The sequence below is a fragment of the Drosophila mojavensis genome, unplaced genomic scaffold, assembly GCF_018153725.1.
Source record: "Drosophila mojavensis isolate 15081-1352.22 unplaced genomic scaffold, ASM1815372v1 contig_81, whole genome shotgun sequence".
Classification (NCBI taxonomy): Eukaryota; Metazoa; Arthropoda; class Insecta; order Diptera; family Drosophilidae; genus Drosophila; species Drosophila mojavensis.
In genome coordinates this window covers 4,275,789-4,347,877 of record NW_025318907.1, presented here as the reverse complement: position 1 = coordinate 4,347,877, position 72,089 = coordinate 4,275,789, and the positions used below count along the sequence as shown (strand labels likewise).

Sequence of the window (72,089 nt, the reverse complement as noted above, 5' to 3'; positions counted from 1 at the left end):
TGCGCCAGGCTCTCATGCCTGGCATCTCGTGGTGCTTTGCGTGGTAATCGCGATCGCAGCGTGCGCCTGCGCAGACGCTGGCAGCGACGCGTCGTCGGGAACGTCAGCAACGGCGGCAGCTTGCAACGCTTCTGCCTGCAGGCGACGCGACGTCAGCAGCGGCAGCGGCGGCTGTGCACAGCTTGAAGTCGCTTGGCAAAGTAAGAAATCATAGAGCGCAACTATTTCAGCTTATAAATGCTGAAAGGTGTTAACTGAGCGCCCATTTCGCGCAGTGTAGGCAGGCAGTCTGTGCCGCTGATTATGATGCATGGCCAGAGTCAGACTCAAAGTCGGAGCGACCGTCGGCGACTGTTGGAGGCTGGCTGCGTGCGGAGCACATGTGGTGCGGCGGCGACAAGTGAAAGAGATGCCGCTGCCATGATGAACTCAAGATCCTCACTTGATGCTGGCCTGGCCTGCCCTCGCCCAGACATAATGAAAGCCCATTACGTGTCGTCGCCTGCCGAGGCCTTGCGGCCTGTCCGCCTGCCGCTGCCTCTCACTGGCTCTCCCGCTCCCTCGCCTGATCCCTCTCCCTCTCATGCAGCCCATGGACTTTGTCTAATTACATAATGCAATGCAAATTGCAACCATGCCACGCCCCAGTTGGCCAGCTTAACCCCTTAACGGCCAACGAAAAAAAAAACAGCAAAAAAATAAAAAATAAAAAAATAGAAAACAATGCAAAATTGCGAAACGCCGAAAATAAAAATGGAAAAATGCTAAATCGAGGCCCCCACTGAAACCTTGAACCGTTCTAAAATGCCAATTATAACTAGCTCAAATACAAAAGTTGACTTTTGACTCCCCCTCCTGACGCGCCCCCCTCCCGACCTGATTGCGCCTCCTCGGGCTGTTGCTGTTGTTTACTTTTGGTTTTATTTATTTTTCAGCCAACGGCTTTTGAGTGATATTTCCCATTATTCTACTGTCAAAAAATATGACGAACGTGAATAATGATGGCTTTGACCAACTTGTTGCATACCCTGTGAAGTGCTTGAACAGTAAAGAGAACGAGACTATGATTTCTATTTGATTTGATTAGCTAGTAAGAACAGTTAGAGAAAGCGATGACTGTAAAAATATAGCCTCAGACAACAAATAATTTTTATTTAAATTATAATAATACTTAAATTGATAAATTATTAAGCATTCGTTTCTGATTTAGATGTTACAATATTACGGTACTTTTTTCATAAATAATAAAAACTCAGTTTCAATCAAAATATAAGAATCTACTACAAAATATATCCTACCCAAGCTTCTATGAAGCTTTAGAATTGTTTCCCTATAAACTCATTTCGAGCATCAGAAAAAAAAAATATATATATGTATATATAATTAATATGTAATTTATAAAAAAATAAAAAAAAATTAAATGACGTTTTTAGTAGGATCGAGTGGAAAGAGCTGTATGTTAGAGCGGTGGACAGCAGAGAGATGCAAGATAAAGTTCTCGAAGCAGATCAGAGAAACGAAAGTTGAAGCTTAATCCGAGTAGAGTGATGGAAAGAAGACCTTATGCTATATATACATATATAGGTATATATGAATAAATTTCATTACTTTATCTAAAGGTACATACAAGTCTGCTTCTATTGAAAAGAATCGTCTCATTGTCTTTGAACTAACATTTCTCTATAGCAAACGTCAAGTCTTTAATTTCTTTGCAACGCAACGAGCTGTAAATAATATTTGCAAGTCTTTTCTTTTCCTTTGTTTTCAATTTTTGTTTTTGATAGCCGGCAGTGCTAGCTACCCTGTATTCCGCAAAGCGCTGCAGCAGTTGCTTTGGTAATTGGCAATTGTTTTGTGGCTGTTCCTTTTGTCTTTGGCTAATTGAAGTTGCAATTATTGATTGAATTGAAATTGAAATGGAAATTGATTGGCAATTGGCAATTGGCTGGGGCTGAGGCGGAGGTAGAGGCCGAGACTTCGACTGAACCTAGAGCTACTGGCATTCAATTTGTTTGCACCTGCAGCTACACAGGTGAAGTAGCTCCACAAACTCGATGTAATTCAAAGCAGCCCGCAAAACTTCTTTCACAGATATTGTGTGTCATGACAAATTTTGTGGTTGCTCGAGTGAAAAGTTGTGGAGCGAGGAGAGCCACGACGACCGAAGTAACTGATAGGGCTGGCGCACAGGAGCCAGCTGGTTAGCTCGAAGGATGCTCTGGGCTGCATAGAAATATGTGCGCTAGACAACTATTTGGCTGTCTGGGCGAAAAGTTTTTGTCGGCAGTTTGGCTGAAGCCAAAGTCGAAATTCTTATGTTAATTGTTGGCATAGGTGAAAGTAATAAAACGTTTTCGCAACATTATCAAGTTCAACAAGTTTCGCTGCGTTGGCTTACAAAAAATCTCCATAAACTTGATATATAAAGAGGGAGTTACTTTTGCTGAAACTGTTGCTGCTTTCAAGAATATGAAATAAAATTTATTAAGGTTGCATTTAATATTTTTTTTTAAGGAGTGTTGAAGAGTTACTTTAATCGTTCAAAAGAATCAGAAATAGAATTATTTATAATTTTATTTCTTATTTCTGAATGTAAGCATGTAGACATCAGTCATTTGTATCATTCCACTTGACTTTGAGGAATTCTCAAGATATTAATTTATACATGTTGGCTTATTTCTCTTATGGACTTATTAGTTTAACTCTCATTTTGCTCTTTCACTAATAGGTAAATTCAAACACGCAACGCAGTTTGAAACTTAGGAAATATAGATTAGGATACTACACAATAGATACATACAGAGCTCAGTCCAACCAACTAGCAGAAGGAACTACTTTTAGTATTTGTAAAGCCAGGCCACTCAATAGAAGACATAACAAACGCCTCAAAGATCAACTATCTAACCGCACTGTACATACCAAGTTAACTCGTACACTGAGCTATGTTATTAATAGAATTATTTATTCTATGAATTTATTTATAATTTTTTTTTTTTTTTTTTTTTTATTTATTTGTTATTTATGTACTTATTTTTTAGACTTAAAATTAAAGGCTCTCTACTGGGGCCATCAGCTACTTTTAATAATTATAATTTTACTTCATACAAGTTCATACTCCCAATAAAATATATTTACATGTGCGTTGAGTATTTATTTGCTTACTCCACAGTAAAGCCTGCATTAGTGTAGAGCTTTTTCTTCCTTTACTTGCAAAGAGATAATCACTATTCCATTCATAGTAAACATAACAGTAAATGCCAGTGTTCACTCTACTCTTAAGCTCTCGTAAATTTAACGTTTCATTTGAGGAGTCTCCCTCCTTTGCACGTAAATACATATGCAAATGCATGAAATATTCTGTCCTCTGCTCTCAACTTACACACACATGCACATGCTGACATGTTCATATAAGTATGTTCAATTCTTTCCCTCTTTCTTTCTCTCTTTCTTTCTCTCTTTAGTAGAAGCTGTGCACTGTTAATGATATAATAATAATAAATCAATAAATAATTACGTAATTAAACTAAAGCTGATTCCAATCAGAGTTGCTGAAAAAGCTCACCAGCTTTCAATAATCACTTTCTGCCCTAGAATATTGGCAAGCAAAGTTCAGTAATGCCTCGTGATATATATAAAAAGATATCATATCAATATATAACTGCCGAATACCTACATATATTACTATATACGTGTGTTAATTATATTTCTTATATTTATATGTACACCGCTGTCACACATACAATAATAAATTAGCATATTTAAGTAAACACAATAAGTATGTAAATTTCAATTCTAACCCAAGTATTTCAACAAATTGAAACGAAAACAAACAAAATCCAATTTGAGGCATTCACAATTGATAATTTCTTGGCTCCGCTTTATTTTATAGTATTGAAACGCACACTGAATATATATTATATGATTAATAATACAATAAATAACAATACACTAAATATTCTGATTTAGAGCTCTGCAGCTCGTTCAGCTGATGGCAAATGAATTGCAATTCTCAGAAATTGTATAAAAGAGTTAGGAATAATAACTGAAATGAATGTTGATCACGTTTCGTGAGGCCTTTTGTCTGCCCAACAACCTAAACAACATTTTTTCAACTATATTAAATGCTCTTAATGAGGAGCAATCGAAACACAAAATTCTGCTTCAATCATAAATGTTGAGCTCCAGCAGCTGCACAACTATTGCGATTTGGCTTTACGCAATGCCGCACAGCAGCTCGACATACAGTGGATCACGGCTGATTTAATTTTTATAAAATATATGATAAATTATTTTAAAATAATAAACAAAATTTAAAAACAAAATTGTTGATTCTCATTTAGTTTAGATGTTATAAATGCTCAAAGTATTTTTTTTCTGAAGTCGTGAACCACTGTATAATCCATATCGTTGTTGTTGCTGTCGTTGCGCTGTTATTGCTATTGTCAATGGTTATTAAAATGTTTTACAAATGTTTCTGTCCGCAGCGCATTCGAAGGCAATCAAATTGCCAAGCCAAGCCATGCCATGCCACATATGCCACATATGCCATGTGGATTTGCCGTAGCATGCGGCTCTTGTTGCCGATTTACCGATTTGGTAAGCGCAAATCGCGCATACGCCGCATTTGACCCACAATTCGCAAAACGCACAAAATCCAATTGGCAAATAAAATTATCAAGTTGATTGGCCGGATTTACCAGTCTGCAAATTTTAATTGCATTTGCTTTATTCTCGTTTTTATTGATTTTTTATTTGTGGTTGTTGTTATTTTTTGCTTTGGTATCAGATTAGATGCATTTTCATTGCGTGCTGCCGTCAATTCGACGATTATATAGACTTTAGTAGCCATCGCTGATATACGATTAATCTGACTGAAGAGTTTAATGCTGTGAGGAGGTGAAGAAATAATTATAATTATAGAGACATGGGTAATAAAAGATAATGAACACAAATGAATGATAAATTTTGAATTGTCTAGGCATTAAACTTATTCCGTTGATCTCGGCTCTAATATATGTTGAGATATTTTTCTATTCATAATGAATGAATAATAAAATGAATGACTGGAGTACTGGAAATAAAACGAGAATGGATGAAGATGGTATTGCCGAAACTGGAGTAAAAACATTGCACTAGGGCGTTACCGACTGCATAATACTCATTCATGGTGAAAAAATGTCTTCTGATACTGCATCTTCAGTAATTCAACTTTCTCGTTTTGGAGAGTTAATTTCAAAACATTGTAAGATCTGGTTGTATATTTATATGAATATGTAAAATCTGTCAATGATGTATAGATATAGATCTATAATTTATTTTTTTACTATTTACAATTGGCAGACACTACTACTAATTTGGCAGACACTTTATAAGCCAATCTTTAAAAGGAGTGAAAATACTATACATAGTATATATATCTAATATATGCACATAGATACATATATATAATATATACTCAATAGTTGGGATAATTTTTAAGCTTTTTTTTGGATGAAACATAAAAATTATAAATTGAGCATGTATATCTTCATTAGAAGAAATCAACTTTGTGTTTCACCACGACCCCTATAAAAATGATGTCGTGCTGCACTGGCAAATATTATTGAAATAATAAATTCGAATTTAATTCAAATATATAATTTATTTTCTCTATTAGCCAACGAGCTGTACGGCCTAAAATGCATAGCATTTAGTATATATAAAATATCTTTCTTTAGAGTCTGTTCTCTCTAAGAATACTTTTCTTTACATTAAACTCATCAATTTTCAATTGATTCCTTCAGCTGCATTGTCTTTTATAGCAGTTATCTAATGTCAGCACGCAATTACCATTTGTTAGCGCATATATCAGAGCAGTCGAATCTCACTGCAGGCCAAACAAATTTTGTTGGCAGCGGCAAAAGTGAAAGGATTTCCATAGCGCCCCCTTCGGTTTATTGGCAATTTCTAGCGTCTCGATTCGAGAGTCGACTGCCTCGGCGCTCGGCTTGCATGTCAAATTAATTGATTGCTCAGACATTTGGGCCCACGACGAGCCAAAGCGAAAATGCTTGACGGCAGGTGTCGCCAGGTGTCGACGCTTTGCTTGATCTGATCCCTGGCAGCGTTTAGCAGCTTGATTGAAAGCGAAAAGTCAGCCGCAATCGCTGTGCATGAAGTGAAAGTGAACTGCACTTTGCCTGATTTATGGCCATCCATTTGCGTTGCCTAATCGCAATCGCTAGCTAATCGCGGCATTACCATACAGCTCTGCCAGTCGTCACGCGGACTCCGCTTGGCCCACAAATTATCGAACCAGATTGAAAATCTTGTTGCATTACTTTGACTTCATTGCGGTTTATATTTATTTAAATTGTAAATTAACTCTAAATACGATTAGATATATAAATATCTCAGTAATTCTCTTATATTCAGAGAGGTATGTCTGTCCAGTCCAACTGGTCCAGAATTGCACTAAAATGTTTGCTCAAATTCCATTCAATTCTGCTTTAAATGCATCTCTTTCCATTTCGTTACATCAGGCGCAGCTCCATAGGAGAGTTATCATAGATGAGCAACTATAAGAGAGCAATCATAGGTGAGCGATCATAGGAGAGCAGTCATAGGGGATCAGAGGTAATGAGAACAACACTCCAGCTCTCACTACTTCAAATGTCGCTACTTACAGCAGCAAGAGCTTGTACCGTCATTTCATTTAAATGTTCACAACTTCAATGATTGAATTAATTTTGTATTTATTTATTTATTTATTTTTTTTTTTTATTTAAGACTTTTTATGGAATAATTGTTCCAAAGAATCTTAAACCTCTTAGACTGTCTACGCTCAACTCTCCTCCTAAATTCTTCGCTTTATAAATTTTATTTTAATTATTATTATCATTATTTATAATATTCTTCTTTCAATATTTTATTTTACTTAGACATTTATTTCTATAGTTATAAATTATTTAAATGCTTATGGTATTTGCGAAGAACAAATTTTTATTTTTTTCATTTTTTTATTTATTTATTTTTATTTTTTTTTTTTTTTTATAGTTAGCTGATGTTAGCACACAGTCAACCTGCAAAGAACAAATAGAAAATAGTCTACATAAAGTCTGACTAACGCTAATCGTATATAGACGTTCTATCGAATATTTAAAGCAGTTTCCAAAAATCTAAGAAGAGGCGAAAGAAAATTTAAAAGATTTAAGGGGACTCCGATTCGATGTTTATAAAAATACTGAATTCTTACTTCAGGAGGACAATGAGAGTAGCTGAGTTAAGTTTGACATCCAGAAGTCAAAGTTGCAGTTGCGTAAAATCCTCAGAAGTGGATTAAAATATACAGCTACTATGAATAATCGAATAATCGGGCATAAGTTACTTTAGAGGCATTCGCGATCTTTTGGCTTACACAATCTATAGACAAATTGCACACAACAATATAATTACAACATAATCAATAATTACAATAATCACCATAAACATCATTATTATTATTAGTATTATTATTGTTAATCAGATGATTGCCATATTTGATTTTAATTTATACTTACTTACTTACTTTTCGTTAATTGGGTGATAGTAGAGCCATGAGAATATTAAACCAGGCCAGCAGAGAATTATTATTATTATTAGTTTAATTTTTCCTATCACATTTTTTTATGATAAACACTATATATTCTACTATATAACTAAAACCAACTGAAGCCAACTGATTTTAATGAAAAATAGATTTTTATGAGAAATTTGCTCGGCCATAACTCAAAGTGGGGAGGAGGGATATGAATACATGTTATACTATATGTCTAGGAGCTGTTGGAGTCGCTTAGCTGCTGACGCGGCGCAATTCATTTAAAAACTCATATGGCACATAAATTTTGGCCAGCTTCGGCATTGGCTCTGGGCCGCATATGCTGGGCGTGGCAGCTGGAGCGCCTTGTGCAGACATTTATTATGTGACAAAGCGAAACGAGTCAAGTCGAGTCGAGTCGAGTCGGGTAAAGTGTTGCCAGCCTGGCAAAGAGGCAAACTGGAAAACTGGCAAACTGTCGGCGACAATTGCAAACGAAATATAAATTTAATATTTTATAGACACACTGAGAATTTTTGGGGCCGGCTCTCACAGCGTTATAAATGAATGTCAGCTAGCTCTTTATTATTTTCGTAGATTCTTTTTTTTTTTTTTTTTGTTTTTTCAGTTACTTTTTCTTTGGTAATTTATGATGGAAATTAATATGCGAGGTTTGACTTTTGGGCTTGGGCCTGACGAAAATGATTAGTGAATTTATGTGAAAATTATGCAAAAGCGGGCCAGACAAATTAATAGGGGACTACGCGATATGAAATGCCTTCAAAACTTTGTCAACAAGTTTCATTTTGACACTTGCCCGAAAGGTGATAGAACTAAGCTCACGTCCGCCGTAATTGCTCACGGAATTATAATGCCGCATGTAACCTCATTATGGATTTTGTTTGGGTTTATGTTTAGTTGGAAAACGTTGAAATGCGAAGACAACTTTCATAATTGTTGTAATATGCTAAATTGTAGATTTGAAAAAATTTTTTTTTTATGTGTGGACACAATCTGAAAAAATAATAACAGTTCTGAGTTTGTAAGTTAAGTGAAAATTGTGTTCTATCATATAGAGAAAAAAGTTCAGAAGTTGCTAAGATTCTTATGTATGGTAAATTAAAATATATATAAAGAATATGTAAATAAAGAAATATTTAAATAAAATTAAAATATTAATATATATAGTTTTTCGCAAAAGAAGCTTCTTAATGAAATTTCCCATTATATATAAAATGAAATTTTGGATGTGTAATAAACTATTTCCGAAAATAAATATCTATGGCCACATTTTAATCGGTTCAGATTGTAATTCGATTGATTGTGTGTGTGTTTCTTATTGATATTCTGCTCTTATAACTATCAAGCCTAGAATTCTATAAATTTTCTTTATTTTAAGAATTTGCTTTTGACTCTACATTCCATTTCTCTAAAAAAATCTGCTTATTTATAAAATATATCTGTTTAGATATTTTTTATAATTTTGCGAATATTCCTCAAATCGTTTATATGACTTGCAATTAATTTTTAAGTATAATTATAATTATTAATATATTTATATTAAAATTCATGATGTTTTCATAAATTGACAGAAGTCTTATGATGGTTTTTCGGTATAAGGTATATACGTACACAGAGATATTTATACATGTATAAAATCTGTGATCTTGTGATCTGTGCGCAGCAATGCGAAATTAGCATAAAATAACAATAAAACTGCTGCGAAAGGCTCGCAATCAACTTGTTCGTGTTGTTGTTCCTTTTGTTAATGTTGTTGTTGTTGCTGGTCGTTGATTTTGTTGTCCTTATGACAACTTTGTCCGAGTGGCGCAAAAAGTGTGGACAGCCCCGGCGATAAATCAACGTGGCATTAAAAACAGTTGACGTACTTCTTGTTGATCATTGCTGGAACGATCTGACAATAAATTATTGCATTCGCCTGACAGTAGCGCAGCCCTAATGCAGGAGCCACAGCCCTGGCTGGCCGAGATCAGAGCGAGCACTATGGCTAGCCTCTGGCGTGCCTAGGCTTATCAGCCGTGACTGCGACGTGCCATAAAATTGCCAACTAAAAATTGATAATGATGCTTAAACATGCCCACTTCTCTAGCTCCTGCTCCTGCTCCTGCTCCACGGGTTTATCATTTGTGTTAATCTGGCAGCATTATGTCAAAGCAAGGCACAGGCCACAGACCACAGACTTGAGCTGCAGTTGGAGCCAGTGTCCAGTTGAGAGTGTGAGAGTGAGAGGGAGAAGGAGAGAGTGACCGTCGCCTAAATGATCGATTGCGCGCAAACGCATTGACATATCGACATGCATCTTGCATTATTAAGCGAATGTCAGGAATTCGAAATGAAGACCGAGACGGAACCATCCACGGAAATGTTGTTCTTGTCGCAATCATTCTTCATCTCCGTCTCTCGCCTGCGAGTGCCTCTGGCAGAGCTTCGGCCTCTGCTGCTGCTGCTGCTTCTGCTCGTGCAGCAGCCTGTCGCCGTTTAGCTGCGATTGTTATCGTAATGATGCGTCCAAATGGCATTCGCATTCATATGGGCACTCACTTGCAACACATTCACACGCCCCAAAGACATGCCTGCTACGGCTGCTGCCACGACTCCTGCTCCTGCTCCTGCTGATGTTGCGGCTGCTGCTTGGTAGGATATGTGGCAAAATTAATAATTTCGCATCAACACCCAATTGGCCGATGCGAGTCGTCGCAAATGACAACCAACTGATAATAAATTATATTTTATTTCTTTTAAATGTTAATGCCAGTGATCATAATGATAATGGGTTTCCTTTTTATGCTTCACAGACAAACACACACACACACATGTGTAGATATAATGGTCTTTTTAGATGGTCCAGCTCGAATGATTCCTGACCAAGCTAAGGACTTTTACACGTAACCCATTCCACTTGAAAATCTTTGCCTGCATCAGCACAAATAGTATAGAATCATTAAAATGACAATTTACAAGTATAAAATATCAATTTTGTTAGTTGAGCTGCAGAAATAGAAAAGATTCCTGTTTGAGATACAAACGCCTCGGTTTTATTTAGATTTAGATATAAAACTGATTTCTTAGTCTCTTAGAAATACAAAATACATTACTAATTTCTAATTTTATTGTTAAAATACCAAATTTATGATCACTTGATCAATAAATAAAACAAAATTTTAAAAATATATAGAATATAAGAAACTATAAGAAAATATAATAAAATATTAAATATAAAGAATGTATTAATAAAATATATAAAATAATATATACAAAAAAATATATATATTTATAAACGTCTTATTGATGTATCAAATTTATATGGCATAGCTTCATAACAAACTAATATACAATTTTATAAAATATGCAGAGTAAATATTATTTAAGTAAAATTTTTAATATAATAAAGAATATAAAAATTATTTTGAAAATATTAAAAAAAAAAATTTAATACAGTAAATATAAATTTATTCATATAAAAAATATAAATAATTGTTTAATTAAATTTATAATTTATTTAATAATATTTATTATTTATAACTAATGATTCCAATGATATACTTGATAATTTCGCTATAATTCCTCTCAAAGACGTCAGAAGACCAATTGTCCTCGATAATATTCCCGATAGGACAAAAATGTCGCTGCTGGAATCACATTACGTCGAATGAAGTTTCTTCTTTATCCATCACTAGATCTGTTAACATATTCATACTTGAACACTGTAGGTCATGCTTCGGATCCTTTTTTACCGTCTTCAATTTGATATCTAATGCATCAACTGCTAATAACTATACCAATAAAACGCAACATTTCCATCTATAAATCATTTGTTTTGATTTGATTTGAATTTCTTCTAAAGTTTCTAGTTCTAATATCGATCGGGTACGCACTTATTCTCAAATATTCAGCTGATTTTCGATGAGTAAATATAATGAATAATTAAATAGCATAGTGGAAATGTGTAAATGGGAAAATATGAAAGCGTGAAAATATGAAAATGCACGCACAGGTTGTCTAACTAGTCAGATAATCCCACACAGCATTTGCCCTGCCCATCAAATGCAAAATAATAACGTTCAATATTTGATTCAGTAATTAATATATTTATGTGCATGCACACACACAGACACACGTACACTCTCATATATAGGTATGCAGACTCAATTCGTATGTAACTCTATGCATAAATTGTAATTATTATGTGCGTGATTTTTGGTCAAATTCCTGTTCTGTTGGCCACATTTCAGCCGTGTGTCAGAGGCGTGGCGTGGCCTCTGGCCTGGCATTATTTATATCGATTTGACAATGCAAGCAATCAATCAAACTCTTAATTAACTAACCGACTGTTTATTTACATATATATATACATAAATATGTATATGTATGTATTGCATTTTTAATTAGTTTGTCTGGCCAATGTTTGTAAAATTATTATTTATAAAAAAAATATATATATATATTAAAAATAAGTGAGAGCATTTCCCAGCTTAAATTGGAAATTTATTTAAAGAGCTGAATAGGTGAATTAGCAAATATTTCAATAAGTTACTTTTATTTTAATTGACAGTTTATCTCTATCTCTCCGTATCTAATGAGATCTAATGCTTAATTCATAATTAAAGAGGTAATCGATGACATATGACTTATTGCCTCAGGCAGATATAAGTAGAGATTTCAGTAGAAGAAGAGACGAGCAACGAAGCAAGGGCTCATTTTGCGGGAAAACATATTTATTAGATGGGAGAAATAAGAGAGAGATAGAAATTAAATCGTTCTATGTAAAGACCGTGTTAAGTGAGAAAGAGACACAATTCTATAATTTTGTTTTTCTCTATGTATGTAAAGTACATTTCCAACCGCCATTTCATATTCTGGATTACAGAAAATATTGCTGGGACATAGATAGACATATAGATAGATATAGATAGATAGATAGACGAGAAGTTGAAATTTGAAAACATATCCTTTTATAAAATCTTCAATAAAATGAAAGAATGGAAACCAAGTAATTTAGAACGGTGATGATTAACTGATTTTGATTTCATTTTCTTCAATGCCTTCACCTGTATCCAGTAGAAGTTCAATTGTTAACTGCATTACTCATATCACATCATCATAAGTTGAGCTGCTGAAAGGATTTCTTTGCTATCCCCTCGTCCTGGGCGTGTCTTGCAGCTGACTGTGTGTGCTAGCATAGGGCAGAGAATATCTTCGAGTAAACCTTATTATCTGAAAAGCAGGCAGCACAAATACACATGTATACCCACCCACCCACACACAACCACAGAGAAACACACACTCACACATGATCACAGATATAATGGCATTACGAAGCTCTTCTATTTGTCTGCCTGTCAAATAGTTCCAGAACTATGTCAATTGTCAATAGCAAAAACGAAACTCGCAATCTGAGTTCTTAACTTGGCCAAATGCCAGCATTTGAATGCCTTCAATGGGGGCTGCAGTCGAGCGTAGAGGGTTGGCAATGTGGGTAACTGCTAAAAAATTAAGTATCTCCGTCGATTTATGGCTTGACCGCCGAGAGAGTTGCTGCTGGAACAAATCTTCAAAGAGACGGCGTCCAACATTTTTTACATGTATCCTTCAGATGCTCCCTACGGAGCGGGTATGCACGGGGTATATTGGTTTTACATTTGAAATGTTTTCCATATTTTGCTTGGAGTCCCTTAAACCTAATGCAGGCAGAGCATGCCTTAGTCGTTGTTGCTTTGCCATTTTTTTCTTCGTTTCTTTTCGCTTTTGTCTCTGGCGCAGTTTTTGCACTTGGCCAACTGTCAGTGCAGCATGGCTTACAGCTTGGCTGCCAAAGCGCCGGCCAAACAAAAGTTGCTTTGCTTAGAATTTATCTACTGTCAGGCCGAGCACGCCGGCTCCTGCCGGCTCCTGTCTGCTCCTGCTGTTGACCATTATAAAAGTTATGACAGTGTCCTTGTTGACTGCACTACAATATTCTCCCTCCCTCCCTCTCTCTCTCTCTCTCTATCTCTCCCTCTCTCTCTCTCTCTATCTCTCTCTCTTGGGCAAAAGTTGTTGCTGCTACTGTAAGTTGAACGCCCCCACCAGCGTCGTCCGTCCATCTAACTGTCCATCTGTCAGGCATTTATTGTTGCAAGTTTTATGCATATATACTTGAGATTTATGCTCTACCCGCCTTGCATCCCTCCTCTGGCCGCCATCTCCTCGTCTGCAGCTGTTCGATAATAAACGCTTTTATATGAAAAACGCCCTCGAACGCGCTCATTAGCCATGGCCATGGCCATTGCTACTTGCCAAAGAAGCAGCAGCAGCAGCAGCAGCTTGAAACCAGTTATGGCGAATGATGTGACATGATTGCAGACAGATTGCAATATACGACTGTGCAACTGTGCAACTGTGCTGCCGCTGCTGCTGCTGGTGCTGCTACTGCATGTGGCACATAAAACACAGGCCATACAAGTTGTCAGCTAGTTGGCAGCTGCACGGAAACATTTGCTTCCTTAAACAGCCAAGTCTCTCTCAAGACCCAGTCCAGGTCCACGCTCAAGTCCAATGCCAATGGCTTAAAATATGGTCAATGGAATTTTTATAGATTTTCCTTATGCACACACAAAGCAAAGACTGAAAAAACAACAAATAAAACGACCAAAAGGAAAAAGAAGGAAAAACAGTGCGCAACAAAATTAAATGCATTTCATAATTTCCAAGTCTAGCTGCAGCTCTGTCTCTCCCTCTCTCTCTCTCTCTATCTCTCTTTCTGTCTCTTTCTCTGTCAGCCTCTGTTTGCTGCTGTTTCTGGCCGTTTTCCAGCTAGGGGCAAACCGTTTTTATGGCTGCGGCAAGTGCAACATTGTCTGTCTGTTAACTTATTGACACCCATATTTGGATTGAATCATTAAAGCCAGTTCGATCCCAGTGTCCGATGCCCGCTCTCCGATACCCGATACCTGCACCTCTTCAGGCCGTTTTGCCTTTGTTTATTCGGCTATTGTCTTTAGCGGCCTACGCTCGACAGCTAAGCTAGACAAATTTTATTGGTTTACGCACGCGCATTGACGTTGACTATGTGACCTTGTCAGTCTAAGTGACAAGCTGCAGGGGCCACTATCATAACTATTCCGATAATCGATGAGACTGCAGTAGATATAATATTAGCCTTTTAAATAGTCACTGTTATCACATTAAATATCATAGAGCATTTTTAAGTATGTATTTATTATTATATCATAGATATTCCAACAGTCGATAAGACTAAAATAATAATTATAGAGGTTCTTGTAGTAATAATAGTATACCACCTCTTAACTCATATGCATTATTTAATCTTCAATTATTTCTACATTACACATTTCATCTCTGTCAACAAATCTCATCTCTGTCATCTCTCTATAAAAGTATGTTTCATCCTTCTACATAAATTACTTCAACCTTTCTAGAGTAGATATATTAGAATATATATAATTTCGAGTTCTATACGAATTCCAAACTATTCAAATTCATATAAAAATATCATAAACAAAATAAAGAACTTTGATTATGTATTATTATAATTATTATTGTTATTATGTTATTATTATAGTAGTCAGATTTATGTATTCTAAATACTGATTTAATCAATTTATGTGTGATTATGTAATTTAATAATTAATCCAATGCTAATTACCTACTGCACTTTAGCTCTCATCAATATGTGAATTAACATATTGAATATATGCAATATTTTTACTTGATTAATCGACTCTATTCTCGCTAAATAGCCGCTGTGTTTGAAAATATCTGATCAGGTGTCGACATGCATGCATATTTGTGTATAAAATCTAACTCTAATGAGCCGTCTAATTTGCTTGTCAATTGCTCGCACACACACACACACACACACAGCTGGCCCAACTGTGAGAGTGGCACTCGCACCTATGCATGCATCTAATAACTACATTAAGCAATCAATCAAACTGACAACACGAATCGCAATCATTATAATAACTCATCAAATCAAGTCAACTGCACACATGAGTAGTTGTTGCCCACAGCTGCTCGCACTCAAACGACAACAACAACAACAACAGCAGCAGCAACAGGAGAGTGCAAAAAAAAAGCCACTCAAATCGAGAGCCGAGCGACACGAGTGCAAATGTAAATGCGAAGGCGGCTGCCGAACTGCATTCGGCTCAACATGACGAAAGCCCCCGTTGCGTGTGGTGAAGCTTCCGCAAAAGCACCGTAAGCTTCCGCTGCGATGCTTGAGCCTCGGCCAGCTCGTCGGGCACGCACGCACGCTCACACGCTCAGTCGTGAGTGATTCGTCGTCGTCGCCGTCGTCGTCGGCGTAGCTGGGGCAGCGGCCAATGGGCAGCAGCATGTGTGGAAAAAAGCTTTTGTGAGTGTGAGTTAATTTTTGCCTAGTGCACGGCATGCACATAAGCTCATTTCCGCACACTCGCTCTCCCACACATGCTCACTCCCGCTCTCTGGCTGCAGCCGCTGCTCTCACTCTCTCTCTCTCTCGGTTGCTGTTTGTGAGGTGAGGCGTCTGTCAAAAAGACACCGGATGCCGGAAATTGGGTTACAAAATGCACTTCTCGTGCGCGCCGACATTTCCGTTTTGCTAACAGTGCCACAACAGAGCACAACTGGACCAAGTCACATGCTGATACTCACATGCACACACTGACATATGTGCATAACGGTAAATGTGCACACATATGAGAGCTTCTGCCTGCCGACGAACAGTCGGGTTCTTGTCCAAGCTAAAGGCGCGCACAAATGCAGTTTGAAAGTCAGTCAAAGCCATCAGAGCAATGCAATGCGAATGATAATTACTCCAATCGAAAGCTAATGAAATGAACTTAATAACAATGAAACAATGAATAGGCGTATGCATAAGAGAGGAACGTCTGTTCGAGTAAAAGAATTAATATACGAGTCAATGGAAATTTTACTGGGTTAATGTAAAATAATATAAATAATAATAATATCAACTCAGTGGAGTCTGAGGCTCAGCTGAACAGAGCTGGAAGCGAGTCTAGACAGCAGCTAATACAAAGGTTTTCCTTTTACTCCATATTTTATGCAGATGAAAGAGCCAACAAAAGCCGCTAAATTTGGATATATGTATGCATATTAACCAGGAGCTGATAACACATTAACCAGCAATACATAACGATGCATTTGCTCCACATTAAAATCATTTAATCTAAATCTCTCATTAAAAAAGGAATTTATTAATTAATATTTTATCCATGATATATGGATATATATTTCATATTAACATTCAACTTCAAATCTCTCATTAACAAGTGAATTTATGCTTTATCCATGATATATATATTTCATATTAGCAAGCAGCCCACGCTCAGTTGTGTTAATGGCTAATCTTTCCCGCATTTAATTGAAAACTATTTGCACTTCATAAATCTAAATAGCTAACAACCTAATTGCGTAGATCAAAGCGTGTGTTGGCAAACTTTTCAGATTCATAGCGCCAATCTGCAAACAGAGCCAGATGATGGACCATTCAGCCATTCACATGCTGCTGTTTGCCCAGCCCAGGCTAAAAGGGGTTGCTGCCAAATGCGAATGCAACGTCCAGAGTACTCAAGTTATTAGCTAGCTCTGCCCTCTTCTCTTTCTCTCTCTCACTCTGTCTATGTGAATTTCTCTTGAAGTAGTTGCGTATAATTTAAATATAAATAGTCATTTAATTAGCAACGCTTCTCTGGGACCAGAACCTTTGATCTCCAGCGAATGTGTAAATATTTGACATTAATTACAAGTTGAATTCAACTCCAACCTTCAGCTTTAGTTGGCCTTCATGCTGCTGTGGCTGCTGCTCGCAAATAGCTGGCAAATTTATTTAATATTCACTTATAAAGCGGAAAGCAGCCTGTAATATGCTGCGCGTGTTGTTGTTGCTATTGTTGTTGTTGCTGGCAAATTACTTAAGCGCTTATTTGTCAACTACAATATGGCAAGGGCTGCAGACACACGCACACACACACACACACATGAAGCTCGTTTATTATGTACATAGGCAGCAGAAACTCATTAATAGCAAGTGCGCTCGCTACCCGGTTACGGGTTACGGGCCACGGGCTACAGGCTACAGGCTACGGTTACGGGCAGAGCTCTCTTAACCCATCACAGCCAACACGGCATCAATTATTCAGGCGGCACGCGACGTATCCCAAAAAATGGCCGCGGGCAAAAATGGCGTCGGCATATTTCCGTCGCACACTTGGGAAATTAAGCGTGTGTGCGTGTGTGTGGGCGTGTGTGGGCGTGTGTGGGAGTGCGTGGCATATAAATAAGTAGCATAAAATACTTTAAACTTTGCCACTGCCCACACACTCGCACACAATCATTGCTGCCTGCAACATAGAACACTATTCTAGGCTCAGCCATGAGACCGAAATGTTCTTCTAGAATATCATTGAGAAGCTACATCAATACAAACATACAACACATACTTCTCTTCTGGTGAACATATTTTTGTTTAAATGAATATACATATGTATATGTATTCGTAGTTTGTAGTTTTTTTTAAGTGTATAATATTATATTTTTGAAAGCATCATAATTGTATACATATTTATACATGTTTATATATAGGTAAAATTATTTCTTTTATAGCATTCGTTTTATGTATTGATTAGGTCCAGAGAGTAGGATAGAAGTATCCTACCAATTCGATTGTAAGGAAGTTGGCATGACATTCGTGACCATAAATGAAATGATTTTAAATTTGAAACTCTAGGCGATTGTTGATTGAACTCTGACTTAACGATAATCCAAATAACTCTACGGTTGGTGAAGTCAAAAATATTCGTGCCGATTAAACTCCTTCCGCATTAAGTTTCAACTCGTAAAATCAGAGTGTAAAAACACTTAAGTCACTTATGATATATATTTTGTATTCAGATATATGTTATTTGTGATGCGAAGTTAAGTTGAGTGTATAGAAAAGGGAATGCTGTTAAGTAATTAATTTAGCTTAAATTTTAAAAGTATATTCTTTCGTCAGTCGCAGCAGTGGCGCCATCTATGAGCGATTATATTATTTTCGGCATAAAATATGCTGACTCTGAGCTAGTTCCATTTATATGTGCTCCTTTAATATTCGTATCTCATAATCTTACGCAGCTAATATGCTCTATTTAAAGTGCCACAGACTGCAGGAATATAGAAAAGTTTTCTCAACGAGGCGAGTGTCTGCTGTGTGTTTGGTCTGTGGCAAATGTTTTGGCCATGGTCATAGTCATGGCAGTCTCAATAGCATAATTCATTCATTTGGCAAACAGCGACAACAACTTGCTAAATAAACTTTAATTAGAAATAATTATGTAAGGTCTTCAGCTGCAGTCCAAGTCTGTTTGCCACACTGCATTCGGGGTAATGAACACCCCGTCGTCCTGCCCCACCCCCGCCGCCGACCAATGTCCGGTAACACTTTAATGATGAGTAATGTGTCGGTAAATATTTGTTAATTAAATTAGTTTTGCGGCTCAGTTGTTGCTTCTGCCGGCTGGCAGAGTGTGAAATGCATTGAATGCGCATGGGTTTCCGCTCTGCGTTGGCTTTTCAGTTGGGCCGAAACAGGCTGAGGAACAAAGGCAATTATACCCACTCGAACTCGAATGCCGGGCTTAGAGCGGCCAATGTCTGCTCAAGAGCCCAAAATGAATTATATAACATATGCAAATTGAACTTGTTAAATTGAGGATAATTTGAAAATATCAGCATTTGACTGTATGCAGCAATGATGCAAATATAAATAGATTTAAATTGTGACATCAACTCAAAGGCGAATAATAAGTCTATAAAAATAATAAGTCTGCATAAATGTGTTTTTTTTTTAGCTAAACCCAGATAAAAGTAGGAAGTGATTATATTATCCTGGGCCTGTGAATAAAGTTCTGGTTTATCGCACCTCATATCAATACTCTATCTTAGCTTAGGCTCAAAATATATAAACTTCACCTGAGATGGTTCGATAAGTAAAGTATACATTTTAATATTACAATACAATATAATATAAATGCTAAATGTTTTCCATATTCTTAGAGCTCCTTAGACGTTCTCTATAATGGGTTCCTTGTGTTTCTGTTTTACAACTATTCTTTTATCATATCGTCTATCATTTATTAGCAGCTTCTATTTTGCTCTCAAGCTAGAAGAGACCACATTCCATCTCTCCTGAAGCCTTCCTTACTTTATAATTAATTATTTTCACTAAAATGTTGATTTGATGAGATGTTAAAACGAATTTAAATTCAAATTACTAGAGATGTCACCAAATAAATTAAATATGAAAGTAGAAGTCAATGAAGAGCTAGAAAAAATTCGAAATTACTTTTATTCATTTTTCTTACCTATACCTTTTCTCGTATTAACTTTTATCCTGCGGACGAATCAAAGAATTCTTCTTTGGTTCGCTCAAACAAATCCAACCGAATCGAAGCTACTTTGGTACTCAAATGCTGTCCATTTATTGCAAGTGCAGCATCTGCTGTTCCTTGGCTGGCAAAAAAAAAAAAATTTACATTGGCTATTTGCTGCTAAACATTCACTAAATTGGCCAAGAGCGAGTTGGTTCGAGTAGCTGCTACGAGTAGCTGTTGGCCATGTTGGCCATGGGCTGCCTTTGGTCTTTGCCTGTCAATTAATTTACGCGCACTTGGCCAAATGATGCTTATCGACTATCAGCCGAGTGGCTTAAAGGCTTACAGCAGCAGAGAGGCAGAGCGAGAGAGCGGCAGGGAGGGAGGCAGGGCGACAGGGCGAGAGATCATATGGTCCATCCATATTGCATTTTCATTATTAGGAGCGCATTCGCTGCTCGGCCTAACGGCGCTCCCTTGACGTGGCTGGCAGCATTTGCAATTAATTAGCCGCCGCCGCCTGGCCGAAAGGCTTGGCAACCATTTTTGACAGCATCAGCCAAAAAAGAAGAAGCAGACCAAAATACCAACAGGCAAAAAGTCCACAAAAAAATGTTAACAAAAAAAAAAGTCTGTTAACATTTCGGCAGTGGCAGTTAGGCACCCATTACCATTAACTGAGTTGCCCAACGCCAACTTTTTTTTTGTAAACTCTTATCTGCATAGCACACAATGACAACAGCTCTGAGGAGGAAATGTGTCGAGCGGGAAGTAGGCGACTGCCGCATACCCTGTATATAGGGTGATTGAAAATTTAAGAAATATATAAGCGAATTTGTTGGGTTATTTGAGGCTAGCAAACACTATGCAACAGAAAAGTACATAGCATTTAAATATGAGAGAACATCTATAAGGACTAGGCATCTCTTTTGGTGTTTGGTTCTTGATTAAGAGTTTGCTAAACATATAGGGTATATAGGGAATTAGCCACATATCTCTAAGAGGAGATATGAAAAACGAATAACGTTAGTTGGTATTCTGTAAGAAAACGAACTATAGAAAATTAAAATAATTGTTAAATATTGTAATTAATAGGTCATACATATTTGAAGTAGAGTTTTTGCTGTGTTATAGAAAAGTAAAGTAAAGACTTGAGTATGGATCAATAATTCTGTGTGTGAAATAGAAATGTGGCATAATATATGGTGGATTAATAATTTGGGAACCTAGCTCAAGCTTATGGCATTATAATTCTTGGCGGATATGATATTTGCTAAAACAACAAAATATATATCTTACGTACATATATTTATGTTAAGTGAATAAAATATGTATTGTTATGTATATTGAAGTACTCAGAAATACCCTGTATGTAATATTCATATAAAATTTTAATAGGTATATTTATAAAATTGTTTATTGTCTCATAAAATTAAGATTCCGCTGGGAAAAAAATAAATAGAAATTAATAAAATTCTTCATAATAATCATGCAAATACGAATGGATGTCAAAGGAAATACATAACATACACAACATAAACATAAACAACTATGGCTTTTTTTTTACCATAAATTCGTATATGGAAAGTAAAAAATTGATGTATGTAAGACATATGTATATATATTTAATATCAATATTATTTAACCAAGACACAGAATCGAACTATTTAATTTACAATTTGGTCAATTTATTTAAGTCTAATCGATCTAAGCTTAAATAAAAACAACAGAGATATACAATTAATTTCTTAAGCTTTTTGAAATGCTTATAGGGTATTCAAGTAACAGCAACAATAACGACAACAACAGCAACAATATCAACAACAACAACAATGAAAGCAACGACGACAATTTATTGACAAGACAATGGCGCTCAACGTATGTAATTAATCTCGACATAATCTGAGTTGATAATTTTTCGCCGCTCGTTGTTTGTTCGTTGCTGTTGTTGTTGTTGTTGTTTGCTGTTTACTGGTTGTTGTTGTTGTTGCTGCTGCTGTTAGCCGGTTGTCGGTCTATTTTGGCCGAGTCGCTTGCTTTGGTCATGCGCTTTTCTAGCCGTGTCAGCTTTATGAACTGCATGCCTTCAAAGCCAGTTCGGTGCTAGGGACAGCGTGTCCTTTTAAGGCGCATCCTCCTATGCCCATTGCTGGCCTTTTTCAATTAAGCAAAATGCCAGAGAGCTGCTCATAAAGTTGCGCTGCTTTGCTGCTTTTGTTGCTGTTGTTGTTGTGCTTGTTGTTTTTATTTATTTTTATAGAGCTCAAATGCGGTCTGGGCCTGGCCTACATTTTGTGAGCACTCGTCATTAATTTAACAGCAAAATGTGCTCGCTTTTTTATGTCCCTTTTCAGTGGCTGAGTGTCTCTCTCTCTCTCTTTCTCTCTGTGTGTGGGTATGTGGGAAAGTTGCATCTCACTCCTGCTGCTATTGTTGTTGTTGCTGCTGCTTTTGTTGTCTGACAGTTTGCATATCAAAAATTCAACATGAATTGTTTTAATGCACGCGGATCTCGTTGCGTTTGCTTCTCCAACAGCTGCAACAATGAATTTGCATTAATGATGAGCCGCTGAAACAGTCAGCCAGACACACTGAGGGAAAGAGAAAGGCAGAGAGAGAGAGGGAGAGATAGATGGAGGCAGAAGCACCCACAAAGTACACTTAACCACCCACTTTAACCTTGAGCACATTCTGAACTCTGCCAAGAGCATAAAACAAATGGAACTATGCAAAAGTTTTTTTCTCTCTCTACATACCCTGTAGCAATAAAAGCGTATGACATTAAGAGGGTATCTGAGTAGCCCTGATCAGATACATACAAATCTGCATAAAAGAATGAATGAATGGTCTTTGATTCTTGTACATTCCATTCGCTGCGCCTCTTTCTGCCATTCTCAAATATTTACTATACTTAAACACCCGAATCATAATTATAGTAGTGAAAAGTAAACAAGTCTATAGCTTATCAAAAGGATGCTGCCAGGCATCTTCTTCTTCTACATCCCACACTCTGCGCCTCTCTCGGCAAATCTCAAGAAATTTCCACTCAAGCAGAACTTCATCTGCATTACATTTCTTTCGTTTCTCTCTGCAGTTCTTAAAAACTTTAAAGACAGGCAGATAGATAAGCTAGAGCCTTGGCTTTGCTTTACCTACTGCGCCTCTCTCTGCAAATCTCAGGCAAGTTGCTTACATGGCACAGCTCAGACCCTCTCAAACACACGTATGTCTCAACAGGGTATCTTCTAGTCCATGCGCATGCCATTTGTTATTTATGAAAACTGAAAATGGCACAAAGTTGCTGCCCGCTTCGGCAATTTGCCATATTTTGCACTATCTGCATATTTGAACTCTGCTGCTCTGCGCTGCGCTGGGCGAAAGTGAATTTACGATCCATAATATGAGAAACTTTGAAATGGAATTGTTGCGATTGGGCTGCAGCTGAAAATGGATTGGGTGTCTAAGAAAAGCCCTGCCACACCCACACCGCCACACTGCCAGGCACTCATAATGTCAAGCGGTGCTTTGACAGCCCATCACAACGTTGATTGCCATTTATTAGCAGCGTTTAAATGCCTGTAATCGATATTTAGCTCGGCTCGTCGAGCTCCTCAGCTTAATGGGAAAGTCAGCCGAAAGGCCAAACGACGCAAGGCAATTGCAAATATTTTTCAATTGCCCAACAAAGTTGTCTTTAGCAAAAAGCAGTTTTTCGGCCAATAACAAGCACATATCAGAAATGTTTCATTTTCCATTGTCGTCTGTTTTTATTGATAGCTCTATCATCGCCATCGCCTACTTTCCTCAAAAATTCCTGAAGCTGAATGGGAAATCACAGTTAGCCAATTGGCTTTGGAAACAGGGTTAATTGGGAATCTTGGCGCTTGACTGCTCAAAACTATTTGCCAAAGATACCATTTACTTCTTATGGCTCTTAGAAGACGGATTTCTTTCTTTATTTTTACACTAATGAATGCCAAAACGTTTTGCTTTCGAAAAGGAAATAATTGATTACGTATGATCTAAAGCTCTAATAAACATAAACCGACTTTTCGAAAATTACGATTTTCGTGCCATAATCAGCTTCGTGATGTCTCAATCTCATCAATGTGGATTCGGGCTGGTGTGGGATAACTTGGAAAGAAATATTTGATTACTGAAATATGAACTAATGGAGATGCCAATATACCCATTTAAAATAGTACCGAATCTTTTTATCAGATAATAATGTTAATTACTTTAACAGGATATATAATAATTATAATAATAATTATATATTTATATCGCCATAGCCTTAGAAAGCGCAAATTGCACAAAGGAGTTGATCAGCACTGACGACATCAATTTAAATTGAAGCCTAATGTGCGAATGAAAGTATTTAAATAAGATTCAGTGGCAGAAGGAGAGTATAGAATAAAAGTGCAGTAATTTTAAAATCTGACATTTACATGTAACATTTACATAAAAATCCTTTTGGCAATGCTTTTAAAAAATTATTGAAAGCTAGAATATTTATTGTTCATATTATATTCAATTTTCATACTTGTTTTTACTACAATAAATTTAAAATTTCAATATGCATTTATTTCTTGACAGAAATGCCAAAGCAATTTTTCTATTCAATTAAAGTTTTATTATCTTTCTCTTCCTGTGACACAAAATTGGTTTCTAATTTAGAAACATCTTCATTTTCAGTAAACTATTAAACTAGGCAAACATTGCTTTTATCATTTAAAAATTCAGTATGGAATAAAATAAATATATAAAATAAATCATATTAAATAAAATATGTATATTTCAGAATCAATTCACTTTGGCCTTAAAGCGGTAGAAAAAAAAAAATTACTCGCAATACACATCTGAACCATATATAAATAAATATTTAAATATTTAAAATATTTAAATATTTAATATATTGTAATATAGTTTATAGTATTCAATTGCTTAAAGTATTTATTTTATATCTTGCATATGTGACTACAAATTTGCAGCTCTCCCGCAGCTTGTAGGATATTTCAACTAATGCTACTGTTTAGCTCATTTGTAATATAAATATCCATGCTATGCAAAGTGGTCTTACACAATTTGATTTGCACCACTGAAATAAGTCGAGTCAAACCACTAGAAAATTTCTGTGCTATCGATGTTTGCTGCTGCTGTTTCTACTTTATTTAATGTATATTTTTTTTTTTTTTTTTGTCGTCTGTGTCTACTAAGCGCCGCATTTATTTATTACAAGTACATTAAACCGAAAATGTCACGACATTAATTCTGTAAATGCGATTAATAAACGTCAGCATAATGTCATTGTTTGCAAATGCCCCGATAGAAGCAATAGCAGTTGTTGTTGTTGTTGTTGTTGCTGCTGTTGCTGTCGGGGCAGCCATTATGTGCAAGCCATTGACCACAAGTCAAGTCGACGGCAGACAACTAGACAGCAATAGCAACAACAAGCAGCAGCAATAGCAGCAGCAGCAACAGCAGCGTAAACATGATTTACACCCATCCATTGTCATATTGTCTGGTCGAAAAGTCAACTATGAATACTCTCAGTACAACCACTACAACAACAACAACAGCAACACATTCTGCAAGGTGCCTTAAACGACCCACATTTGGGCACGGGGTCAGCTTCTTGACTGCGCTAAAACTAAAGCGGCTTTCGGTCAGCTAAAATGTGAGAGCTTTGCTGATAAAAATCCAATTTGAATGGATTCCAATTGGATTCGTATGGATAGTTCTCGAATTCATATACATTCTATAGGATTTTCAAAAAAATTCTAATTTTTTATTTCAGAATGAAACTACTTTGTATCCATATCATCTTTATTAAATTGTATTATAATGAAAGCGTTATATGGATAATATGAAGCCAACTCGCTTGCCACACGCGTAACTTTTGATTTGCTAAGCTCTGCATCTTTTATATTGTTTATCATATATTAACATTTACATATATATAAACTTTTATTAAGTATAAATTCCCTCATGTATAATTTTAGCAGACGCAGTCAGTTGACTTAATATACCTTGATCTCTGCACATGACAGGTAATATTACTTCCGATTGCTTGAAGCTTTCATGTTTAATGTAAGTTAAATAACAATTTAGTTATTGATCAATATAGTTCAAGGCTATCTGTTAACCCGGTGGATACGTGTTTTAGCCCAGTTATATATTTAATCTTTTCAATTAAACTAGATAAAGTCTCGTTTAAGCTCAGAGTATTTCTACTTCTTCTTCTGTTTATATTGAATTTAATTGAAATTTCGTTTTAGCAATTTAGTGAGTTATTAATAATGCTCAGATTTGTATTTAAGGAAGTAAAAAAAAAAAAAAAATATTAGAATTAAAATAGTAATTAAAGAATTCAACTAAATAACATTTCTGGCAGTCTAAAGTATAGATATAGACTCAATTTAGATAGTTTATATTTATATATAAACAAAAATTTCAAAACTGAAAAGATAAGCTTTGCCGACTATAAATCGTATTAAAATACTAATCAATAATCACACATGAAACTATTCGAACTCATTGTTTTAGGTTAATTGATTTTCAAGCAATCAAGAATATGACCTTATATGTAGTCCAGCCCAGAGCCTGTAGCTGATAGGCAATCGCAGCAAGAAATTATGACGCATTATTGATTAAGCGAGTGGAAATTAAAGACTCGCAGATTGCAAATTGCAAATTGTAAATTGCAAAAACGGCAGCTGTGATAGTCAAGCCGAGTTCAGTTGAGTCGAGGCGTTGTCCACTGTGGGGAGTGGGGAGTGGGGAACGAGACCTTGAAATGTCGCACACATTGGCGAAACGCAGCGAAACGGTTTTCCAGGCCACAAATCGCTTTGGCAGCCTTTGGGCGCATGCAAAAAGCCAATCTTGATTACAATCAGTCCGACAGTCAATGGGGAGCAGCGCAGATGCCGATTTCCAAGCAGAGAGAGAGATAGAGAGAGAGGGGTGTGCGGTCGAGCATGTTGCATATTGCATGTTGCATGTTGCTAGGCGATAAAGATCAAATGAGGAATGAATGTCGCCGACGCAGCCGCCGCACTACTCGCTGCTGCCAGTTGGAGCTGTTGGAGCAGTTGGAGCTGTTGGAGCAGTTGACCAGTTGCATGTTGCGTAGATATTTGCATTTTGCATTTTTGCGGGCGGTCGCCGACTGACAAGATTTGTGGCAGCAACACTGCAACAAGCGGCAGCAATCAGTGAATTGCTACACCTAGCACACTCTGCTCTGAGCGTCGACTGAGCAAGTGCCTGCTCCAACTTGCCTACTGGCAGCTCTGCTCTGCTCAGCTCAGCCCAACTCGGCTCAGTCTGTGCTTTTCTGGGTAATCACATTTCGTTTGGAATGAATTTATTAATTCTTCAACAGCAAATAGTATAATATCAATAAATTTCAAATACTTGTTCGTTACACATTCTCATTTTATGAATCTGTATGGCTGACCGGTCTGGCAAATAAATTGAAATCATTCTCAGTGCTTATTTAAGTTATACAATTATTTTGTAGTTTATTGCAAGGCTTACTTTAGTAATAAATAAAATAAATAAACTAAATAAAATGAAATTAAAATAATATATATATATATATATAAATAAAATATGTAAAATTTAATTTAATTCTGTTTTATCTCCAGAAGGCATCTCGGAATTCATTTCATGACATTTTATATAATCACGCTCAGTACGCAGTGAATCACAATTTCTCTTCCCTATCCTCTTCTATGTCACATCGCCTAATGCTTCGTTAGTTTCTCTTCAACTCCTTTTTTATTGAAAATTGCCCCTTATTCTCAGTCGATGAGATCCTCTTGTTATCTAATGTCGTTCATGTCACGAATCTCACAACATTAGAAGACTTCAATTGTAGCCATGCATTTGGCATTGGAATTTTCCACTGAGCATCAAATTTATAAAGTATAAACTAAAGGTCAGATATATGTAGGCTAATCAATAGACACTTTTGGCAGTCAAATCTAATAACATTATGAACTTGTTTCTAATTAGTAAAATTTTGTTCGGTTAAGAAAATTTAAAATATGATGCAATTGTTAGCCAAAACAAGCTGTTTTCAGCCATAAATGCAATTGTGATGCAAATTCAAATAATTTTTATCAATATCAGCAATAGCAACAAAATGTTATATGCAAAGCAAAGCAGAAGACGACGTGTTCATTAAATGTAGCCACAACTAATTGACAGCTTCCAGACCAGCCGGCTTCGGTCTGAATTAAAAGAATTTCGTGATATGTCACGTGGCCGAGGTGTATACAAATAAAATAAAAAAGCGCCGCCGTCGTCGTCGTTGCGGCGGCCATTAAACCGGCCCCCACGTCTTCAGCAGGCGGAGATCGGAGTTGGAGTGGAGCGAGTGATTGGACGGTAAATTATTTTTGCTCGAGTGTGCAAATTAATTTCAGCTAACTGACTGAATGACTGACTAGACAGAGAGTCACTCTGCCTCTCTGGCTGGCTGTCTGTCTATCTGGCTGTCTGTCTGTCTGTCGTCTGGCTGTCTGGCTGCAACTGCATTCGCCTGGCGGTATCAATTATGTATGTTTTATGAGCGTTTGCCCACGCTGCCAAGGCAACTGCAGCTAGCAGTTGCAGTCGGTAAGCCAAAATAATAAAACCCGTCACTTTGCCAGTTTTTTTTTTTTTTTCGTTTCTGGTCGGCCAAGTTTGGCTATCAATTTTTGTGTGCGCCGTTCTCCTGTGCCATGTTGACATTTTGTAAGCGCGTGCCTTGACTAACAGCAATTAGCATTTTGTTAACATGGCCCCAAAATACACACACACAGATAGAGAGAGAGGGCCTGAACTATGACATGGCATAAATCAAAAGCGCAGCTCCGACTGCCATTGTAAGTCGTTTGCAGAGATGAGCCAGAAAGTTTCCTTGCAACGAGCTGGCAGTAGGTTTGGCTTTCACGCCGCCTCGGCCTGCAGCGGCGCACCTGAACTATGGCCGACTGAGGCAAAGGCACATCAACGGGTCTCTCAGCTAACTAAATCAACAACTAAACAATGGACTGCCAACATATTCACACACACACACACACAAACTCTGATAAGTTGCAAGTCGCGCAAATTAAAGTTAATCGAATGCTTTGACCTTTTCGCACAGCCACACACAGAGTGCAGGTAGGCATGGCCAGCCCTTCTCCAACTGCATCGCATTCGATTTGCAATTTCAGATAAAAACAGAACAACAACAGCAAAGACACAAGCAGAAAGCAGAGCTCGGAATAGAACTGCGAATAGAGTGGCTATGTTAAGCTAGCAATTACTCTGTAATAAATGAGGAATAAATTTGATTATGATAAATAATAGTTTGACTTGTAAACAATATTAACTGGCATTTGGACAGCCAGATGATTAAATTCTATATGTTTTATACAAATTATGCTTAATGATGATCCTAGTAGGAGCTGACATACTTATAATGGTAAAATGATAATTTGATGGAATTGATTTACAAATCAACAACTAATAATTCAGTTATGAATCGCATATCGAGTCTATTTTAGCTATTTATCTTAAATATTATAAATTCAAAAGTGATTCAGCAATAATAGAAAATTGAAGTAAGCCTATTCTAAATACGCAGTAATTGATCTCATACACAGGGTGGATAGGGCATCATGGACTGAAAATTAAATAACTTATAAATCAAAATATACGTAGGTATATACCATCTTTGCTTAGGTACGATATGCATATATCATGAAGTTAGAGATTGATGTAAAATGCCTTAAATAAATAAATTCCAGAAAATATATACTTAAATAAACAGAACTGAATCCATGTTTGAATAATCTATATGTATGCATATATTTTATTTTATTTTATTTATTTTTTTTTTTTTTGGCTAAATTACTTAAATATTTATTGCAGAAAAAAAAGTTTAAATAAACGGATCTTAAGCGCAGTATTATTAATATACCTACATATATATTATTATTTATTTTTGCTAATAATTATAATCACATTTGTCATCTTCTAAAATTCCTTAAATATTTATTAAAAATTAAACTGAATTGAATCGAGTTGTGTTTAATATATATACACAAATATGCTAATATAATATTAGTTTTTTTATTATTAAAAAATACTTATTAATAAACCTATAGGAAATCCTTCAATAAAATCATGTAAAATCGTCGAATATTTAAACATTCAAATCCAAGCTTCGCTTAGCTCCTTTATATTTCTTAATTTATAGCAAAAACCAAAATTCTGCCAAACAACTTTGTGCTGCTCCGAGTTGGCCAGCGAAATCAACCTTAATTAAATTTGTCATATCTGAGGTTTTTAATCAAACAAATGCTTCATGTTAAATTCGCTTTAGCTTCAGCTTCAGCTGGAGGGGGCGAGGTCTGTGGAGGGGCGCTGCGCTAATGTCAGCGACGACATGACAACAAAATGTGACCAGAGCGCAAAAAACGAAATCTATGTTAGAACACGGGCGATTAGAATCGTTTTAGCCCCCGTGGAACACACCTAATTGCCGGACAAGCATCAGACAGCTAATTGAAAAGCCGCTCGGTCTCATGTTTCTAGCCTTTATTTTTTAGCCTTTTTTTTTTTGTGTGTGTGTGTGTGTGTTTTTCTATTGCATTTCAAGGCCCACTCTTGACTAATTTTCTGCGCTCAGTTTTTATTTTATTTTTATTGAGTTTTTACTCAGCACAATTATTTCAATTTTATATTATTTATTTGCTTTGGGGTGTGGCCAAAAAGTGGGCGACACGTTTTGCTCGCCCAGCTGGTTTTGCCAGTGGCTGTGGCTCTGGCTGCAGCTGGAGTTGGAATTGGAGTTGCAGACTAGAATTGTGGGCGGTTGCACACGCCTCGTTTTATGGCAATCAAATGCGTCGTTTAATTCGAATTGACATTTTGAACTTGACGTGAACGTGGCGCAAGTGGAGCCGCCATAGCCAGTGGGGCACGTGCCCCTTGCTCTGGCGACAAACACTGCGAATTGAATGCTCAGGTTTTTGATTCAATTGTCCAATGGCTCAATGGTCTTTTATGTCTAGATTTTTATGTTCAGATTTAAAATAAAAGGACAGAAAAGAAAAATATTTATTTATTTCTTCACAAACGTTTTTAACATAAATAACATTTTATTAAAAATATCATAGAGCAATTTGAGATGAAACCCAGATTTGAGCAACTTATGATAACTTATCTAGCACATAAAGCCGAAAGCCTCAGTAGCCCGTGATTATTTATTTTTACTTTACTTTTTAATTTTATATTGAATAAATATCGAGTGTAAGGTACGACTGCATTTTAATAAATAAATCTGAATTTTATTTATTAAAATTATTTATTTTATTTTCTTTTTATTTTTTTAATTTTATTTATTTAGAAAAGGCTAACAACATATACAATTTTTCATTGAGCTAATACGAGCCCAAACCACTATTAATTCGAACAGCATGTTTTTTTTGCAGTGCGCAATGTTTAACACACTATATTGTCAATACTACTAAAGATAACACATACCAATTCATTTTGTCTTAAAGATAATTTTATTCTCTTCATGATGAAAAAAAAAATAATGCTCTCTTTCCAACAACAACAAAAATATGAGTAATTTACTAAAACGGTATACTTAAGAGATAAGAAAAAATTGACCACTATTAATTCGAACGCTGCGTAAGCTTACCTTAATCTCAAGAAGAGCAAAACAAAAGCAACTAATGTAACGGAATGTAATGTAACGGAATCACTATCTAGTTATGATCTGCAAATAATGTCACAATACAGCATGCAAAAAAATTTTAGAATTGCTGCAGATCAATGAAAGTTTAGCAACGATGGTGCGTGGTAAACCAATTTGTAAAGAAATCAGAGTATTGATTAGGGATTATTTTAAATCTGGAAAGACACTTACGGAGATAAGCAAGCAATTAAATTTGCCTAAGTCGTCTGTGCATGGGGTGATACAAATTTTCAAAAAAAATGGGAATATTGAAAATAACATTGCGAATAGAGGCCGAACATCAGCAATAACACCTCGCGACAAAAGACAACTGGCCAAAATTGTTAAGGCTGATCGTCGCCAATCTTTAAGAAATTTGGCTTCTGAGTGGTCGCAGACAATTGGCAAAACTGTCCACCGAGAGTGGACTCGACTGCAATTAAAAAGTATTGGATATGGTTTTTATAAAGTATGTTTTGTTATTAGCTGTGCATCGTACCCAATAACTTACTCGTAATCTTACTCGTAGGCCAAGGAAAAACCCTTGCTTACGCTTCGTCACAAAAGAAGCGTTTGCAATGGGCTCGGGAAAGGATGTCTTGGACTCAAAGGCAATGGGATACCATCATATTTAGCGATGAAGCTAAGTTTGATGTTAGTGTCGGCGATACGAGAAAACGCGTCATCCGTAAAAAGTCAGAAACATATCATAAAGACTGCCTTAAAAGAACAACAAAGTTTCCTGCGAGCACTATGGTATGGGGATGTATGTCTGCCAAGGGATTAGGAAGACTTCATTTCATTGAAGGGACACTCAATGCTGAAAAATATATTAATATTTTACAAGATAGTTTGTTGCCATCAATACCAAAACTATCAGATTGCGGTGAATTCACTTTTCAGCAGGACGGAGCATCATCGCACACAGCTAAGGGAACCAAAAATTGGCTGCAATATAATCAAATGGAGGTTTTAGATTGGCCAGCAAATAGTCCAGATCTAAGCCCAATTGAAAATATTTGGTGGCTAATGAAAAACCAGCTTCGAAATGAGCCACAACGGAATATTGCAGACTTGAAAATCAAGTTGCAAGAGATGTGGGACTCAATTTCTCAAGAGCATTGCAAAACTTTGTTAAAATCAATGCCAAAACGAGTCAAATGTGTAATTCAGGCCAAGGGCGACGTTACACAATTCTAATATTAATTAAATTATTGTTTTGAATATGATAGTAAATCACATTACGCAGCGTTCGAATTAATAGTGGTCAATTTTTTCTTATCTCTTAAGTATACCGTTTTAGTAAATTACTCATATTTTTGTTGTTGTTGGAAAGAGAGCATTATTTTTTTTTTCATCATGAAGAGAATAAAATTATCTTTAAGGCGAAATGAATTGGTATGTGTTATCTTTAGTAGTATTGACAATAGAGTGTGTTAAACATTGCGCACTGCAAAAAAAACATGCTGTTCGAATTAATAGTGGTTTGGGCTCGTAGTCTTATAGCTCTTCAAGCTAAATAATAATCTAAATAATCTTATATGACGAATCGTACTATAGAATAGCCATAGCAATTGCCGTGCAAAAGTATAGTCTGATTTGAAATACCCCATACAAATTTAGATTTATATTTATATATTTATTTATTTATATTTCTATAACTGTAGATAATCTATAAAATTCAAGGACAGATTCTTTACCTTGTAACAATAAACAAAAAATAAATAATAATATTTCTGTAACTGTAGATATTGTACTTTAACCAATCAGAATTTTACCCCATATTTCAATTATATATATATTGAATGAATTTCAATATTCAGTTTTATTTTCGTTCAATTATTTGATTTTGGATTCATAAAACGTGAAGTGATTTCGTATCGAAATAAAATGTGTGGCTGCATTTATTTACATAACTATATTGAATGCATTCGTCTATTTGCCATTGTTTTGAGGCACTTTGAGCGTATCTCAAATAGAACGAAAATGTTATAAATTGTTGAAAGTTTGCAATTGATCGCTGTATCATAAACTAACGCCGGCTCGCTTTTAAAACTATTGCACAATATTCACAAAAAGAAACAAAAGGCCGGCGCATAAGCTGTTCTCCTTCTCCGCCCCTCTTTCTCCTACTTCTCCCTACCAGTTCTGCCCTCTAAACAAACGCCCTGCGGATGCGGACATGCAAACAAATGCGATTCGGAGGCGGTTCGGACACAAGGCAGGCAAGCAAAACAAGTTGCATTGATGAGAGATTTGGGGCGGGTGTGGTGGGCGGTGGTCGGTGGTCGGTGGCAGCGATTTGTGAAGTGCAGTTTTGGCTGGAAAGTGGAGAGTGGAGCAAGAGGGCGAGAGGGAGGATAGGACTATGCCAAACTTTGTGGCATAAACTTTTAATGAGTTCTTTTTATATTTGCGATTTGCATGGCCACGCCCCCCATTTGTCACACAAATGAAATCTGCTAGAGCGAAATTGCATTAAAGTTGCTAGCGCTGTTGTTGTCGTTGTTGTTGTATTTGTTGTTGTTGTTGCTGGCACTTGTAAATTATTCACCCGCCCGTGGCCCACTTCAATGACATTGCCTACAACAGCACCAAAGTTTTGGTCAAAGCAGCCACGCCCCTCAACCCCTCAGCGCCCATTCGCCGGCTCAATGATGAGCGCAAAACAAAAATTGAGAAATAAAATAAATAAATATGCCTGGGCGCAAAAACTTTTAAATTGAAAATGCGCTTTGAATATTTCAGCGCTTTGCAATTCGCAATTCGCAATTCGCAGTTCGCATTTCGCAGCACTTCCGGTCCGCCATCTTGTGCGCCATTGCACTTGGCTAACTGCTAACTGTACTTGTCCTCATCTTTCGCAAAAGGCGAAAATAATTTGAAATTTTAATTAAAAGTATTTTTGGCAAAACTTGCCCCGCCGCTCCCAGACAGTGGGTCTCCGCTCTCCACTGCCCGACGCAAATACGACAAAATCAAAAACATAGCAGAGAACAGAAGAGCGAAGCGCGCAGAGAGCAGAAGAAGAGAAGACTAATAAGAAATTGAAGGGAAACTCCACACAAAGAGGGACAAAACTATTTCCGGGCTGCCTTCACTTCACGCTCGGCATCTCGGCTTCAATTTGAATATTGCCGCCAAAGGCAAGAATTGCGCACTTGAGTAAAATCCGGACATGTTGCTAGCTGCAACAACAGTTGTTCGCAATGCACAGGGTCTGTGTGCGTGTGTGTGTGTGTGTGTGTGAGCGGCTTTAAGTGTAGTGTAGTTTCGCATGCAGCTATCTTGATATACGCATTATCTGATGATATTTATTTTTCATTAAAAAGTACATTTTATTCAATTTATGCTTTGATTTAATAATAGAAATTATTTTAAGCTACGAAAAATATCGAAAAACCAGAGAATATCAAATAACTATAAAATAAATTAGTTTATTCTACTTATTCTCAGCAATGGATATTCTATTAATAACATTATAAATCAAAGAAAAACATATCACTTAAATTTAAGCTAAATTTCGTTTACTTTAAGCCAAAATATCATTTAAAAATGTTTCAGAATCCCCACAATGAAATGGACTGAAAAAGTTTTTGATGACAAATATAACTTTAGTTAAAACAATGATAAAATGAAGTAAATTTTCTCCTCAACACGGAATTGAAACGCATTTCTCTAGACTATAGAAATAAATTTAAAAAAAAAATTAAGTAAAACTAATTCATTTGCCATTGTAACCGAAAAGCTATGGTGTAGAAAATAAAAATAAAATAATATAAAATATCAATACAGAAATACAAAAAAAAAAAATAAAAAATAAAAAAATAAAAAAAAAAAAATTTATATATATATATATATATATATATATATATATATATATTTTTTTTTTTTTTTTTTTATTTTTTTTTTTTTTTATATATATATACAATGTAATTATAAAATATAATATATATTTAATATATATAATATTATGTTCATTACATATTCTGATAAATTAAAAAAAAAAAAAGGTACAAAACTTGTTGAATATATGATGAAACATATATGAATTTTAAAAGCCATAATTTAAAAGTCTCACTGTGTTTTTTTATTTATTTATTTATTTTTTTTAGTTTGATTTTTGCTAAACTGTCGCTTGCCGAAATAAATCGTATTTTAAATAAATGTAAAATGAATTTGCACGTCGAATGTGATAAAACTTTAAAACATTTGCATAACTAATTGTTTTGTAGGAAATACTAGTTTCTATTTATACTCATTCACGACAGTCGATTGAGTATATTGATTTTGCAAAGCTCTTACTTTTTTTTTTATAAACAATCTACATTGCTAGAGAAAAATCTATATTGATTTATTCATCAATGTTCGTCTGTCTTTTGTCTATTGTAGGGTCCTTTAAATATATTTATAATCCAATGCAGGAGTACTTTAGTTTACGGGTCTTCTCTCGTTATCCGTCTGAATGGACTCGATTTGATGAGTTTAATTTTGAGGAGGAACAATATCGTATATACCTTGCTGCGGTTAGGAATTATTTATATTAGGTTATCCGCCAAGCTTCATTAGAAACAGCTACGCATTAGTGTTTTCAGCTTGACTCAATTGCCCTATAAATACCTTAACAACGAAGCCAGGTCTGAATTTGTGCTGTGAGATCTGGATGTTCTGAAAGTTCGCGCAGTCTCAAAATAATGAATTTGAAAATATTTGCTGTTTTATTAGCGCTCCCAGCAGCTCTGGCTCGGGACAGCTCGGATAATTTCACATATATTCCGGTGAGTAGAGTGCGAACGGAAAAAAACAATTATGCCAAGAGCATTGTCGAACTTTTCTCAGATTGCTAAATACTTCGAGAAGGATATATCGAAAGAGTGCGTCGACTGTATGCACAGACTAGAAGTAAGCGAACGCTCAAGATTTTTGGTGCGTCAGAGGCGTTTCTACGAGACAATTTATACAATCGAGTGGCTGAAAAAAACTCTCAAGGAAAAAAATGTGACTGTTTATGGTGATGACTCGCTGGACCTGTCACAGCTAACCATCTGCTCCACTTCTAACCCTCCCAGTGCAAATGTAAAGAATCCAGCCTTTGATAAATTGAAAAGCTGCCGAGCTAATGTGGCTGCATTGAAAGAACAAAATGTGAATTTGCTTAACATTCTGGAAATGAATAATAAAACCGTCGCTGCCTACACGGCGGATCTCGGACAATGCCAAGGGAAAAGGCTCGACCTGGCAGAAGAATATTCGCTATACAAGGGTTTGCTCTTGGTTAACTCATCCAAAATCTTGCAGGAAACCGTTCATCTGGCGAATTCTGTCCAAGAGAAGATATTAGAATACAAACACTTTCATGCAGATGAAAAACATGTAAGAGGCCCAAGAGCCTCAGAACATGAAGATTATGTGACTAACGCATCCGATGAAAACATAACCATATTTGAAATTCCTAGAAATTAATAAACGAATGATTACAAAATCTTTTCTTTTGGGTAATAAAAATATTATTAATATAATAACATCTATAAAATTATTTATTGAAAGAATTTATAAATATTGTAGTCCTGGTATAAATTCTTGCAAAAGGCATGCTGATTGAAATATGTATACTCGATTCCATTGCTTATCTCGCTCGCCTTTGTGGGTGTGGCGAATGCGAATAACTAATGATCAAGGAAATCGAACGGTTTTTGAACCTTGGACGGGAATTGCGCAGTCGACTAAGCTCTACAATGTCCTGACTAGGTTTCATTCCTTTTCTTTTGCCCTGCTGTAATTAAAGCAACGCAGTAGCTGTCGAAGCTAAAAGGCAGGAAGCCTTAAGGCAGTCACAGCTGCTGATGCAGACAGAGACGAAGGAGCTCGCCTTTGAGCACAAGTGGGAAAGAAAGAAAGAAACTTTATTAATAAAAGTTTTGCCTTTGGTATTTTACCCAAGTATCATTGAAAACTTTCATATATATAAAACGTTGACAATTCTCTATGCCCGCACACACACATACACACACACACGCGCACTACTCATATGGCGACGGCTGTTCACATATTCATGCATTAAACTGTGAGCTCGTTTTTATGCATGTGACAATATTTGCTGCACTTGTTTTTGTTGTTCTTTCTTAATTTTCAATTTTTTTTTTTTTTTTTTTTTTTTTTACTTTTCGTGTGGCAAAACATTCACATAATTTTTGCCTGCAGCCCATTGACAAAGAACGTCCCACTTTAGGCATAATTGGTTCAAGTATGAAAATAGCGAATTTCATTAAACTTGGCTCAGACATAACTGCGTTCTTGTAAAATTTTATCCTAAAAGTGGAAGCATTTTGGTTGGATAGAAAGTACAAGAAGAAAGGATATTTATTCACGTATTTATTATTAGTTTGTTATTAGTTCGTTATTATTTATTTAGTTATTTATTTAGTCATTTATTTATTTTTCTTTATTTATCTATGTATTAATTTAATTATTTATTTATTTAGTCATTTATTTATTTTTCTTTATTTATCTATGTATTTATTTAATTATTTATTTATTCATTTATTTTTATTTTATTTATTTATTTTTTTGTTTCTTTCTTTATTTATTTATTTATGCATGTATGTATGTATTTTATTTATTTATTTATTTATTTTATTTATTTATTTTTTAATGATTTCTATTTATTCTAATCTTATTTTATTATTATTATTATTATTATTATTATTACTATTATTATTATTATTATTATTATTATTATTATTATTTTTTTTTTTTTTTTTTTTTTTTTTTTTTCTTTTTATTAGATTTTTGATTTGTTTTGTGTTTGTTTATTTTAATCCATCTATTAAACAACTTTAACGCTTTTATATATACGTTTACATATCTAGCTATATTAGTACCGATATATTATTATCATTTACTCATACAAGACAGATGCACAAACGAATGGCAAAGAGTAGATTTCATTTCTGCTACAGATTTCTCATTATACAATGCTTATCCATCATGTCCCAATATTAATCGATTCTCTATACCTCATACATTTATTCAATTGCTTTCTCTTAACACAATTTGCATGGATGTCTTTCTCTTTGTCAAAGAGTTATCATCTAACCACTGACTCCATAATCTTACAGCTACACTCAGCTCAGGCTTAAGGCAAGGCAAAAAGGCCCGAGGTATGTCGAAAGCATCTTTAGACCGCAAAAGCCGAGGCTCCAGCAATGCCCGTTTTCCCTCAGTGATGACGATAAGTGGCCAAGGCAGCAAATGCCTCTCATCCTGGCCCAGGCTGGCACTACGAATGCCGTTAGGCTTTGAGCCACAGAAAGACAGATAGTGAGTGAGAGAGATGGGGTGAGGGCAAGATTGTAGTCGTGTTGTAGTTGTAGCAGCTCTCAAACTATTTGCACATTGAGTGCTTGCATATTAGCATGGAAAAGGGAATATCTAATGAGCTGCTGCGTACCGTCCATTAACAGGCAAAACGCATTTTCTCAAAGTTTAGTTCCATTAGGGTACACTCCGACTTCAGATTCTTCGGCGACTACTATTTTTCCTATTTACCAGACACTCACTTAGCTAGACAAACTAAAACAACTAATTAAAGTAAAGCAACAACAACAACAGCAACAGCAACTGCAGCATCAGCAGCAATTTTGTTGACCAGTTAGGCGGAAGTAATTGCTGTTGTAAGTGCCCAGGATACAGATACATGCTGAGAATTGCAGACACAGATACATTTGCCAAGCAATCAGTGCCAGCGACCACAGCTGGCGACTTCGCTTTGACACATGAATATGCAAATATGAGACAATCATCTCTCCCAGCAACGCATCGCATCGCCTCGCATTGGTGTCCACCATTTGCTACTTACTTCGATTCGCTGCGCTGCTGTTCATTAATTTGCAGGACTCTCTGAACTGAACATCGTTTCGGTCTTGGCTGACTTTGTTGCCTCTTAATTGATTGCAGCCATTTGGGCAAGCATCACCTGCTGTCCTGTGTCCCCTGTCCTCTGCCCACTGCATTTCATGGTGTGAATCTTTGCGCCCGTATCTGCATAAATTAGTGCGAATATACTCTCCCTGACAGCTACGCCATATTTGTTAATTAAAATTGAAAACAATGGAAATCTTGCCTAGCTCTAAATAGACTTTCTGCTGAACTGATAATGTAACTCTCAAATATGTAGAAAACTCCAAGTTTTACATTCAACTTTCTCGTGCGACATTTAACCTAGAAACTTTCCCTACAAAGAAAATTCTTAGCATTAATTTATAAGCTAATGCATATTATTTTTTTCTTCAAAAATAAGGCTAAATAAAGCCTGCCTCAAAGCTACAATTTTTTTAGTCTGCTGCCGAAACCACAGAAGTTATATAAATCTTTTGTCACATTTAAAATCTTTTTGGTAGGAGACTTTATGTTTAAATTAAATTATATCAAATTCAATTAAGAAACTCGACCTAAAAATTCGGTCGTGAAATAAATAAATATGATACCATATTTCAATACAAAGCATATACTTTATATTAATAAGCGTAACGAATATATTAAATATTTTTTTAAAAATTTTTAAGAAAATAAAAAAAAAGTGTCCTTAAAATCATGGTAATTTATATATATATAATTTCAATAACCTATTTTTGTAATTACCTAATATATAAATTTTTATTTTTAATATTTTTAAAAATATTTTAGTATTCAAACCTGTTTTATATAAATATATATGTATATATTGAAATATGTATTTGTACTAAATACTAAAATTGAAAAAATATATAGAATAGAATCCGGTTATAAGACGCCGCTTATAGCATCTGTACGTTTAAAGCGACGAAAATTCTGGTCCACAGACAAACTTTTATGAGCAAACTTATAGGGTTATAGCGCGTTCCGGGTATAACGACGGTCTCTTGAGTGTCGCTATTGCCGGATTCTACATATATTATTATATAGTATATATATTCATTTATATTTAGTATTGCCAGCTATTTAAAGAAGCCAAAAATATTGTGCATTGTATTCAGATTCTCTTGAAAATATCAATAAAATAATATGCCATGTATAAATCTGAGAGTCTTCTCTGTTATAATGAATTACTTAGTTTCAGCGGAACTGTATGTCCACTATATACATAGATGACTTATCAGCAAAATTCTAATAAAATTCTCAAAGCTTTTCGACTTTTATTTTGCTTTGTTTATTTACTAATATAAATTCTGCTTAAATACATATATGTTAAATGAGAATATGCATTTCATACTGGGGCTGATATGGGCCTTATCATGAGCTGTACGAATTTGAGCGTTTCTTCGAAGCCATGCCATTGATGCCAGATGATGCCTTTGCCGCGTGTACTGATGCTGAGCTGCCTTCTCTTAAAGTACTTGCCATTGGGATTGCTAAGTAAACAATAAATACTTAATCATTAACAGAGAGAGTGAGGGAGAAAGACCTACCAGAAAGCCGAGCAGGAGGCGTACCACCAGGCGCTGTGGTATCTGCGGGCGCAGTTGCCCCCCAGCCAGGTGTCGTTGTCCTTGTCGGCCGTGGAAAACCTCTGCAAGACATTCAGGGCCATCGAGTTGCCAGCGGTGCCCTCGTACTCGCCCAAGGACTTGAGCTGGTAGAAGCTCTCCTCGCTGCCAACGCTGAAGTTATCGTAATGCGCATAGCGCACCTCGCCCTCAAAGTCCTCCAGGTAGACGAAGAGCTCGAAGCGGCGCAGCGCCGTCAGCCGATGCAGCTTTTCCAATCCGATGAAGAACTCGCCACTGAGCGAGCCGAAGCCAGCTCGGTACTCGGTCCAGTTGCGATAGAAGTCAACGCTGCCATCCATGCGCCGCTGAATAACCAGCCAGCCGGAGCCGGCAAAGCGCGCATCGCACGGTACATAGAAGGGGTCCTGCCCCGGCAGCCTGATCCTGTAGATGCCCGTGGCACTGCCAAAGGGCAGACAGCTCTGCGGCAAGTACTCCTCCAGCTCCGAGTCGTAAGCCCTCAGCTTGAGCTGTGCTGCTCGCAGATTCAACAAGTTCTCTTTGTTCTGTGCGCGTAGCTCCAGAATTTCTTTGTCTTTCTCTTTCAGCTGCAACTGCAGCTCCGAGACTTGAGTCTGTTCCTCCCCGCCCCCAGCTAAACTGATCCTGCAGCTAGTCAAATTCTGCAGCAGTATAGCTGAATGATCTTCTCTCTCCTTGAGCCGCTCTGCCACTGCCTTTGCCTTTGCCTCGCAGGCACTCAGCCAGCTCTTCTGCTCGCTGATGTAGGAGTCGCAAGGCGCCTCAATCTGATCTGTGCTTCCATTTCTCACAGAGTTCCATTTGGCTTCCAGCTGTTGCAGCTCTTCATTGTTCTGCTGTATCAGCTCTTCCAGCTGATCTATTCTCACCTTGAGTTCATTTCTCTCCGCGGTAGCGGCTCTGCTGCTCACCACAATACACAGCCAAATGTAGTATTTAAATATAGAATAATATGTGCTCATTGTGCGTATGTGTCACAAACTGAAACTCTAAGCTCATATTTTCATAGAAATCGCATTCGTATTTGGCGCAGCCTAAGAGAATTTCAATAGCATTGAGCGCTATCAGCTGAATACACTGAGCAAAACTATTAGGTTCATGAGAGAACACAATACAAAAAAAATTATTTAAATAAACACACATGCATACAATACATAATATATAAATAAATAAATATTTTTGTGGTCACAGAATATTTTAATCAAACTATTTTATTTTAAATAATTTTTTCAAGCATTGCACATTTGTTTTTAGCAACATATTTATTATAATCCAAGTTCTTATACGGGTTCTTTGAAGTCTTTGGGTCTTATCATCATGATAACTGATTTCAACGAATAATCCGACTCATGAAAATCGCTATCCGCCCAAAAGATGCCCTTATTGGCATAATCATACTCCAAGTCCGCCTCGGTATAAAAACCATTCAAGTTGCTGAAAATATAGTAATTAATATATATATTGTTCATATATGATACGTATGAATAAATAATATAAATAATACACAAGATCATGAATATTAATAAATAGTAAATAATTTAGAATTTATGTATAATAAATTTAATTTAATTATGAACTTGAAACGAATATTATGAACAAGATTAACTCCAAAGTGAATATTTCCTCAAGTAGACAAATATATACAAAGTTTATCTAAATAAGTGTATGTATGTTTGTACATATATATTGCTCTTGAAATTGCTCCAGTTGGCATACCTGTAGCCGCAATGGTCATACCACCAGGCGCCATGCCGGAGCTCAGCGCAGTTGTTGAGCTCATCTGCATCGTTGTCTCGATCGAAGGTGGTGAACTTTTGGCCCCTGCTCAGGCGCATCGCATCCTTGACGGTGCCCTGGTGCTTGCCGAGCGATAGCAGGGCATATGCCTCCTCCTCGGAGCCTATTTTGAGGTCGTCGAAGCTGGCGCATCTCGTATTGTTGCTAAAGTCCTCCAGCCAGACGTACAGCTGCTGGGGCGTGTCCTTAGTCATGTGATGCAGTCGCTCCAGCCCAATGAAGAACTCGCCGGTGGCATTGCCGAATCCCCTCTTGTACTCGTCCCAGCTGCGATAGAAGTCCACCTCGCCGTTGATCCGGCGCTGTATGACGGTCCAGCCATTGCCGGCCAGTTGGCTATTGCAGAGCACTTGGAAGGGCTCCGGCACGCCATTCACCTGGATCACGTGCACAGTGTTGGAGGCGCCGTATGAGACGCAGCTCGATGCCTGGCAGCAGCTGCCGTAGCCCTCGATGATTTCATTCAAGTGCTTGATACTCTCGTTCCCCGCACTGAGCTGCGCCTTCAGCTCGTCAGCCTGCTTGCTCAGTGCTTCTATGGCAGCACTGGATCTGACTAGTTCTGCCTGCATGTTGATCGTATTCCGGGCTTGGCCCAGCTCTTGTAGCTGCAGCACATTCGCCTGTTTCAGTTCCAGGACTGAGCTGCTCTGGTTGCTCACAAGCTTACTCAAGGCGTCTATCGTTTTGTTTTGTTTGTCGACTTCAGCTTTCCTCTCGCTCAACTCACTCTCCAGTAGCCCATTTCGACTGCTTATCGCTGCGATGGTTTCATTACTTTCCCGCAGCTGGATCAGCGTGCTGTTCAGGGCAATCCCGAGGCTGCATAGCTTTTGTTCTCTCTCCTTCGCTTCGCGCTCACAATTAAATAGCAAATCACCTCTACTTATAATTGTGGCCGTGTGCTCGATAATTGTACTCTGCACTCTTGTTGAACTGCAGATTTCGCACCAGCTTGTCGTAGATATTTATGGCCTGCTTTTGATCCTGAATTATCTTTTTAGCCACGCTCTGATATTGCACCAATTTATCTTGAATCGCTTCACATTTTCCCAAACCTGAGCTTGATTGATGGGCTTCTGCTCTTGCTCTCGACCGACCAGCGCTGGCCACAACTAACAGCGCGAATATAGCAAACACACAAATTTCACTCCGCATCTCACTCGGCCTGTTCGTCAACTTGTTTGGCTTGTGATATTTGCAAGCTCATAATACATACAGTATATATACTTAGTAATCCAAACGATCTGACATTTCACCCCAAAATTACTGTACTAAATGAATATAGTATAATTTCAAAATAAATAAAAAATGTATTTAGTGCTGATTAAATCCAGATTTCTACTCTATTCAGCAGTTGTAAGGCTTAAGTCTTGGAATTTGAGTTTGTTCCGCGTAGGAAGGCTTTACTGTGGCTTATCTTGAACGTCTGTGAGTTCTCTGCATATAGTATTTGCGCTATATATTCATACGATTTGTTCTGAATTTCCAGCTTTGTATATATAAATATATATGAATATACAAATTCTGATAAGCTCAGTGAGTTTAATATACATATATGCTTAATTAAAGTATACATATAATATGTAGTATAGTATATATAAATTATAAAATAAAATGTATGCAAAAGCTTTGCTTGCTGTTTCTATAGTAAATTAATAATTTGAATAAAATCTTTTCATATTGAAGCTTTTAATACGCTGAAGCCATTGAAAGCTGAGTATTAATGGCAGACCAAATAAAGTATATATATTTTACAGCAGGACGGTGAGCCGAATCAATTTAGCTATATGTTCGTTAATGACAGATGACGTAACATAATTATTTGGGGAAAAGATACAAACAATTACTTACTGCATTTATAATGATATACAGTATATATCAATTAACTTTCCCCAAATAATTATGTTATGTCATATTAGTAAATAAATAATTAAGTAGAAAAGGCCTATAAAAAATTATCAGTCTAAACTCTTTAAAAATCTGTAGTTTAGCTAAGAAGAAATAATTTGAAATTAAAATTGAATAATTTTTTATTTCAATTTATATTTATATGTATGTCGAATATTTTTATTTATTTATTTATAGGGGACACTTTATTTTTAATCAATTTACTGCATACAAAAGTGTTGTGTTAACCTTTTTTTTTTATTATTATTTAAGAGTACAGGACTCATTGTCCTTTTCTACTTAAATATAATTATATTTTTATAATATGGAAATTGATTCTTTAGAGTTTAACATACATATATGGGAAAAATTGATATAAAAACCCCTTTAAAAAAACTTAACTTGCCTTAAAACTCGAGTATATATCTTTTATTTATAAACAAATGAAAATAAGTGAAATGAAATCCAGATCCAACCGAGTTTCAACCCTTTTTCACATGGGATCTCTTTAATCATATTTCTTGTAATTCAGTTTAATGTCTTTTCAATTTTGATGTGCTTGACGCTTTAAGAGCTGCGGCGCCAGCGACGCCCGCATCAATTAAATGGTTATATTTTATTAAAAGTCTCAAACAAAAGACGCAATCGCATTGCCATGGCAAATAGATGGTGCAACTGAGCGTATACGCAACGTGCAACAGTACGCGAGCCATTGGAGTGTGGGCGTGGCAGGCAGGCGTCCTTTGGGAGTTGCCATAACGCTGACGCAGCAGCCCCGCAGCCAAGTCGAGACGCCGCGACGCCTGCACTTCACAGACAAGTGCTGTGGATGGGGCGTGGCGTGGCGTGGCGGGGCGAGGCAGGGCAGGAGAGGAGCTATGAAGGGGCGCCTAGACAACGCTGTTATTTATTCCGGCTTTGTCTACCTTTTTTATTTATGTTTGGCAGACGCCAATTTTCATGGCGGCGACGGCGGCTGAAGCAACGGCTTTGGCTTTGGCTTTGGCTTTGGCTCTGGCTCTGGCTCTGGCTCTGACTCTGGCTATCCAAAGGATGCAGCTGTGTGCAGGTGTGCAGGTGTACAGGTGTGCAGGGGTTGACCACGTGATTCTGTGTGCCAGCCAAGTGGAAAATAAAAGAAATGCCAAGCAGCAGCCGACACGTTGTAAGCTCACCTTTGATTGTCTTAGCCCGGTCAGACTTGGCCAAGTAATGAAAGCTGCCCTCAGTTAAGGGTTGAGTTTGAGGAGAGACAAAGAGAAAGAGAGAGAGAGAGAGAGAGAGAGAGAGAGAGAGATGGAGTCGTTGGCTGTGCTGTAAATATTTTAGCTGCGAAAATTCTTTTGGTTTCTGCCTTTGTCTTCTCCCGCTCGAATTATAACGTTACAATCTTAAATTGTTTGTCATTGGGCCAGCTTGCGCTTAAAGCCAACTATTCTTGATTAAAAAACTTTTCGGCCAGCCAAAAGCAAAACAAATTCAAAAAGCGGCAGCTAGCAAAAATCAATAACATAAGCCGACAGCTGCCTCCATCGAAGTGGCGCGAACTAAGTAATCTAAGCCACAAAGCACAGCCGCAGAATGCGTGCGGGTGGGGCGGTGGGAGGGGTGGCATGGCATCTGTGGCGGATGGAGAGGGGCACATAAATTCAAGATGTGGCCATAAGATTTATGACGATTGCGAACGTGGAATTTCGACAGAGTCCGCATAGACAAAAGTGGCCAACAGAAAATGCCGCAACATTTGTGCGCGCCTCTGGCCTTTGAACTTCTTTGCGAGGGCGGCAGCGTGCTGGGCGTGGCCGGACAACAATTTACAGTAGGCATATAAAATGTGCATAAAAATTGAAACGGCTGGCGGGCGCACACAGCGTATACTTTACGCATTTTAAGTTTCAATTTCACAGCACATAAAAATGGCGGCATGGCCGTTTTATGGCCACTTCCGCTGACCAAGAAGCACCAAGGCATCCGTAGCCCCTAAGTGATTTCTAACATAAAACGCATTAGAGTCAGACATCCGACATCGGACATCGGCCATCAGACATCAGACGTCAGACATTAGACGTCAGACAAATATGATAAATTCCCTCTATATGTAGACGACTGGATGGCTTCAAATCGAAATTTGTCGCGCTTTTATTTACTACTCTGCCACTTGATGACGGATGCTGATGCTGAGTGATGCAAAATGCTTTCTTCCATGTCATCGGCTCCCCACGCCCCTCTCATGCCCTGTGCAACGAACTGTCAAAGTCGTTCGGGCCACGGTCTCATAATCCGGCTTATTATGCAAAGTAAATGCCCGCCCCCCGCCAGACATCAGATAATCTTGCTGATATTTCATTGTCGTCGTCGTCGAGGCTTGTAAATGTGTTAACAGCCACGCCTACTCCCCGCAGCCCTGTCTTACACCAATTGCGAAATATTTCCGTTTCCGGTTTGTTGTTGTCGCCCTTGCACTTGGACCTCGACCCGTAGCCGCTTATAGTGCCGGACAATTTGCTCAGATTTTTCTTTTACGATGTGGCTCGTCCATATATATTTTCTTTTTTTTTATACATCCACCACATATATGGAAATTCTCGAATTTATTATGCCCTCGTCCGATTGTCTCGCGTAATTTTCCAATTTCCATAAACGGTTTCAATTTCGCCATTTCCTTCATCTCTTTTCCCTCTCTCCTCTCCGCTTGTGTTTTATCATCGTGTTGATGTGTCGGACGAAAGGGTTTCTCAATTCGGCAATGGGTTCCCTTACGCCTCATTAACATATTAAATGGTTCCTTAAAGCTGATGGAGTATCAAATTATACGACTGTAGCCAAGACTATGCCGTATTATGGACACGTTACACTCCATTTCTATTACGAGTCGCAGTCACTGGGGCGAGAGCCTCTCGACGGTCTTTAACATTTCTCTATTTCAATTTGCATTTTTATTCATTTTGTTTGGATCTCGTATATTTCGTTGTTATAAAAAGTGAGATTGCGGCAATTGGAATGACTTAGGGAAACTCATTGCAAATATAATTTGCAATGAAAATTATTTTATTAAATTATGACAGCCATAAAATTGTGCTATAAACAAAGATTTCCAGAGTGTGAAATAGTTATACGGATTGGCAATTTAATCGAAGACACAAATGTTAATAAAAATAGTCCTAAAAAGAACATTTATTAAAATTTTTGCCCTTCTTTCTATTTTGTTTCTTATTATTTATTTATTATACTAAGTTCATTCTCTTCTCGATGTTTTGATAGTATCATACAATTTGAAGCCAAAAAGAGGAGCCCCTATACATGCTATATAGCGTATCACGCCTCAAAGTCGCAGAGTTCTGAATCTCATTAAAGTGAACAATAAGCCGAATAAAAAGAAAAACCAAAATCGATAATTAATTATATATTGTATTATTTATATCTGATTGTTCTCCCTTTAATCATGTATTCCATGCATATCAACATATATGTATATACTTCATATGATATTTGCAAGGTCTTCTCAAAATCTTTATCTTTAGCATAATTTTTAGAGGTTGACGCGTATTTTGCTTGGCAAATACATACATACACATATACATATGCTTCACATGCCAAAAATCTGATGACACAGCCGTCGCAGTTGATCGTCTGCTTCGTGTTCGTGCAGTGCATATTGAGCAGTTGCTTCTCTGTCCTTCTCCCTCTCTTTCTATCTCTTTCTATGCAACTAAATGACTTCATTATGTGTGCTCAGCCATGCAAATTCGCAACTGATTTTGTGCCCAAATCACATTGTTGAGTTGGAAAGGAACGTATGGAATAATGCAAAAGCCAAAAAGAAACGATTTAAAAACTCTAAAATTAAGCTATCATCAGGTTTTACAGCACCGTCCCTTTCTCTCTCTCTCTCTTTGTTTCGCTATAAGGTGGCAAGACATTCAAGTACAATATGTGTATAAAAAAGTCAAAAAGAAATAAGTGCAATGCAATGTCATTAAAGTAGACAAGCAGACAGCGACGATTGCGGGGCATGAACGGCGTCTGACGATGACTATGACCAACATAAAATCACAACACACTCACACATATAGAAAGAAAGAGAGAGAGAGAGAAAGAGAGGGACATACGCACGCAACGGATAGAAAGACATACGCCGTAACACAATCCGTAACCCCACCCGTATTCCTGTCTGTGGTCGCTTATCGGACATTCCCTCTTATATGTTTGTGCGTGTGTGTGTGAGTGGCTCGTCTGGAACTGTGAGCTCTGTCCCGTGATTGTGTCCTCCGTGTGCGTTACGTAAAGCTGTAATCTGTGCTTATAAAACGGCAAATGGCAAAACTCTGCAGAGGGTTTTTAATTGTCTGCGCCGGATGGCAGCCTTAAATGCCCTACGACACAAGATGGACTCCGATGCACACATAGAGAAAACACTTGTCTGGATTTCAGCAGTGACAGAAATATTTAATTAAAATTTAAAAAATGAAAGGAGAAAATAATTTAGGCAGAAATAATATATAAAATAAATTATTTTGAAATTAAATTTGGTAAGAAATAAATATTTAGATCAATTTATTTCTGTTAAAATTTTACAAATACTTCATTTCAATTTGAATTATTCCTTAAAAAAAAAAAAAAAAAAAAAAATGTATGTAATATATAATATTTTTTCATTTATAGTAAATTTACTAAACAGAAAAAAATACTAAATTACTAAATACTAAACTTCAAAACTAAATGTAGTCAAATTAAAATAAATGTAAATTGCTTAATATAATTATAAAACTAAATTAAATAATAAGTTGGCATTGTTTTATATTTACAAAATGTATATAAATTTATACAGTCAAATTTACCATATTTAAACAAATTAAGTAAACTAAAAATTATGTAACATAAATGAAAATAACTTAAAAATTAAGATGATTATAAAAAATATTAATAATTTATTAAATGTATAACCATATATTATAATATAATTATATATCATATTATAGATATTTAACATTTGAGCTATAAAAGCTTTTCCTATAAACTGTATTTATTTTTTATAAAAGGCAAGGAGTCCAGATAGTGTTTTAAATAGATATACATACTAAAAAAATACTCATTCGCATTTTCTTTACTACAATTTACAAAAAACTATTTATTATGCTCAGTGCACACACGTCCGATATGAAACGACTTGGATGAGTATATGCCCCGAACAAGCGCTTTGAGATTTTTTAATTAAAATCCCTTCATAATATTATGTTAATGTGTGCCAGCCACCTGAAAGACTACCCAGCCCTGTCAAGCCATGTCATTTTATTTCAGCTGAAATCAGCGCGAGGCGAACTAATTTCTGGCTGAGATTGAAGTGCCAGCTAGAAAGTTATAAAAAGTAATTGTTGGCACCCGTTGATTTTTATACTTTTGCCCATCTCTCTCGACCTCTTCCTCTATGGCCCGCCCTCTCTGCATCCGCGCCACGCCCCCCGTTGGCCAGAAATGCAAATTGAGTGCGCTATCAGCAACCGTCATGGCAACCCGTCTACCCTTACCCCATGCGAAGCCGTTACCTTTGCTGCCCAGCCTCACCCGGTTTTGGTGTTTGTCTCCCTTTGGCCGTCGCTGCTGTCGTTCTGGCTGATGTCGGCAGATTTAGCGCACGTAGCATTTTTAATAATGCCGCCAATTGTCATATTTGCCCCAACGCAAATGGACTAGCCGTTTCGCAGATGGCCGCACCCCGCCTCATATGGGTATTCCAGCTCTTTGCAGCAATTAGTTTCAGCAAATTTCCAACTATCTCACAATAAAAAGAAATGCTGCGGCACAAAATAAACACAATGCTGATGAATTTGGCCCTGAAAGAGATAGCTGCAGTTAACGAGAAAAAGAGATGGACATATTTCCCATTATAAGTTTATATATGTGTAACCTTTACAAGAAGGTTTACACGATGAATACCAGAAGTTGTTCGAAATATATAAATGATTTTTGATTCTAATGTTCTTAGTTTCATTTTGACAAGAAACTTGATATTTCTTTAAAGACTAAAATTATTAATGCTTTTTTTTTTTTTCTTTTTCAATTGAAAAGAGAAGAAATATATATTTAAGGATATTCAACAAAAATAGTAAACTATATAGAAACTAAATCCAAAGTATTTTAATTTATATAATAACATTTTTATTTAAATATACTAAATGCGAATGAGTAAAGCATGAATGTGAGCTAATTCATTTTTATTTCGATTAAATTTCTATTGAAAAATATACAATATATTGACAATAATCATATAAAATATATTGAATGAATTTTATCTGGGTATTATACTAATTATATTCATTTTATTTTTGATATATAATTTTAAATTAAATAACATACATTACATACCTTATTATATAGTTATAACAAAATATAAACAAATTGTCAGTTGGAAAATAATACTTTTCTTTTTTTTAATTAAATTACGGTTCGATTAATAAATGAATATAAATATTCATTTAAAAAAGAAAACTACATAATTTATAATATATTTAATTTATATATTTCAGATATTTATATAGAGTATTTAAAAATATTTTTTATATAAATTCAGTATAATAAAAACAACGATTAATTGGGAGGATCAAACAAATTAATTCTTTTAATTCCTCATAATATACAAATATACATTTTGTAGAGATAAATCTTTAATTTCTTTACATTTGCTTATAATATATACAATGATATATTATCACAGTAAGCCCACCCGTGTGAACCTGCGCTCTTCAGATCGCCTATCAGTCATAAAAAGCATCGTTTATTACCCCCGCTAGAGGCACGATATTGCTGTTGTCTCTTTTGCTGTTGTCTGTCGTATCAATTGTCAATTTTAATTGCTGGCAGTTGTCATAACTCGGTTGTTAACTTAACAACTGAGCGAAAGAGAGAGAGAGAGAGAGAGAGAGAGAGAGAGCAATGAGAGGTGCGTTGAATGGCGCCCAGAACGCACACTGAACGCTGCGCTGGCTGCTGACTTTCTTTATGGTGATGTAAAAGCGAAACTGGACAAAGACCATATTGGAGAGTCGCTGCGCTGGGCTGCTTAATATGCAGCGAGTGCCCATATTGAATCATCTGAGCGAAAATGCCGCGGGCGCACACTCTATTGCCGCGCAGCTCGCAGCGGCAGAGTCACGTAGATGATGAGGAGACAAAATCATGCATTAAATCGGCAGCGGGCTCCATTCATTTAATTGCGGCCGCTAAAGGTGTGCAGTTACACAGAATCCCCTCGCTCGCTCACCTGTTCGCAATTAGTCAAACGAATTTGTTGGAATTAAACAGAATGTGGCCGGCATTTAAAATGCAAAATGCGTGCGCTAAATTACGACGAATTCTGAACAAAAAGACCATAGATATACATGTACGTATGTGTGTATGTGTGTGTGTGTGTATATAGAAACAAGACTAGACGCATTTTTTAGCGTGCCCTGCGCTGCCTGGCCGACTCCCCGGGCGGCAAAAATGAATAAAGCAAAAGACTTTGGTTGATGATGACTCGTTTTGGCTTAGCGCTCGCTCTCGCCTCGTCTCTGGCGTGTCTGCATTTGAATACTAATTGCATTTGGGCCATGTCGCCGTAGCTGTTGCCTAGTTGCCTTGCGGTAAATATGATAAACAACAAAGCGCGTCATTTTGACATTTGTCTGTTTGTCAGCGCCCACGTTGCAATTGCCACCAGGCCGACAGACTCCCACGACTGACAGACCCCGACCTGCCTGCCAGCCTGCCTCACTGGCTCTCTGACTGCCTGCTTCTCGTAATCGCAAATAGATATGCGACGCAGATAATGATCGGCTCAGCTGGCATGCCAAGCCACAGCTCCAACTCCAACTCCAACTCCAGCTCCAGCTCCAGCTCCAACTGCAACTCCTGACTCTGGCGGTTGTCGCGCTTTGAACTTAAATGGGTTTCGCTGCCGTCGCCGTCGTCGTTGCTGCTGTTGCTGTTGTAGCTGTTGACATGCAGTCAGCAGGCAAATTTGCCATATGTTGGCAAAATGGCAAACTGCTTTTGCGCTGGCCTTTTCGGCTTTAGCCAAGTGTCAGGTTTTTTAACATCGCCTTGCCAGGACTTTGCTGCTCGCCATGCGAACAGGCTGACAATAAAACAATACAAAGTCTTTTTCTTTTCTTTTCTTTTCTTTTTTTTAATTCACCTACAAATTCCATTCCAATTGTTTTAATGCCATTTTGTGTGTTCGCCGGCTAAACACATCACAATTTCTCACATTTTCCATATTAATCATTCATTGTATGAATTGAGTATATTGATTTCGTTTAGATATATGCTTTAAGCTCCATTTAATATCTGATTCGCTTCCTTCTTTATCTGCTTTATGTTGTAGATCAAATGTCTCAGAGTGTCGTATAACTTAATATGATTTTATTAACTTTTAACTTTTTAAGCTTTTGTCCCAGTAACTTTTGAAATATATTTATGTTGCCTTGCTAGATCTGATAGAAAAAAAAAAAAAAAAAAAAAAAAAAAATAAACTGCTTCTTGTATATATATAAAAAAAAAAAAAAAATTAAGAGGTTGTTCTACTGCAACCTCTTTTTGTGAATATTAATAAAATAAAATAAATAATCATAATATAAAATAATACAATTTGCAAAGCTTCTCTTCCCTTTCCAAACTCACACAAACGAAATTTAGATAATTTTTATCATTTGAATTTGAGAGACAACAATTTGACCTTATCCAAGCTCATTCTGGAATAGTTCCCATGATTTTTGTATAAACCTCGCTTCTTGATTCCGAAATTGCAGCAAAGATGGAGCCAAGCATGCGAATGTAAACTGAATGAGGAGCCATCAGCCGCAAGAGCGACAGCAATGAATAATAGCCCAGACGAAACAACAGCTTCGCACTTATAATTAATTATACGGCCGGAATCGAAGGCACTGCGGAGGCACAGCTCACAAGAGCGAGCAACAAATATGTCTGGTAATTATCACTAAGACGCGCCGCGGCTGATTAAAAATGCGACGACGACGCCGAGCTTCGACTTTGACTTGGAACTTGAACTTGGTCTTGAAGTGGGCCTGGTGATGTGCAGCGAGGCAGCAAGCTGAACGCCAACTTCAGCTCGATTTCTGACAGTTTTCGTACGGCTGACATGACAAGCTGCCAGTGCCGATGACGTTAAAAACTTGGCCTCCAAGCCGCTGCAGCTGGCAGTTGGCAACTGGCCGGCGACTGCCCCCAACTGATTGACTGTCGAGACAGGCCGACTGAGAGACGGCATCTCTCGGGCTGCTGAAGCTGGGCCAGCTTGGCTTGAGTGGCGATTGAGCGTCGCACCACAGCCATGTTGCGAAGTGCCGACGGCGACTGGCCACTGACTCCTGCCTGCCGAACGCCCAACCGCCCGACCGCCCGACCGCCCGACCACCCGACCGGCCGACTGACCGACGCCCAACTCCTGATGTCCGACTCCCGACATCCTGTCTGCAGAGCCAAGTGTTGCATATAAATGAGGCGTGCCAAAGTTGACAACGATATTAACCTTGAGTGGACTTTTCAGCGGGCTATAAATTTTTTTCTTTTCTTGTTGTGCGCGAAGGTCATTTAGCAGGCGGGAGGGGCTCGACTCGCTGAGCGAAACTAATTGCTCACTGGATTAGCTGGATTAACTCTAAAGGGATTATCAGTCATTTGAGCTGATCCATCTAATAGCTTTGTTAAAACTATCATCTGTAGCAATGCGATATGTAACGATATGTAGCGATAACTGAATATACCATATTGATGTGACAGCTATACTATTTATGAATCGATAAACATATTTTTCGATTGCAGCTTAACGATCATATTCTGATATACAAGTTTTAAACATTACTTAATAAGAGAACTCAAACGATGTTTATCGATAAGTGAATATCGATAGACATTATATATAAATATTAAAAATATCATTTAGAGAATTTTTTAACTTGATATTTGAATCGATTCTTGGTCGAAATTTTGTTACTTATTAACTGTTCAATCTAATGAAGCATATGATCAATTATCGATACTTATCGATCATGATAACACAATCTGAAACACAATCTATGAAGTTCGCATAATTGATCGATTAAAGAATTTTTATTGCTTACAGACTTATCACAATTACGAAGCTTAACCACTCATTCAATGATATTGCTCATTACCAACAAGACCAATTGAGCTGTTATAGATGTCAGGACTGAACTCAATCGGCGTTTAGGTAGGGGCATTTACCAAAACGTTCCTGAATCCTTTTATAGACATAAGCTGGGTCGGGCCACAGCTCACTTGAGGCTGCAAAACTTATGTTTCTCCCTTACTTCGCTGTCTTCGAAGGTCGCTGGTAGCTGAACGCCTCGAGTTTCCGGTAAGCAGAAGCTCACCAATACGCCCGACACCGAGAATAAACCAAATATCAACGGCGTTATCCAGGCACGGATGAGAGCCAGTTCACAGATGAGCGGCGCTATGAGACTGCCGCCGCGACCGACCATCGAGCAGAGACCCAAGCCGTTCGCACGGACGACAGTTGGAAATACCTCGCCGCCCCACAGATAGGCATTGGGGAAAGTGATGGAGGCGCCAAACAGTCCCAGGGTCGCGCACACCACCTGAATTTTCTCGTCGGCATGAGTGAGAAATGCCAACGCCAGCAGCCCAATCGCACTGATGGCATTGGTAATCATCATGGTGAGCTTGCGGCCCAGGTACTTGGTCATCACGACGCAGAGCAGGGTGCCGGGGATGCCCAGGGCAGCAGCGATCAGATTGTTTATGAAAATGTTGCCGCCCAGCTTGGAAATGTACTGGGCGGTGCCATAGTAGACCATGCACACCACCAGCCAAATGTTGGCCATGCAAATGGTCTTCAACCGCAAGTAGGGGTAGCGGAACAGATCGATGAAGGTGCCCTTTTTCACTGGCGCCGCGGCCGACACTGCCTTGTAGGCCGCCTCGATCTCGCCCCGAATCGTCTCGGTGATCACATTATTGTGCTTGGCGATCTTCTCCAAAATCTTGATCGATTTGTCCAAGCGTCCCGTGATGAAGAGCCAGCGCGGCGACTCGGGCACCAGGCAGATATACAGGAAGAACACAACCGAGAAAATGGTCACACTGAACTGGAACCAGCGCCAGGTGCGTATGAAGTAGGCGAACACGGCGAGCGAGGCGTGGCCAATGTTGAACGGAATTTGATACAAAATGGCAACCAATTCACGTTTCTTGGGACCGATTATCTCCATGATGAGCACGAAGCTGCAAAAAGAGGCAAAGAAGTTATATGGGGGAACCCCGTATTTAGTTCATTTTTAGCTCAGATCGATCTCACCTTGTTGTCATTGTGCCGCCAGTGGCAAAGGCGACCAGAAAGCGAAAGACGCAATAGAACCAGAAATACGGAGAGAGGCAGACAATGAGGCCCGTGCCAAGTTGCATTAAGCAACAGCCCAAAAATGCGGGTCGACGACCGCAGCTATAATAGACAATAGATATCCGTATGACATATAACTAATATATATATACACACAAATTTTACCGATCCGATATCATGCCAAACACCATACTGCCAAACATAATGCCAACCATAACAATTGACTGCGACAGACTGGCCAAGCTGCTCTTCTTACAGGTCAGATTCCATTCCGTTACGATTGTGGTCTTGAAGATGCTCGTGTCGAAGGAGGGATTCTTGCAGGCGGAGCTGCACGCATTCGTCACGTTCTCCGTCTTGCAGATGTGGGGCGTTGGCGCGGCCAGAAAGATGTGGGCCAGCGTGTGCCAGCCGGTGCCGAACTTGCAGAGGAAGATCAGCATGCAGTACCAGAACTGATAGACCTTGAAGTCGCCAATTTGCGAGATGATCGGATCAGCCGTCTTCTCCACGGGCTGCGGAGGACCCTTCTTACAGCATTCCCATTTCTTTTTGGGTTTCTCGTCCGCCATTATTGATTAATTAATTTGGATTACCTACAACACTAACACACACAATTTAAAAAAAAAAAAAAGAAAAGAAATGTACAAAATATTACAAAAAAAAATCAACAGAAAAGCCGGAACATGTCGTAAAACCTACAAACTTTTATTGAAGTGCTCCCATCTGTGCTCGGAGCTCGACTAACTGACTTTGAATATTTTTCCAGTGTATGCTTGACCACTCCGAACTTACATACTGAAAATTGGCTCAAAGTACGAACTGGGCCCAAGTGGAGATCGCCGGATCGATTTCAGATGCCAGCATCGAACCGGTTCTCGACTGGCACTCGGTTAGCGTGACAAACTTGGCCAAACTTTCGGACAGGCATTAGCACCTGAGTGCCTGCCTGCCTGCCAGCATCCCGGCCAAATTGGCATTTAGTAGTTCAGCTGAAATAAGGCCAAAAGGCAACAATGCCACACTTTTACCTCAACTCCAATCAGAGACACTAAACAAGTGAGAGACAGAGACAGAGCGACTCTGACGTTAATTGAAGGTGCGCCCGGACCGCAGCTATTTGCCACAGATATCCGCCAGATGCAGCCATTGTCTGCAGCTAGATAAACGTGCCGCAAGATGGCTTAATTATCGACTAGGCCCAGGCCGCAATCGAGTGAAAGTTCGCCGCAACTGAGAGTGAGTCAGGCCCGAGATTTGTCGCTAGCGACAAGCAACAATCAACACTCGCAGCTCGCTGCTAGCTACTTGCAACTTGCAACCGTGCAGCAAGTTCCCACGACTATGCCAACCTGTCCACAGCCCAACTATAGCAACGGCAATGGCAACGGCAACAGCCGCAGCCACAGTGGCGCAAAATGTCACAACAATTGAAAATAAATTATATGCAAATTGGATAGCCAATCAATGCAACACACACACACTCACACACATACATGATAAATCCGCCAATTGTCGCATAAATGTGTCACATTGGCACCCACTAAGATGCCCAAAGCGGGCCCACTTCAAATTCCTGCCTCTCGATCTGGTTGCCTAAGAGCTGTCAACATGCGATCGAGATTAGCATGAGCAAATAACTTGGGCGCTTACATAACACTAGGAGTATTTTGGAATTGAAGCTCAACGGCTAAGCGAAACTCTACTTCTTATAATATAATAAAGTATAAAATATATAATACACGATTATATTAAATCGTGACTTACGGTATTTCTTAAAGAGATTTACATATATACATACATATATTTATTTAATGTACGTAAATCTTATATACAATATTTATAATTTGCTTGTCTGATACCCTAAGTATTTATACTCAAAAAATAAAAAATAAATAAATAAAATAAAATAAAAATAAAGTATACGATTTTATATACACAAAATTTATATATATAACAATTTGTATAGAAAAACAGCTTTAAATACTCGAGTTCTCTACTCCATATTTAACGATATAGCCAAAATTCTGTGTATAAATACAGATTTATTTTTGTAAATATTGGAGTTTTGTTAGATTTTTGAATTGCTAACACAAAATGTATATTTTAGATAAATATAAGTTTATTCATAGCTAAAATATACCTTAAATTATTATTTTTTTTTTTTTTTTACGATAAATTCAGAAATTTTTATTTCAGTACAATAAATAATCCTATACAATAAATAATCCTTGGTTTGCATTGAGAGCAACGTGTAATTAATAGAGATTTTGTGCTAAGGTAGAAAGCCACAGCCTGAAGAGCCTATCGAAATAGCATATTACCACCGTTTCAGGGCCCCCCTCTCTACGGCCCCCTCCACAGGCTGAGGCCGTGCCAAGTGTGACCGCAAAGCTAAAGCAATTAAAAGGAATGCAAAAGGCTTACATTTGTTGTGCGCTCTCTCTCCCTCTCTCTCTCACTCTCTCGCTCGCTCGCTCGCTCTCTCGGGCAAGTGGCAGGTTTAAGCGGCTTTTGAGCTGCCTGTTTATGACAAATATTTTGGCAAATTCACACACATACATCTACACATACATTTTTTAGCCGCTCGCTTTCATTTGCCGGGGTATTTATGGCCGGTAGAAACGCTCCAATTAGCACACAAAAGGATTACAGGCCCAAATGCCCAAAAATTGGCCGAGGCTTATGACGAAATGCGAGTGTTTGGGCCAAGGCCAAAGCTGGCCAGCTAGTGTTGCGGTTACTGGGCCATAATTGCCCACAGACAGAGAGGATGGGCTGCTCCTGCTCCTGCTCCTACTCCTGCTGGCTCTTCTAAATCCACTCGATGCCGTATCAGACAGATATATATGTGTGTATGAAGTGCAACATGCATTTAATTTAAGCTCACATGAAATACAATCAAAATATTTTATAGAGTTTTTTCTGTTCATTCTTTTTTGTTGTTGTTGTTTTTGCCCATAAAGAAAATTCATAAAGCGAATGTCGGCGTCGCTTTACCATTTGGCAATTCATACGAAAATTGCTAACTCAGCGCTCGCATATATCATTTTTATGCCCCGGCCACGCCCCTTTCAACTCATAGCAAATTGACAAATGCAGCAGCCAACGCGCGGCAATGTCTGAAATGTCTCTGCCACTATTTAAGGTCTTTTACGAGTTGCCAACTGAGCGGCCAGGCTGGTAGCTTAAACAGCAGATGGCAAGGTGTGTGGTGCGACAGGAGGAGGAAGAGGTGGTGGAGGCGGGCGAGTGGGCAGGGAGCGAGGTGAATTGGCATAGGGGAGCTGCGCAAATGAAAAAGCGCACCAGAAACTATGAACAAGGCTTCAGCAAAATATTACTGCTTGTAATATGTAGTAAAGAGCGCAAGCAAAAATTAACATGACTGGAGTGCAACGACTTCAAAATACCCTCTACTGCATGGAATGAGAAATCAAAGACAAATTCACCTAATCAAAGACAAAACTTTTGAAGCTATGCCCTATTTATCTATTCTAAACCACAAAAATAGCCTGTCCTCTTTTAATATGTTTATGATTTTATCTTAATTATGCTTTTGATAAAGTTTCCAGTTTTACTACGTTTGAAATATGTTAAAAATAATAATTATAAAATTCCAATAATCTATTTTAATAGAAAATATTTCATGGATATCGAATACGTAATTTTTCTTTGAACAAAAGTTTTGAATATTGGTAAATTCATAATATATGGAAATACCTTTTCTCTTAGATATATGATATTGAATTTCAGATTTCAAGACATATTTTCCTAAGGGCTGGCTTTACTTCATAAAATTCTTAAGCTAACAATGTCAAAAAAGAATATTTTTAAATTTTGTATAAGATTATAAATTATTAAATTTATGAATTACGATTTTTTATAATGATCAATTTTAAATTTATATTTTATATATGTTTTGTTACAATAAAAAAAAAATACATATATTTTAGGGACCAATTAATTTTTACTTATATATTTTTTAATAAATAACCCTTATATAGGGTTATACTTATATAAATATTACCATAATTCTTAACGAGAATATACGTGGTTATTCTGTAAAAGCTGTCAAATGACCGCGGACTGTTATATTATATTATATTCATAGAATCAAGTTCAGTAAATAAACAAATAAAATATATAAGAGTAGATAATCATCCCTTTCATCTACATATACCCAATCATTTTAATAGGGTATTTGTGGTGCATCAGCAAATGTGGAAGAACGAAATGAGCTAAAACAAAGCGCCGCATCAACGCTTTGGCTGCCTTAGCTGCAGCTCTGGGCTCTGGGCACTGGGCTTTGGCTCTGTATTCCTCTCTAAATCCTCTTTGATTAAGTGCTCAGTCTTTACTGTGGAGATTTTTTAATCGTTACCTCTCGCTCCACGCTCCACAGACGCTTCTTTCTAGCTGCCCGACCGCCAGACCTACGACTGCCGACTGCCTGGAAGGCAAGTGTAGGACGTGCATGTGACCATGCCCCATAGATTAATCGCTAATCTGTCCCTGGAGGGCGTACGGACATTTCTTTAAAGAAAAAAACGAAGAAGAAGAAGAAGAAGAAGAGGGAGACGTACATCGACTGAGAACCATGTGGAATAGTATTTCTCGTTAAGACGTCTTGCAGACTTCTGTTGGGCTCTGCGCCGAGCTGTGCAGCAGGTCTTTAAGCTCGCATTCGCACCTCTTTCCTTGGCAGGCTGCCCTTTTTTGGTTTTATAAATAAATTAATAAATTTAGAGGCCCGCATTAATTGTTATGCATGTGCGCAGGCCCAGGCCGTAGATTAATGTTTTAATTTTTGCTAGTCCGTCGCCTAGTTTAGTCGTCCTCTTTCTCCTCCATTAATTTATGCGCAATATTTGAGTAATTTGTTTGGCCAGAGGCGCAAAATTGCATTAAATTGGAATGCAAGCGGCTCTACTCGAACTCTAACTGCCTCTCTCTCCCTCTCTCTCTCTCTCTCTCTCTCTCTCTCACTGTCTCTTTCTAAAATTGTTAATTTTAAAATATAATAAAATGCTGCAATATGTTTCAGTTTTCGCTGGCCCTTTCAATTTGCCCTGCTGCTGCCCAGCCACAAACGAGCGAATCCTAATGACTGTCGCATAAATCAGAGTCGAAGACTCGAAGAGTTGACCAAGAATCGTGCAGGGGATGACGGAAGAAAGCTTTAAAGCATCAGAGTTTTCTAACTGCTCACTATGATTTGGTTTAGTTGCATTTATATAAATATATATTTTTTGATGTATACCTATTTTAAGAGGTAATTTTTCAATCTATAAATAACCAATTAAATGATTTATTTATTACATGTTTTATTCGCTTTGAAATTAGAAGCCCCAAATATTAATGTTAGACAGTGCAAAGAGGAATGTAGATTTATTAGAAACTTATTTAAAATAGGTATATCAATAAAACTAAAATTTACTAAGGAACACATTTTGAAAAAAAAAAAATAATAAAATAAAAAATAAATAAATAAATAAAAATAAATAAAACTTTGATTATTGTTTAAAACTTATTTTCTACTACTTTTTAATTAATTGTTGTTTATAATTTTATAATTTGTATATATTAGCATACATATAAAAGATAAAAGACTTATATGTGAACAAAAGGTGTGCTTTAATTAATATAAATGGAATGCCGTGTAGATGAAAATGTGCTATAAATCGTACATATATATATCAAGCATACCTTATATTACATATAACAACAATATCATTGAGTGCTGTTAGCAATGCCACATATGCTTAAGCAGCTCTTATTGCTTTGCTGCTGCTCCTTGAACTTTTACTTATACATACGTTAAAGTTTCAAATGAATAGTGATTTCGTTGGAATTTATAATGAAAGCAGAATGAAGTGTAAAGTAAATTCAGTTTGGGAAATTAATTTTTTATTAAATTTTATTAGTTTTAATAAATCTGAAACTTTGATAAAAATTTCCTTTGGCCCATCTTGTAAAACAACAGTAATTTAAATACTTAAATCAATGCTACATAGTACTAAAAGTATCTTTAGTTAATACAGAAAAATATATATTATTTTATTAGTTTAATGATTTATAATAAAAATTAATGGAAAAACATAGCAGACCAATATTAATTTATTATTAAAATAATTATCACAATAAATAAATCCTATCTAAAATAAATAAAAATACTTTTTTTTTTTAAATATATTAGTCATAAAAAACAAAAATAAATCAAATTAAAAACAAATACATTACAATTTAAAAGGTTAATCGACATTTAAATTGCTTAAATATAAATTGCTAATAATAAATTCTTAATATAATAGGTTCCAATTTATATAGAAGAAAAACCAAAATATCTTTAAAAAAATATATGATGTAAAATTTTTTAATAAATTAAATTATATACGATAGCTACCCGGTTTAAGGGCAACCAACATTTCCACATTTGAAACAAGCTTGTTATTCAAATTGTTAGTGACTGGGGCGCTGTCATGGGCCTGGCTAATGCGACTTGTTAGTTGCTCACTTAAGTCATTTGTTTGCAACTCGACTTCCAGCCGAGTGCCATAAGCATCATCATCATTATGATCAAGTGCTGCTGTGGCTGCTGCTGTTGCTGTTGGCTTACAGATTTGTCGCTTAACTGAGCCAGGCCAATTGGTCTTGGCCCTTTTTGCATGGCCTGCCCCTGGCGTGGCATCGGCTTGCTTTGAACTGCGCGCTCGAGCTTCGCTGTTGACGGTTTACATAATTGCTTGTTAAGCAATTTGACACGACTGACTAACTGATTGACTGACTGACTGACTGACTGACTAACTGACTGAGTCTCTGCTGCATTTCCTGGACTAGTCGCATTTATATGCATTTAGCTTAATAAGCGAATCAAGCACTTTACGCCTTGTTGAAGTCCCTCGTAATCAGGCAGCTCGACTGCTTCAAGGGCCCAAATCAATTGGTTTAACTGGCTCGTAGGTGCGCGCAGCTCCACGCTGATTTATGCGCGGTGCGCGTGGAGCACGCAAATCGAGGCGCTTAATTTCCGCTGCCGACAGTCGCCAACCGCCGCCTGTCAATCACAGCAGCTGTCATAATAACAGGCAGCCGCAGACATACACACTTTGCAATCTTTGCGTGTGTTTTAGACCAGAAGGTAAATAAATTCCAACACGGCTCCAACTCGCTCCCTCTCTCTCTCTCTCGCACTTTATGCATAATTAACTTGACTACAAAACTTGCACTGTAACAATTAAGCAAAAGTTTTTAATTTATGCCTCGAATCGACTCCAGCGTCCTGGCATCCGTTTGTTTACCTGTTAGTTTGCCGTACGTAAGCAAACATATTTTAATTTGAGGTTATGTTTACATGCTGTATATGTATGTGTGTGTGTGTAGGTGGGGGTGCGTGCATCGCTTCAACTCACACAACAATAACAACAGCAGCAACAACAGTAATTGCTAAAGCAACAGCAGTGCCTGGTTGCATAATTTTCCTAGATACAAATTACACTGTGCTACAAGCTACACAATACAAAGTTGACACAAATGAGGTAAAGAGAACTTAAAAACATAAATAAGTAGTAGATTTAAAAATATTTAACTCAAGAGTTAATTTTGTATATACATATGTAAAAGATATTTATAATAAAATATATCAAATAAATAAAAAACAATTTACCATATTAAAGAAATAATTCACATTATTTGGAAGGACGAAAATTTTTATTAGTTTAAGTTTTTTTTTTTAAATATATTTATTTAATAATACGATATATAAAAATATATCTGAAGAAAATTTGTTATTATCTCTTAAGTTTCAAAATGTGAATTGTGTGAATTGGGATTAATATAAAAAATTAAAATAGAAAAAAAAAATTAAAAATAATTTTAATTTAAAAGTTTAGCTTATAAATAAAAAAAATAAAATAAAAAAATTGCGCATTTATGTGAATCTTTAAACATCAAAAAATATATTTTTGTTGAATGCTTGTACATTTATTATTATTATTTTATTTTATTTATTTTATTTTATTTTATTATTATTATTAATTTTTTTTTACAAATTTATTTATTTATTTATTTTTTAAATATAATGCACAACATTAATTCAATGCAAAACTTCTAGAAAATATATTTCTATATTTACATCAGATATACAAATTTAATGGTATCAAGATAAACGTATATAAAATAGGGAATGATAGTTGGCCGTGTGAATAACACGTTTCAATTCATATCAAATATAGCCATTGCAAGCTTAAGTTGCCAGATGGCTAGTGTAATAAAAATTCAGTTCAATAGGGCCTCTCTCTATCTCTCTCTCTCTCTCTCTCTATCTATCTCGTCCTCCTTCCTGCGCTCCTTCTCTCACTCCCGCTATGTGTATATTATCGGTTGTGCGATATCAGACACAAACATAAATGCAAACAATAATATTTGCTTAAAATTGGCTACGCCCTGGACATTGTGGCTGTTCGATGTGCAGGCCGAAAGAAATGAGAGGCAACATGTGTTTTACATGGCAGTGGCGATTGAGAATTGGCGACTGGACACCGGGACTGGCGACTGACTGTTGATGATGCGATGAGGCGCAGCAACTGGACGACATGTTTGCTGTTCAATCAATCGTTCAGTTTATGGCAGCCCTGGGACTGGCACTACCACGCCCACATCCAGCCCCAGCCACAAGCCCAGCCCCACCTCTCTCAGATAACCAGCCATGGCAGCAACTCCACAGAGTTGTTTACTTGCCTGCTGCAGGTACGTTCAAGTCCGCATTGCGTATACGCCGCGTATGCCGCCTGTCGACTCTCCACTCTCGACTCTCGACAGCCAGCTGCTTGTGGCTGCCCTTTTTGCATCTGACATTTTTGCGCCGCTTCTGCTGCCGTTGCTGCATTTTATGCAAATGAAGCCAAATATTGTTATAGAAGCAACATTCTGTTCGCCGGCTCGGCTCTGCTCGGGCCGGGCTCCGGTTTCCGTTACCGCTCCAATGTTTACCCATTCGGCCACACAACAGCTAAGTCAGCCTGTTGTTAGCTGCTGTCCGCTGTGCGCCCTTGGCTCGTATTTATTTTAAAATATCCATCTACATGCTCAGCACACACTGAATACACGTGTGAAGTGATGTTTGGGCTCATGTTGTAGCTCAATCAAGACTCGCAAAGATTCGCTATGCCAAAAATGATTCTATTATATTTTGAGTACATATTTTACTTTGCGCTTACCTACATAATTTATTGAAAATGTTGAATATTAATACAAAAAAAAAAATAAATAAAATAAAAATAAATAAATAAATAAAAATAAAAATAAAATAAAAAAAATTTCAAAAATAAATAAAAATATTATTAAACAGAAAATTTTGGATGTCATTTATTTTTATTTACCTTAAAAACAGGAAATCAGGATATAATGGAAGAAGGAGGCGCCACAAAATAAAATTCATATTTTTATAATATATAATTAGATCATTGGTATTTAATGAGAGACTATTATTAAATTCCATTAAGTCAGCCAAAATTGTTTGGGTAATCAATCATTTAATCAAAATTACAATTGAGCTGTGTTTGAATTTCCAGCCTCTACTTTATATCGTTAATTGCCAGATGGCGTTACAGCAGTGATTTAATTGTGGATTGGTGGAGTGTTAGTTTTTTTCAGAATACAAATTGACCTGATATAACCCACAATGGATATTCTATATTATTAACTAATAGTTAGAATCATCTAACTTTAACACAAAATTATATTTTCTTTGATTTTGATTGATAATGTATAAGTCAGAACTGGGATTATCTGTTTATAAAACCAATCCAATATTGAAACATAAGCGATGCCTATCAAATTGCTCTCTTCCGTAGCATATGTTATTTATAATGACCTGACTCATATTCCTCTACAATCTTGCAAATATGCTCTGAGAAGTGCAATAACAAGCTTTAATTTGTGATATGCGCAATTGCTATAAACTGTACTTAATATGCATTGCCATCTGCATGGGAAATCTATGAGAATTGCATAGGGAGGCGCACGGTGAGTATGCGCTAACGGAAGCCAATAAAGATTTAAGCTCTCACCCGTGAAGCAGGCTTTTTAATTAATGCATTTGTCGACGCACTCAGCTCGCTTCCCTCGCAGCATATTTGCCCATAAGCCGAACTTTTGCCGAGTGCTTTTAAGGCTGTGTCGCCAGGGGGGTTGAAGTGGGGAGGGCTCCTTTCTTGTTGTTGTTGTTGTTGTTGTTTTTGTTTTTGTTTTAAATGTGCGCATCATAAATGCATTCATTTGTGACACTTGATGTAATTTGTTAGTGCGGTAATTACATAAAAGTGCAACGGCCAAACAATCACACACTTAAAAGCTTTTCGGCTGTGGGCGTGGCCGGTGGCCGTAGTCGTCGGCTGTGCGTGTGCGTGTGTGTGAAATCGCATTAAAATTAATGTAATTTACAACAATGAACATTAACTTAAATTAGCGATGAAATGCAACGCACAGCAGGACAAGCAGCTGCAGCAGCAGCAGCAGCAGCAAAAGCCAAAGCAGGAGCAGGAGGCGGGGGAGCAGGGGCAGGAGCTGGTTGCGCAGTAACAGGGTCTAAAGGAATGGCATTCGGTGCGTATGCACACAGCTATGCTGCTGTCCAGTTGTCCAGTCGTGCAGATGTCCAGCTCGTGCGGCATGTGTGGCACGCAGTCACGTGCAGCCAAACGACGCGAAATCCGCCAATGCATTTGTCCACACTCCACCTCCTCCTCCTCCTCCTCCTCCTGCTGCTGCTTCTGCTGCCCCAACGTCCTGTTGCTGGTCAAAAGCTTTTGTTTTCAAACGGGCGCCAAGGAAACAAATCATTTGCACACAGCTTTACTCGACCCCACTCCCCGCCTCTACCGCTTCCCCTGCCGCTCCTTGGCAACCCCCGCACAACAAATTAACGGCCATAAAGCGTTTTTGCCAGTCGCCGGGGGCAGTTGGGTATGGGGGCCTCTAGGTCGTCGCGTGGGGGAGGGAAGGGGTGGGGGGCTTGGCGGGCTTTCAAATTTACGAGCGTTGTCTGCGTCGCCCCAAAAATTATAGCGCACATAAATTGTTAAACGCGAAATCCTTTGATTTTAATTACGTCGAGAATTTTTATTGCCCAACTCGTGCGGATGTGGCGGATGCGCGGCTGCGGATGCGGATGCGAATGCAAAGGACTTGGACGCTGCTTCCGGCATGCGTTTTGCTTGAATTTTCTTTATTTTGCCAGCACTTTTTTTCGCTCCTCTGAGTTTTTTTTTTTTTTTTTTTTTTTTTTAGAGAGAGACAGGCAAATTAATTTTAATTGTGGTTTGGCTGCCGTAATTAATTGCAATTGAAGCATACAAGAAAAGAAAGGTAGCCAAGAGACAGCGCGAGAGGGAGAGACAGAGCGAGAGAGACTGAAATGAAAGAGTGAAAGAGAATTCTCAGCCTGAAAGAGATAGAGAGAGAGAGAGAGAGGAAGCTGAGGCGAGAGTAGAGGGCGGCTTGGCGCCTATAAAAACAAATCAAATGAAACGCATATTTCTGCTTCAATTAATCAAATTAATTGAAATTTAATGAACCTAATTGTTAAGAACCTAAACGCAGCGAACCTGAAAACAACGCTTGATTGTTGTTGCTGCTGCCGCTGCCCCTCAGGTAGCAATAATAAAAATAACAACAACAACAGCAAGCGGAAATATGCAAAGAGCGGAAACGGAAGACAAAATGGCCGCAAATCAAAGGCGTTGCCTTGTTTTCCTTCTTTCGGCTCAGCTGAAAAGTTAATAAAGTCGAAATACAAAATGGCCACGCGCCTGTCAACAATTCCCACAGGGCCCACCCTGCCCCCTCCCTCCCTACACTCCGATTGCCCTTGTGTAACTGCCCCTAAGCTCTCCTGGTATTTATCTGTCCCAAGTCTTGGGGCATTTTAGTCTGCTTCTCTTCTACTTTTTTCAATTTCTTGTGATTTTTAGTGCGGGCAAAACAAATGACAGACTCAACATTTTAACAACGTATTATGGCTAAGCAGGATAATAACACTTGCTGTATGCCAGTGTGTGTGTGTGTGTGTGTGAGCGCGAGTGCAAACACAGCTAAAATAAAGATACTTCCGGGCCGTGACCAGTGACAAGCACTTTAGTTGCGGCCAGCGAACAATGCGAAGCGCCTGGATCCAATGCGCATAGTGCTGACAATTTAGCCTTTTTATAGCCAAAGTTCGGCTGTAGAACAAATACGCATTTAATGAGTATTAGGTCGTAAGGGATTTCTTTAATTACACATATTAATAATAATAATAAGTTATTACATATAATTAATACATAAAAAAAAATAATAATAATACAAATTTGCATCATATTGTAAAAGATTCTTAAATAAATTCAATAAATAAATAATAAAATAAATTCAATAAAAGATTTTTAAATAAATTCAATAAATCTACAAGTTCCAGGTGTAATAAATTTAAATCCAAAAACCGACGCTACAACTTGCTGCAAAATACATTATATTATAATATTGAATTAAATTAGTTAATTAAAAATATTTAAAAGAAACACTTTAAATTATTATATTTTTATAAATATATTAATTCGATATACCACATAAATAGTTTATAAAAAAAAAAATATTCAAATGATATTTTTATTTTAAACACATAACCTTAACACATATCTTAATATTTTTCCTAATATAAATATATTGAATTTTTTTTTATTTATTTACTTGTTTTTTGTCAAGCCGGAAGTCACCTAAAATTTATAACTAAATATTTGTATATATATACCAAATTATAAATATAATTATATATGTTGATTTATGTTCAAAATAGATTTTAGCCATTTTGCTTTTACGCTTTTCGCCAAAACTGTCGCAAGTCTTGAACTGACCAGAGCCGCCTGCCCAAACTAAAATCTGAGCTGACGTCCGTTTGTTTGTGCTTTTTATGAGCTGCCAGGATAACGCGAATGCCAGTAGGGACAGTGGGGCAAAGGGACAGCAGGACAGCGGGGCGCAGAGGGGCCAGGAGCAGGAGCAGACTGATGCTGATGGTCAACACTACACAAATTGTTGCTCTGACCGTATCCGCGTCCTTTGTTGTGCGTCATTTTCTTGTGTGTTGTTTGTTTGCTGTTGTCGTTGTTGTCGTTATTGTTGTTGTTGTTGCTGTTGTTGCTGACTCGTTCATTGTGTTTGCGCCATAAATCGCTTCCGTTTATGTTTTAGAGCCGCACAATGGGTCAAAGTGTGAAGGAGCAGAGCACGAAGAAGGAGCTGAAGAAGAAGAAGCAGAGGCAGCCTAGCAGGCAGCATCAATGGCAGCAGTCAACAAAATGGTCGCCACGCTGATCACAAGCGTAAACAATAAAGTTTAAAACAACTAAGCCAGATACAAAATGTTCTACGACGGAATTTCATTTCGCATTGTCTGCGTGTGTGTGTGTGTGTGTGTGTGTGAGTGTGTTTGGTGTTTGGGTGTGTGCTCTTTCTAGCCATGGCTCGCTGCACGCTCTTGACCATGTGACCAGCAAGCCGTGTCAGTCATTTTGAGCGCCGTTACGCTCCTGTAAGCCCCGCTCCGCCACGCCCCTAGAAGAAGTTGCTCCTGGAGCGCGGGGGCGGGCGCTGTGCGATGTCAAGAAATCTCATCTTTGTGTTTGCACTTAGCCCCTGGCCTGTCCAGAGGACATTGCCCAGCCTTTTGGCTTGTGCTGCAAATAAAATAAGTTAGTCCCTCTGGCCAGCCCAGGCACGGCAAGGCAGCGACGTCCTGTCCCAGGACACAGCGCACAGCTCATGTTGACTTTTCCTATTTTAAGTCCGTTTATTTCTTTTACACTTGCCCAGAAGCCTCCAATCGCTCCCACCCACCTCTGCACTCCTTCGCTTCCGGCTTGGATTCTCCGTTCGCATTGCGAGTGCAGCCGTTGTTGGAAAATGAAAAGTTTTTCACTCGGCTGCCAAGTGGCAAACGCTGCTCTGCCTCGCCCGCCCCCCCTCCACAAGCAAGATGAGGAAGTCGGCAGCAGTTGGCAAATGCAGTGTTGCTTAGCCAAAGTTTTAATGATCCAAGACGCTAGATTTTAGAACTCGAATTACTTTGTTGGAAAATATGAGGACTGAAACCAAATTTCATATATTTTAAATATAAAGAACATTTTCATAAGAATTGTTGCGGGCTTAAACAAAATCTTAAAAGTTGTGAATGCATTGCTGTTTGATAAAGTTTTGCTGCCACGAATTCTTGAATATTTCTAATTGAATGGAGAGAGGAAGAGAGAGAGGGAGAGAGATAGATGTCGATATATTATTAAGGAAATATGAGAGAAAAATATGCATTTAAAAAGCTGACTTTGTATGTACAATAGAATCAAGTGACCGTCGTTATACCCGGAAGGTGCTATAACTGTATCCGTCGCTTTAACCGCACAGACGCTAAAAGCGAAGTCGCTTTAGCCGGATTCAACTGTATCTAAATTCAATAACTAAGCATTTCCCTCTATTTCTTCAAGTTCCTTGTAACTCAAATCATTACTGATATACATATACTATGTATGTATATACATATAAATACATTATACATTTATATTTATATTTACAATTCTATTTCAACACCATTTACCAGTTTCTTCACTTCTGACTTTGCATTGCTGATACTTTCATCAATATTTCCAGTTCTTTGCTCAGCTCAGTTCAGGTCGAGCTCCTGCTGGGGCTTTCTCTTTATTACAGCTGCCCTTTCCCCTTTGGCTTAATTAATGTTTTGTATGGCAGCTAAACTATAATATAAACCCAATATACAAACACATAAAAGTCGTTCTATGTCCCGATGCCAGCCGTCTGTTCATTATTTAGCAGCTCCTGCCGCTGCCCCTGCCCCTCTGTTTGAATGAATTGCTTGGGCTTGCTGCCACACCCACTGTCACTTGCCTGCACCCCAGCCCCCGCTCCTCCTCCTGCCACTGACGCCCATTTCGCATGCCTTTTGACACACACCTGTGCGCTTTCTCAGGCCGACCCCTTGGCTTAATGTTGTAACAGACAACCGCAGAACAACAATGGGTCGTGGAGCAAAACACCTTTACACACACACACACACACACCTACACACACGCACACGCACATTTGCCTCACATGAACAACTTCCACACCATTTACAGTTCATTGAATTTTCCTGATAAATACGCATAATTTGTATACATTTATACGGAATATGTATATGTATATCTGTGTGTATGTGTGTGTGTGTGTGTGGGCGCATACGGCGTACACCTCGACGACCCGAAAGGCAGCTCAAAAAGTTGGGTGCGTGATTTGCCGCATTCTGCTTGAATGAGCTGACAGCCGTGGGATGAGGCAGTGCGTCAGGACAGAGCATTACGGAGCTCCAGCGGGGCTCGAGGTCCGCTCCAGCTGACACGGAGACGACGCGTCGTAGGTGCTCGGGTTGCCCATAATTACTTTTAAATAAGCAAAATGTCTGCCATACTGATAAGCTTCAACAGAGAGAGGGAGAGAGAGACACGGCCCCTGCCAGCTTCAGCTTGAACTCCAACTTCAACTCAGTCGCAGCCGCAGTCGCGGCCGCAGCCGCTGCCTACGTCGCCAACTCCTGCTGCGGCTGCTGCCTGCGCCTCGTCTCTGTCTCATTCAGAAAACATCAAAAAGTTTTGTACATTAAATCAAGCATCCTGGGCATTTGCTGCTGCTCCTGCTCCTGCTGCTCCTGCTGCTCCTGCTGCTATTAACAGGCAGCTGCCTTTTCGCCTGCTCTGCTGATTTTCCGTTAATTTCCGCAACGCGGCAATCGTTGACTTTTCAACCCAACCGGGGACCGAGACTCGGGGAACAG

The 72,089-nt window shown here is 37.6% G+C and overlaps 4 protein-coding genes across 4 annotated transcripts; 1 reads left to right on the top strand and 3 right to left on the bottom strand.

The window, feature by feature from the left end:
• The first annotated feature begins 36,298 nt into the window (after positions 1-36,298).
• Positions 36,299-37,185, top strand: LOC26528419. Its single transcript, XM_015164380.3, has 2 exons — positions 36,299-36,441; positions 36,503-37,185. The coding sequence occupies exons 1-2, from the start codon at positions 36,358-36,360 to the stop codon at positions 37,124-37,126; spliced, it is 708 nt and encodes a 235-aa protein (XP_015019866.1). The 5' UTR covers positions 36,299-36,357; the 3' UTR covers positions 37,127-37,185.
• A 3,559-nt stretch (positions 37,186-40,744) lies between these two features.
• On the bottom strand, positions 40,745-42,336 carry LOC6580711 (ficolin-3). The gene is made up of 2 exons (XM_002006478.4): positions 41,110-42,336; positions 40,745-41,052 (listed from the first exon to the last, which is right to left on the bottom strand). The coding sequence occupies exons 1-2, from the start codon at positions 42,132-42,134 to the stop codon at positions 40,908-40,910; spliced, it is 1,170 nt and encodes a 389-aa protein (XP_002006514.3). The 5' UTR covers positions 42,135-42,336; the 3' UTR covers positions 40,745-40,907.
• A 25-nt stretch (positions 42,337-42,361) lies between these two features.
• Positions 42,362-43,924, bottom strand: LOC6580710 (microfibril-associated glycoprotein 4). The gene is made up of 2 exons (XM_002006477.4): positions 42,889-43,924; positions 42,362-42,606 (listed from the first exon to the last, which is right to left on the bottom strand). The coding sequence occupies exons 1-2, from the start codon at positions 43,539-43,541 to the stop codon at positions 42,453-42,455; spliced, it is 807 nt and encodes a 268-aa protein (XP_002006513.1). The 5' UTR covers positions 43,542-43,924; the 3' UTR covers positions 42,362-42,452.
• An 11,023-nt stretch (positions 43,925-54,947) lies between these two features.
• Positions 54,948-57,028, bottom strand: LOC6580709 (organic cation transporter protein). The gene is made up of 4 exons (XM_002006476.4): positions 56,942-57,028; positions 56,405-56,843; positions 56,198-56,341; positions 54,948-56,124 (listed from the first exon to the last, which is right to left on the bottom strand). Exons 2-4 carry the CDS (start codon positions 56,809-56,811, stop codon positions 55,152-55,154), a joined length of 1,524 nt encoding a protein of 507 aa, XP_002006512.1. The 5' UTR covers positions 56,812-56,843; positions 56,942-57,028; the 3' UTR covers positions 54,948-55,151.
• Between the last annotated feature and the right edge of the window lie 15,061 nt (positions 57,029-72,089).

What these genes read in the sequence shown, in the direction of transcription:
- LOC26528419 (XM_015164380.3), top strand. Translation starts at nt 36,358, where the DNA reads ATGAATTTGAAAATATTTGCTGTTTTATTAGCGCTCCCAGCAGCTCTG. An exon ending in ATAATTTCACATATATTCCG is followed by an intron (nt 36,442 to 36,502) that starts GTGAGTAGAGTG and finishes AACTTTTCTCAG; the next exon opens with ATTGCTAAATACTTCGAGAA.
- LOC6580711 (XM_002006478.4), bottom strand. Translation starts at nt 42,134, where the DNA reads ATGAGCACATATTATTCTATATTTAAATACTACATTTGGCTGTGTATT. An exon ending in GCCTCCTGCTCGGCTTTCTG is followed by an intron (nt 41,053 to 41,109) that starts GTAGGTCTTTCT and finishes TTGTTTACTTAG; the next exon opens with CAATCCCAATGGCAAGTACT.
- LOC6580710 (XM_002006477.4), bottom strand. Translation starts at nt 43,541, where the DNA reads ATGCAGGCAGAACTAGTCAGATCCAGTGCTGCCATAGAAGCACTGAGC. An exon ending in TATGACCATTGCGGCTACAG is followed by an intron (nt 42,607 to 42,888) that starts GTATGCCAACTG and finishes CTATATTTTCAG; the next exon opens with CAACTTGAATGGTTTTTATA.
- LOC6580709 (XM_002006476.4), bottom strand. Translation starts at nt 56,811, where the DNA reads ATGGCGGACGAGAAACCCAAAAAGAAATGGGAATGCTGTAAGAAGGGT. An exon ending in TTTGGCATGATATCGGATCG is followed by an intron (nt 56,342 to 56,404) that starts GTAAAATTTGTG and finishes TGTCTATTATAG; the next exon opens with CTGCGGTCGTCGACCCGCAT. An exon ending in GGCGGCACAATGACAACAAG is followed by an intron (nt 56,125 to 56,197) that starts GTGAGATCGATC and finishes CTCTTTTTGCAG; the next exon opens with CTTCGTGCTCATCATGGAGA.